Consider the following 72,089-nt stretch of genomic DNA (forward strand, 5'->3'; position numbering starts at 1 on the left):
GTGCGTGGGTTTCCTCCGGGTTTTCCCACAATCCAAAGATGTGCAGGTTAGGTGGATTGGCCATACTAAATTGCCCTTAGTGTCATAAAAGGCTGGATTTGGTTCCTGGGTTACGGGGTAGGGTGGAGGTGTGGGCTTAGGTCGGGTGCTCTTTCGAAGGGGCAATAAAGGATGGGTGCAGACTCGATGGGCCGAATGGCTCCTTCTGCACTGTAAATTCTAGGATTCTATGACCATCACCATCTCAAGGGGCAATTAAGGATGGGCAATGATTGCTGGCCTGGCCTGCGATGCCCACATCACATAAATGAATTTTTAAAAATTCTAGCAAGTTGACAAACCCTGGAAAGTATTGCAGGAAGGTTTGGAGATAAACCTACTCTTTGGAGGGGCGGCATGTGGCGCAGTGGTTAGCACTGGGACTACAGCGTTGAGGACCGGGTTCGAATCCCGGCCCTGGGTCACTGTCCATGTGGAGTTTGCACATTCTCCCCGTGTCTGCGTGGGTTTCACCCCCACAACCCAAAGATGTGCAGGGTAGGTGGATTGGCCACGCTAAATTGTCCCTTAATTGGTAAAAAAAATAATTGGGTACTCTAAATTTATTTTAAAAACTTCTCTTTGTAAATTAGAAATTGAATTTAATTTTTCTATTTATATTTTCCCTTGTAGAGGTCAGGCAGTGACAGTGAAGGAGGGAAACGTCAGCCTCCATCAGGGCCGTCCCTATCCCCGTTTTGTTTTTGTAAATTTAGAGTACCCAATCCAATTTTTTCCAATTAAGAGCCAATTTAGCGTGGCCAATCCACCTACCTTGCACGTCTTTGGGTTGTGGGGGCAAAACCCACGCAGAAACGGGGAGAATGTGCAAACTCCACATGGACAGTGACCCAGAGCCGGGATCAAACTTGGGGCCTCGGCGCCGTGAGGCAGCAGTGCTAACCACTGTGCCACTGTGTTGCCCCCTATCCCTGTTTTCAAGGGTTTTATATCTGGTAAAGAGAAATGTTCAAAGAAACTGACAAAAAAATGTCTTTTTTCCCATCCCGGTGATTGTTTTTCCAGGGTTGCACACAGCAGTGTCCTGGAGATTGATCTTCAATCCCTGGAAATTCCAGGCCAGTCCTGGAGGTTTGGTGTTATAACCCCCGAGAGACCGACGGGGCGACCCTATACGTCTCCCTGTGGGGCACGTGGGGTACAAACTCCTCTATTGAGGGTGGAGGCCCAACAACAACATCGTTAGATGTTCCTCGCTGAGACTTGGCCGCTGAGACTTGTGACTGGGAAATAAACTACTTTTGACTCACCTTTTTGGGACTCATTGACTACAATAGTTGGCAACCCTACCAGGTACCATTCTGGCAGAACTCCAATGTACCTTTTCTAAGGCCAAGTGACATCTTTCTTAAAGTGTGGTGTCCAGAATTGTCCACAGTACTCCAGCTGTGGCCAAATTAGTCTTCTATAAAGGTTTGACGTAACTTTCTTGTACTATTTGAAAAGCCCTTTTAGCAAGTGTAAATAATGTTCTAATCTTCCATTAACTGAAGCATTTCCTGAATGCAGACATGATTAAGGTAATGACCTGGAACTTGTTCAACGGCATTCTTAGTGATGTTTCAGAAAACCTCGAAGTCAACTGTCAATGTAAGGAATCGAGCAAGTTCTGCCTGTTTTGGTGCATGTAGTTTCTGCATTTCTGCACTCTCACAGGCTGAGGCCATACACCGCATACTCTCATCCCATTTTATTGGCTAGGCCTGTGCCAGTTACCCTCTATTGTATTTTATATTGCTTACACGAAATAAACAAAACAAGACAAGTACAAACCTGCCTCAAAACATCAGCATCACAATTTCAAGGCATCGGTTTTCCAAAAAGGCTGGCTCCCAATAATAGCTGTAGTGGAAGCTCAAAAAGACTTAATCCTGTGCGGCCCATCAATACTTTCAGTAATTATGTTACAGACCACACATCTCCTAATATATACAACAGTGCTGATTACCACATTCGCCCCCTGTTAAAATTGAGTCCGGCGGGGGTGGTGGAGAACTATATACAGAGTAAGTTTAATATACAGAAGCGAAAAAAAATATTTCTTTCTGAAGTCCAGTACAAGGTGGGTTGATAGTCCCGAACCAATTATAGATTTAGCCGGTCCGGGGCCTTGATGTGGCGTTGGGAGCGACGCAGTGGTGGCGGCGATTCCAGTGTTGGTCTGGTCCTTGGTGACTCCGGGAGCGTGCCAAAATCCTCGTCATCCTTGGGCGTGGGCAGGGGGAGGACAGATGGTCCTGGGGGGGTTGCTGCTAGTTGCGCCGGGGGAGGGGTGCTGAAGCCGGGCCGGAGGGGTGTGTGTGTGTGGAACCTGCTGGTGCCAGGACCCTGAGGGAGACAGTTTCCTGGCGGCCGTCAGGGTACGCTACGTAGGCATACTTGGGGTTAGCGTGGAGTAACTCCACCCTTTCAACTAACGGGTCCACCTTGTGGAGTCGGATGTTCCTACGGAGGAGTACGGGTCCTGGAGCTGCGAGCCAAGTCAGGAGCGACACCCCGGATGTGGACTTCCTGGGAAGACAGAGAGACGTTCATGGGGTGTGTCGTTAGTGGCGGTGCACAGTAGTGACCGAATGGAGTGCAGTGCATCGGGGAGGACCTCCTGCCAGCGGGAGGCCGGGAGATTCCTGGACCGTAGGGCCAGTTGGACGGTCCTCCAGACCGTCCCACTCTCCCTCTCCACCTGGCCATTTCCCCGGGGGTTATAGCTGGTCGTCCTGCTGGAGGCGATACTCCCTGCTGAGCAGGAACTGACGCAGCTCATCACTCACGAATGAGGATCCCCTGTCACTGTGGATGTAGGTGGGGAAGCTGAACAGCGCGAAGATTGTGTTGAGGGCTTTGATGACGGTGGCAGACGTCATATCGGAGCATGGGATGGCGAAGGGGAATCTGGAGTATTCATCGACCACACTGAGGAAATACGTGTTACGGTCGGTGGAGGGGAGGGGCCCTTTGAAATCCATGCTGAGGCGTTCAAAGGGGCGGGAGGCCTTCACCAGGCGCGCCCGGTCCGGCTGGTAGAAGTGCGGTTTGCACTCCGCACAGACCTGGCAGTCCCTGGTGATTGCCCTGACTTCCTCGACGGAGAAGGACAGATTGCAGGCTTTAATGAAATGGTACAACTGTGTGACTCCCGGGTGACAAAGGTTATCGTGCAGGGTCCGGAGTCGGGCCACCTGTGCGCTGGCACATGTACCTCGGGATAGAGCATCTGGGTAGCTCGTTGAGCTTGCCGGGGCGATACAAATCTCGTAGTTGTAGGTGGAGAGCTCGATCCTCCACCTCACGATTTTATCATTTTTTATCTTATCCCGCTGTGTGTTATTGAACATGAAAGCTACCGACCATTGGTCAGTGAGGAGAGTTAATCTCCTGCCAGCCAGGTAATGCCTCCAATGCCGCACAGCTTCAACGATGGCTTGGGCCTCTTTTTCGGCAGAGGAGGGGTGAATTTCGGAGGCATAAAGGGTTTGTGAAAAGTATGCCACGGGTCTGCCTGCCTGGTTTAGGGTGGCGGCTAGGGCGACGTCTGATGCGTCGCTCTCCACTTGAAAGGGCAGTGACTCGTCTACTGCGTGCATCGCGGCCTTGGCGATATCAGCGCTAATACGGCTGAAGGCATGTTGAGCCTCGGCCGTCAGGGGGAAAAGGATGGACTGGATGAGTGGGCGGGCCTTGTCCGCGTAGTTTGGGACCCACTGGGCGTAGTATGAAAAGAACCCCAAGCAGCGTTTGAGGGCCTTGAGGCAGTGGGGAAGGGGGGGATCCATGAGGGGGTGCATGCGGTCGGGATCGGGCCCCAGAACTCCGTTCTAGACCACATAGCCGAGGATGGCTAAGCGGTTTGTGCTGAATACGCACTTCTCCTTGTTATAGGTGAGGTTTAGGAGAGTGGCAGTGTGGAGAAATTTGGCAAGGTTGGCATCGTGGTCCTGCTGATCATGGCCGCAGATGGTGATATTCTCTAGGTACGGGAAGGTGGCCCGCAACCCGTACCGGTCGACCATTCGGTCCATCTCCCTTTGGAAGACCGAGACCCCGTTGATGACACCGAAGGGTATCCTGAGAAAATGGTAGAGGCGGCCATCTGCCTTACGGATGGGGAGCTGGTGGTCGGCGGATTTGAGGTCTACAGTTGAGAAGACCCGGTACTGTGCAATCTGATTGACCATATCAGATATACGTGGGAGGGGGTACGCGTCGAGCTGCGTGTACTATTGATGGTCTGGCTGTAGTCCACGACCATTCTGTGTTTCTCCCCAGTTTTCACCACTACCACTTGGGCTCTCCAGGGGCTGTTGCTGGCCTCGATGATGCCTTCCCGAAGCAGCCGCTGGACCTCGGACCTGATGAAGGTCTGTCCTGGGCGCTGTACCATCTGCTCCTGGTGGCGACGGGTTTGCAATCCGAGGTTAGGTTTGCAAAAAGGGGAGGTGGGTCGACCTTGAGGGTCGCAAGGCCACACACAGTAAGTAAGGGGTGGTAGGGGCTCTAAATTTAAAAACACAGTTCCGCTGGTGTGACTCCCATTGTCGTTGACGGTGTGGTTCTATAATCAAAGAGGAATTGGCCAATTGTGTATCCAAGGAACCAGCAGGCCGTTTGTTCATTCATGGAGGATGTAGGATGTACTTCTTTTTTTAAGTAAATTTCGAGGACCCAATTTTTTTTTTCCAATTAAAGGGCAATTTAACGTGGCCAATTCACCTACCCAGCACATCTTTGGGTTGTGGGGATGAAACCCACGCAGACAGGGGGAGAATGTGCAAACTCCACACGGACAGTGACCCAGGGTCGGGATCGCACCCGGGTCTTCATGCCATAGGCAGCAGTGCTAGCCACTGTGCTGCCCGTACGATGTACTTCTAACCATTTCAAGTGGGTGTTGACCATAATAAGAAACATTGATCCCAGGAATGGGCCAACAAAGTCCACGTGCACCCTTACCCATGGTCTTCCCGGCCATTCCCACGGGGGAAAGAGGCCGAAGGTGGGAGTTTCTGGTTCTCCTGGCAGAAGCAGCACTGATTCAACAGATTCTCAATCCCTGTATCGAGCACATGCCACCAGGTGTAGCTCCTTGCGAGCATTTTTATTTTAAACTGAAAATAAAACCACTACCGGGGCTCACGAAACAAACGTCCCAGCCCAGGACGATCAGGAACTACCAGTCCGGGTCTGGGAGCCCCAGTTGGGTGGGCCCCTGGGCCCCTGCCCGCTCACCGTGGTCACTTATATTCTAAGAAGCCCACGAGGAGATCAATCAGTGATCTCCTGTGGTCCCCGTGAGGGTTATCACAGGTAATGAAGGGCAGCGCGGTGGCGCAGTGGTTACTGCTTCTGCCTCACGGCGCCAAGGTCCCAGGTTCGATCCCGGCTCTGGGTCACTGTCCGTGTGGAGTTTGAACATTCTCCCGTGTTTGCGGGGGTTTCGCCCCCACAACCCAAAGATGTGCAGGGTAGGTGGATTGGCCACACTAAATTGCCCCTTAATTGGAAAAAGTGAATTGGGTACTCTAAATTTATTTTAAAAAAATAAAAAATCACAGGTAATGAGATGTCTTTCTTTCCGATTGGCTAAGGAAGGCATTACGTCACACGGAATTATGTGATAGCTGAATAATGGCTGGAGTGTGATAAATGCGATAAAACGTCCAGGAATATATTTAATCACAGTTTGCAACCTCAGTGACTGCATCTCTTTTGTTTTATATGAAAAAGAGGATGTTTGGGTTTTGAAATCTAACCAGTCTGATTGACACCTCAGACTTGCTGTAGTCATGTCATGCCATGAGGCTGCCTCTGGAGGAAGACATCTTAAGATCAGTTCAGTAAAAGCCTCTCACAGAAACACACTGAAGAAGTACTGCTATCCCTACTCTTGAACCACTCAGGACAGGATTCTCTGGTCGCGCCCTACCTACGACTGGAAATTCCCGCCTGAGGTCAATGAACATTTACATGGTCTGCGTCCCGCCCGTGGCGATCTTGCGGTGGACAGTGCTGAAGAACCCCGCCCTCAGTACCAGGTCTCGAGAAGTTGGATTGTTAAGAGGAGACCTGACAGAAGTACTGAAGTGGAGCTAACGGAAAACCACTGCTGTCTATCTCGATTCAAATGAGATGTCAGAAGAGAAGGGGTAAAGTGAAGGAAGATTCCACACCCTGTTGGACGAAAGGAAGCTTGGCAGAGGGGTAACAGGGAAGGAATGGTGGAACCTCAGTTAAAACAGGGACCATCCCAGATTCCCCTAGTTTACCACATTCTGCATCCAAAGTCAGTCAAGTGTTTCAAAGCTTTGAGGGTCAAGATTCACGCACCAAAAGCTACTTGTGCCAAAACATCATGACTAGTCCTATTCAGGAAGAAGAGAAGGATGGGCAGGGAATGATCTGTGAATTTGTAACAGGCTACATTTTAGCTGCAAATGTTCCATGAAAACTGTAATAGATTTGATATGGAAGAATTGCTTTTGCTTCATAGAATGAGACATAAATCAGTTCCCCACCAAACGCCTAGTCAGAGGAATAGGTGTTGTGCTTTATCTGATTATTTATGAAGCAGTTGACATTTTCTCATCCATCTTTGCCACTGCCTGCAAGAGTATGACAGGGTTGGCAGTAATATACAAAATTAACATCCTCCGCCAGATTAAAATATATAACAAGGATTCAGGGCCCATTTTTCACTGCGTCTATGGGTGGGGTAGCGTAGGGGGTGGAATTAATTTGTCCTGTCACTTGAGTGGTGACATTTTAAATGTTTTTAGAAAAGAGCGAGTTTGGAGTGTGAGTGGAAAAATATCATGCAGAGGTTTCACACAAGAATTTATGAATTGTGCCCTCCGTGTGTCCATCCCCAGTGGAAGAATGTTGCCGCTAGACCCTAGTTCCAGGATCGGCCATTACCGTGTTGTGGAGCAGTGCTTCAATAGCCATGAAAGAAAAATGGTGATGATTTTGACAATTCCAAGTTAAGGGATAATGAATGACAAAATAGAGGCTGTAGGTTCACTGCCTTTTCACCACCAAGCCCAGGGTTTGATTCACTTATTGACACACAGAATGGAATCTCTTTCTGCTGCCTCTAACTGTCCCAGAAGCAAAGGAAGTGGTGGTGGTGGGGGGGGGGGGGGGGGGGCACACTGGCGCAGTGGTTAGCACTGCTGCCTCACGGTGCCGAGGTTCCAGGTTCGACCCTGGCTCTGGGTCACTGTCCGTGTGGAGTTTGCACATTCTCCCCGTGTCTGCGTGGGTTTCGCCCCCACAACCCAAAGATGTGCCGGTTAGGTGGATATCTCCTAAGAATAAGAAATAATTGGGTGCTCTAAATTTTTTTTTTAATTAAAAAAAAGAAAAGGAAGTGGGACAATGCCGGTTCATCGATTGAGACTCAACAGGACAATTGGCAGTTTGACTTGAGCCATCTTAAATTGGATTCTGGTCGCAATTAGAAACCAACGGCACTCGTTAACGTCGTTAAAACCAAACCAACAATTCTGCAGCAATCGTACTGGAGTTCCAGGGCGGCACAGTGGTGTAGCGGTTAGTACTGCTGCCTCATGGCGCCGAGGACCTTTGTTCGATCCCGGCCCCGTGTCACTGTCCGTGTGGAGTTCTCCCTATGTCTGTGTGGGTCTCACACCCACAACCCAAAGATGTGCAGGTTAGGTGGATTGGCCACGCTAAATTGCCCCTTAATTGAAATAAAAATAATTGGGGACTCTAAATTTATGTTAAAAAAGACACGTTGAGTAAAACAGATCCAATTCCACACAATAACCGCTGTATTGATTGTATCCGAAAGCTAATGATATCGAAACAAACCTGTTGGACTTTAACCTGGTGTTGTAAGACTTCTTACTGTATTGATTGATAACTGAGGAAACAGAATGGATCCCCATTGGTATTTGTAGTGAAATCATCAGCTGGTTTTGGAAGAACACATCTGTTCACTATCGGTTCTGAAACCAGAAGAAGACAGTCTGACATTGGACAGGATGCCGAGGTCTGCAAACTGACTGATAGCTGGGATAGGGCACTAGTATCACAGACTACCAAAACTGAGAATGTTCCCATTGGTGGCTGGAGAAGATAAAACTGGTGCATTTATCGCCTGGAATAAATACCACCTGGAATAGATATCACCAGGTGCAGATATCACCTGGATTAGATATCACCTGGAATAGATATCACCTGGTGTAGATATCACCTGGAATAGATATCGCCTGGAGTAGATATCACCAGGTGCAGATATCACCTGTTGTAGATAGCACCTGGAATAGATGTCACCTGTTGTAGATAGCACCTGGATTAGATATCACCTGGATTAGATAACACCTGGAATAGATATCACCTGGTGTAGATATCACCTGGAATAGATATCGCCTGGAGTAGATATCGCCTAGAATAGATATCACCTGCTGTAGATATCACCTGGAATAGATATCGCCTGGAGTAGATATCACCTGGAATAGATATCACCTGGTGTAGATATCACCTTCGAGTGGATATCACCTGGAATAGATATCACCTGCTGTAGGTATCACCTGCTGTCGATATTACCTGGAATAGATATCGCCTGGAGTAGATATCACCTGGAATAGATAGCACCTGGAGTAGATATCAGCTGGAATAGATATCACCTGGTGTAGATATCACCTGGAGTAGATATCACCTGGAATAGATATCACCTGGAGTAGATATCAGCTGGAATAGATATCACCTGCTGTAGATATCGCCTGGAGTAGATATCAGCTGGAATAGATACCACCTGGAGTAGATATCACCTGGAGTAGATATCACCTGGAGTAGATATCACCTGGAGTAGATATCACCTGGAGTAGATATCGCCTGGCATAAATTTCACCTGGAGTAGATACCACCTGGACTTGATACCCCCTGGAGTAGATACCACCTGGACTAGTTATCACCTGGTGTAGATATAACCTGGAATAGATATCACCTGGAGTAGATATCACCTGGAATAGATATAACCTGGAATAGATATCACCTGGAATAGATATAACCTGGAGTAGATATCACCTGGAATGTATATCACTAGGAGTAGATATTACCTGGAGTGCATATCACTTGGTGAAGATATCGCCTGTAGTAGATATCACCTGCATGACCTCAGTAGAGTCTTTGTTCAAACATGTACAAAAGAGCTGAACTCCACAGGTGAGGTAAGAGTGATTGCCCTTGACATCAAGGCAGCATTTGACCGAGTGTGACATCAAGGAGCCCTGGTAAAACTGGAGTCAATGGGAATCGGGGGGAAAGCTCTCCACTGGTTGGACTCATATCTGGTACAAGGGAAGATGGTTATTGGAAGTCAATCATCTCAGTTCCAGAACATCACTGTAGGAGCACCTCAGGGTAGTGTCCTAGGCCCAACCATCTTCAGCTTCTTTATCAATGACCTTCCCTCCATCATGAGGTCTGAAGTGGAGATGTTCAATGATGATTGCACAATGTTCAGCACCATTCACAACTCCTCAGATACTGAAGCAGTCCATGATCAAATGCAGCAAGACCTGGACAATATCCTTGGGCTGACAAGTGGCAAGTAGCATTTGCACCACTGGTGCCAGGGAATGACCATCTTCAACAAGACAGAATTCAACCATCCCCCCATGACATTCAATGGCATTACCATCGTGGAATTCCCCACTATCAACATCCTGGGGGTTACCATTGACCAGAAACTGAACTGGACTAGCCATATAAATACTGTGGCTACAAGAGCAGGTCAGAGGTCCCTGGCATGGGCAACCTGGTATCCAGACACCTTGGTGCTGCCAGCCTGGCACCCTGGTAGTATCAGGGTGGGACTGGCAGGGTGTCTTGGTGGCACTACCAAGATGCCAGACAGGCAGTGCCAAGGTGCCTGGACCACCCTGCCTAGAGCCTGACCACGCGAGTGTTACTTTAAAAAAAAAAATTAATGTACCCAATTCATTTTTTCCAATTAAGGGGCAATTTAGCGTGGCCAATCCACCTAGCCTGCACATCTTTGGGTTGTGGGGGCGAAATCCACGCAAACACGGGGAGAATGTGCAAACTCCACACGGACAGTGTCCCAGAGCCGGGACCGAACCTGGGACCTCAGTGCCGTGAGGCAGCAGTGCTAACCATTGCACCACAGTGCTGCCCCACCCGAGTGTTTCTAATGGCCTGGGTGACCCCCCACCCCCCTCCCGAGTTGCAGTTAAACCTGGTCTCCCAGGCACAGTCGTTAGGGCCTAATAGCTCACTTAAATATGCTAATCTGGATCTCGCCCAGCCAGGCCGAGACCCAGGTCACGTCGTCTCGCGAGATTCCGTTGAATCTTGCGAGATTTTCCGAGCGTTGTGAATCTTGAGAGGAAGGCCTCTCCCAAGATGCAACGGCCTCGTTGTGTCACCAAGTCGTAATGAGGCCGCTAATCGCGCCCTCTGTTTCTGCCACCACAAATCCATCAGACCTGCTGACTATTTCTAGCACTTTCTGTGTTTGCCACCTTACTCACCTCTGACAGGGAGCCTCAGGGGCAGCACGGTGGCGCAGTGGTTAGCATTGCTGCCTCACGGCGTCGAGGTTCGATCCCGGCCCTGGGCCACTGTCTGTGTGAAGTTTGCACATTTTCCCCGTGTTTGCGTGGGTTTCACCCCCCACAATCCAACGATGTGCAGGATAGGTGGATTGGTCATGCTAAATTGCCCCTCAATTGGAAGAAATGAATTGGGTACTCCAACAGTGCTTTCTCCTAACAGCTCTATCATTCCTTTGCATCGGTTGTGCAGCTGCGTTAAGATGAAAGCTTATAAGTTCCATCTCAAATAATTTCTTCCCTCACAAACCAGGCAGACTATTGGTGCATTGTCAAAATGGGAGCAGTAGGGGAAAGACTGGAGCCTTGGGGGGGTCCCCGATAAGAAACAACCATAGGTTTGCCCCGGGGGGGAATGGATGGGGGATATGGAATGTGGCAAAGAGCAGGAATAACGCAACTGAAAGATCTGTTTGTGGATGGGAAGTTCGCGAGTCTGGGAGCGCTGACCGAGAAATATGGGTTGCCCCAAGGGAATGCATTCAGGTATATGCAACTGAGGGCTTTTGCGAGGCAACAGGTGAGGGAATTCCCGCAGCTCCCGACACAAGAGGTGCAGGACAGAGTGATCTCAAAGACATGGGTGGGGGATGGTAAGGTGTCAGATATATATAGGGAAATGAGGGACGAAGGGGAGACTATGGTAGATGAACTAAAAGGGAAATGGGAAGAAGAGCTGGGGGAGGAGATCGAGGAGGGGCTGTGGGCAGATGCCCTAAGCAGGGTAAACTCGTCGTCCTCGTGTGCCAGGCTAAGCCTGATTCAGTTTAAGGTATTACACAGGGCACATATGACTGGAGCACGGCTCAGTAAATTTTTTGGGGTGGAGGATAGGTGTGCGAGGTGCTCGAGAAGCCCAGCGAATCATACCCATATGTTTTGGTCATGCCCGGCACTACAGGGGTTTTGGATGGGGGTGACAAAGGTGCTTTCAAAAGTAGTAGGAGTCCGGGTCGAACCAAGTTGGGGGTTGGCTATATTTGGGGTTGCACAAGAGCCGGGAGTGCAGGAGGCGAGAGAGGCCGATGTTTTAGCCTTTGCGTCCCTAGTAGCCCGGCGCAGGATATTGCTAATGGGGAAAGAAGCCAAGCCCCCGGGGCCGGGGGTGGAGACCTGGATAAATGACATGGCGGGGTTTATAAAGCTAGAGCGGATTAAGTTCGTCCTAAGGGGGTCGGCTCAAGGGTTCACCAGGCGGTGGCAACCGTTCGTCGAATACCTCGCAGAAAGATAGACGGAATGGGAAAAAGAAGGCAGCAGCAGCAGCCCAGGATCGGGGGGGGGGGGGGGGGGGGGGGAGGGGAGGAACCAGAAGGACTCTCAGGGTTGTTAATATATACTGTATTGTATGTATAGGTCGTTGCTACAGATAATTATATATTGGACTGTTAAATTATATTTTTGGAGAGTGTTACTTGTGACAAGGCAGTTGCCAATAGGGCTAGTTTTCATTTTTGTTATTTATTATTTATTCATTTTTTGTTTATAAAATAGGTCATTGTTATTTGTGTTGTTATAATATTGTGTAAAGGATGCACAATGTACTGTGTTGGTTGACCAAAAATTTTCAATAAAATATTTAATAAAAAAAAAATGGGAGCAGTGTGTAGGTGACTTGAGGCAAACCTCGACACAGCCTTCCCATTTATTGTTGCTAAAATATCTTCTGGCCTCCTTCTGCTCTGTAAATTCTATGATAATTACTATTGTGCGGTTGTTTCCTGCAGCCCTGTAATTCTATCCATACCTGCTGACAGCGCACTCAACACAGCCTGCTACCCAGAACTGGAGGGGACAAGTGGGCTTTGATTTCCAAGGGTGCTGATATTAACAATACAACCCTTCAGTGTGCAACTTAAAAAGGCTGCAATGTCTTTTAATAACGTTAATAAAAACAGTATGGCCATGTTATTGGGTGCCGGAGCACTATTTGAACTGGCAGCAAAACTGGGAAATTCAGGAAGCTCAGACATTCCTGCTGATGTCAGGGTGAGTCGATCAGTTGAAGCTAACCTGAACAATCTCCTCACTGAAGTACCTGGAGGTGTCGACATTCGAGGTGGGGTGGGGGGGGGGGGGGGGGGGAAACAGGAACAAGATTTGCAGTCAGAAAGATAGAGCACAAATCCATTTAACTTCATGCCGTTCTTTTTAAGAGTGAGATACATCAAAACAGGTGATATTTATACATGAACCGTGTGAGATTCCTGTAACTGTAAAGTGCCGTGGTTTGCGAGATGGAAATTTGTTCATTTGGATGAAAGACATTTCTTTTCACTTCTACCCCTGGGGAAGAACTTGTTTAAATTTAAATTAAATTAAATTGAAAGAAATTGAATTTTCTCTGCCTTTCCTTGCTTCTCGCAGCTTGGAATCCTCTCGGTTGGGTAAAGGAGACAATATCCAATGAACCATTGTGCCTCTCCCCGATTTTCCTTTACATTAAAGGTGAGCAGTGGGAAGTTGATCAGGATAGCCTGCTTCACGCTGGCATCAGAAGCTGTATTTATCGCCACATCTCCTTCTTGCTGCAAGGGCTGGTCAATCGAAACCAGAGAGACCCTTTACTTTTACATAAGAATAAAAGAAATTGGAGCCAAAGTAGACCACTTGGCCCTTCGAGCCTGCTCCCCCATTCAATAAGATCATGGCTGATCTTTTATCTAATAATCGCTTATTGTCACAAGTAGGCTTCAATGAAGTTAGTGTGAAAAGCCCCTAGTCGCCACATTCCGGCGCCTGTTCGAGGAGGCCGGTACGGGAATTGAACCCACGCTGCTGGCCTTGTTCTGCATTACAACTATTTAGCCCACTGTGCTAAACCAGCCCTGACTCAAAATCATTTTTCCACACATTCCCTTAATTTGCTTAGTACCTAATTGTGTGCGGGCCACGAAGAACCCAGCATGAGTTTGTAGAGTCAAACAGAAGCAACTTTATTTCCAACAATATATACACAGGACCAATAGTTCACCATTGGTTCCCTCTCTAGCCAGTACCACATTTGCCAGCTCTATTTAGACAGCTGCGCTGCTAATAATGCCCCCCCCACCTCCATTGGGGGAGTTCATATTCCTCAAGGAACATGGGGTAACCAATTGTACCCAGCCAATAGGATCCAGGCAGGTTATAACACCTAAAAATCCACCAATCTGCGTCTTAAATGTGCTTAATGACTGAGTATCAATGGCTCTCTGGGTATAGGGAATTCCAAATATTCACTAATTCGAATGAAGAAATTTGGCCAGTAGGTCCTGCCGATGTCTTTTGGGGCTTTGCATGTCCCACACACTCCACTGTCAGGGAATGCACCGTGGGGGGGGTGCCATTGGCGGGACAGGAAGATCCCTCCAGCGGGACCGGGAGATTTCGGCCAAAGACTTCTCATCTTTCTAAACTCAGAGTGTGATTCTTACCAACGTCAGGGATCAAAAGGTCAACACAGTGGGAGGTGATGTATCTTGACTTCAGCTCATTGAAGGCAGAGGGAGGCGGAAGAGCACATGGAATGTAACATTTAATCCTCAAGAACACCTAGAGAAACCCCAATTCATTTATCTTCAGCGCTGTGTGGTAAACCACTGTTAGTGTATTATATGTATTGTGGTAAACTGTTACTGTACTACATGTATTGTGGTAAACCACTGCCTGATGGCTCCGTCTGTGGCTCCTCCCCTCGGGCTCGGTATAAAGGTGGCTGACCTCCGGCTCTGCCCCAGTTCGGGATCAGTGGTCAGGAGGCTTTTCTGTTTAGCTTATTAAAGTCACAGTTTTGTTCACTACTCGTCTTGTGTTAATTGATGGCACATTACGCTGTCTGTGGGAACTTGCAGTGTGCATATTGGCTGCAATTCCCCTAATAATAATAATAATCACTTATTGTCACAAGTAGGCTTCAATGAAGTTACTGTGAAAAGTCCCGAGTCGCCACATCCCGCCACTTTTTCTGGGAGGCAGGTACGGGAATTGAACCCGCACTGCTGGCCTTGTTCTGCATTACAAGCCAGCTGTTTAGCCCACTGTGCTAAACCAGCCCCAATTAGCTACATTTCAAAGGTACAGCTTCATTGGTTGCAAAGAGCTATGTGACCAGCTAAGGTTGTGACATGTGCTTTAGAAATGCAACTCTTGGCAGCACGGTGGCGCAGTGGGTTAGCCCTGCTGCCTCACGGCGCCGAGGTCCCAGGTTCGATCCCGGCTCTGGGTCACTGTCCGTGTGGAGTTTGCACATTCTCCCCGTGTCTGCGTGGGTTTCGCCCCCACAACCCAAAGATGTGCACGGTAGGTGAATTGGCCACGCTAAATTGCCCCTTAATTGGAAAAAAAAATGAATTAGGTACTCTAAATTTTTAAAAAAAGAAATGCAACTCTTTCTTTCTCACACAGCGTTGGGTGGTGTAACGTACGCTTCCATGCCACTTCCTACAACACATGCCAATGTCATTGGTATAAATTTATGAAAATAATTAACTTCCCAATAATAAGCAAAGTTAAACACTTAGAACTTGAATGGGGTATTAGGTCCAGAAAACCCAATGCTTTTGCATGATGTGAATTCATTATTGTATTGGAGATATGAATCCATTTTAAATAAATCATTTGGGGCATTCATACTTTAATATCATGTAGAGTAATCTCTATGTTTTTAAAGTATTTAAACATACACCTTTTTTTCAAGTCGCATTAAGGAACTTGTGTTGTAGCTGTACGGACTGTATCAGCCACCTTCTAATATTGTAATAAAGTTCGGAATCTCACTGTTCAGCATGGTTGTAAGCACAGGAAAAAGGAATCTTTAGTTTGAAATGCTGATTGCACTACTGAATAATTCATCTCCTGATGCAGCAGAAACAGATCCTTCCTGTGCACATGCACCGAATCACAGCAGATTGAATGAAAGACAATCTTCAAAGTGCAACTTCATCTCATCCCTGCCCTATTTCACCTTCAGCCTCTCCGCCCTGCAGGCACTAGTCTGTGAGCATTTAAAAGGAGCCAACAATCTGAGCCCTGTTCGCTCCACCCGTGAGCTCAGAAATGCAACTCAATCCCAGTCTAACTGGATGCAGTGATATCATTCAGAACAGAGAGGCACAGGGAAGAAATAAACCGGCAGATGTACAGACCTGCCACACCTCAGTCCCTCAATAAAAGTGAGGCTCATTCACTTTGATTCATAAATGTCACCTATTGTGATGTATCCCTCTCTCTTAAAAAACTCCTTGTGCTAAATGTTGCTGTTTCTAATCATAAATCTCACTTTTGATGTTGGCTGACATTGATTGCTTGGTAACTATATGAAGTGAAAAGGTTGCATTGGAGCTCCCTGGAAAAAAAATAATTAACATCAAACGGTTTGGGTGTGTATATATTTTGAGAAAAAGCACAATTTTGTAATTACATAAAAATGTTAATTATATTGCAGAGGCAACGTGCATTGTAGCTAGGCCACTGGAAAAAAGTCACCGCCCCGTACGAAACATCAGCAAGCAATTAACGGCCTTTATAAGCTTCATTTTATTCCACCTCAAGCTGTACTGACTCTCTGAGAGCCCTCTGATTCCTCGCCTGAGCGAGCATTCCTCATTTATGGTCTACTGGCGAGTTCCATTGATTTCCATGTAGCGACTGCAGAGGAAGTCTCAGCGAAGCTCCAGGGAAGTTAGGATAGGCCCACACCTTTTCCCTATTGACTGAAAAGAACAGAAACATTCTAATTGCCCCTGTACAACGATGGGTTGGAGCTGGGCCATAGTTGGGGATACTCCCTGGGCGGAGAGTTCCTGCTCAATGCAAGAAGGAAAGACTTGTATTTATACAGTATTGTGGTAAAATGGACAACGGCCTGAATTTTAGACCCGATATACAATTGGACACTTTAAATTAAGAATTGGGCGTTTTAACTCACAGCTACAGTCGGTCCACATCAGGGCTGATGGGAATTCGAACAGCCAAGTTTGAAGACACCGAGCAGAGATAGACAGTCAGGACAAGTCTGGACCTGCTCTGTAAACAGGACATCAGGGGGTATTCAGTCCCATTCAAATGGATCGATTGTTGTGGATTGCCCAGATGAATCAAGACTTTCTGATATCCAGATTTCCCGCCACTACCATATATGGAGTAAGGTCACGTGAGGACATTATGGACCACTGGGGCGGGTTCCTGATGTCCCGAAGAGTTTTAATCGGCAACTGTATTGGGTGTTGTGACCCCCGCCACGAGATCTCATTGGCTGAGGGTCAGATAGCTTTCTGGAAAGGCGCGGAGAGGGGTATAGGAATCGACCACCAGGAAGGACCCGTATCTGTGTGGGTCTCACACCCACAACCCAAAGATGTGCAGGTTAGGTGGATTGGCCACACTAAATTGCCCCTTAATTGGAAAAAAAATAATTGGGTACTCTAAATTTATTTTTTTTAAACTGTTTTTTACTGCGTTTGATAATAAACTTGACTGATTTGCAAACTTGTATTTGTCCCTTGTTCATCTTGCTAATGAGGGAATCTGGGAAAATGCTTGAATAATAAACTGGTTGAAGTGTCTGAGGTTTTACAGATAACAGTACCTTTTGTGACCTAAGGGCATTCTGAAGCACTTTATAGCCAATGAAATGCTCTTGAAGTGTTGTCACTGATATAATGCAGAAATGCAGCAGCCAATTTGTGCAAAGATCCCACAAACAGCAATGAGATGATAACCATATTTGTGTGATGTTGACTGAGGGATAAATATTGGTCGGAACACTGGTGAGAACTCCCTTGCTCCTCTTTAAACTATGCCATGGAAAATTCTACATCCTGATGGGCAAGCAGACGGCCCTCAGTTTAACGTCTTATCTAAAGGCGGCACCCCTAACGGCGCAGCATGAGAAGACAAGCTTAGATATTTGTGTCTGTGTCAGGTCAAGGGAGAGAAGCAGATAGAGAGGCAGAAGGGGTTCTGAACGGAATTTTATATCATTGAGCCAGAAGGCTGAAGGCACAAACCCTAATGAAGGGGTGAAAGTGGTATGTGGGCAGGGATGCACATGGGGTTCTGGAAATTCTGGGAGGGGAAGTAAGAGCCCTCAGTGCTCAGTAAGAAGGAAGAGATATTAGTTGAAAATGCAGAACTAGTTTCCAGTATCTAATTTGCCTTTAGTATTACAAAGACAACAATTATATATATTTTTAAAATTTAGAGTACCCAATTCATTTTTTCCAATTAAGGGGCAATTTAGCGTGGCCAACCCACCTACCCTGCACATCTTTTGGGTTGAACCGATGCTCCCAACTACTAACCAACTACCCTGCAACCTCTCTGGTCAAAGTGGCTCCATTCCAACCTCACCAACAAAGCTATTAGGAGATAAACGATTTTTCAGTATTGTGGTAAATATTGATCCTGTGCTCAATGATAAGTTAAGATGTAACATAAAGACGATTAAACATGTACATAGCACATGTTGCGAAATTCACAACTCAGGTAAGAGAATTAGTATTTTAGACAATTTTATTGAATCAGTTAAACCCAGATAAAGTTATCAGTCTGGTAAAACGTTAAGGGGAGAACGTGCATATTCCGCACAGAGTGACCCAGCCAGGAATCGATCCTGGGACCCTGGAAGCAACAGTGCTAACCACTGTGCCAATGTGCCGCCCAAGTTTCAGTATTGCTGTGGGACCCCAATTATAATTAAATTGAATCCAATGAAACTGCGTTTCTTCAGGGGAAAATGACAATCTAATCTTGTGTCTACAAGTTATTGTGCTTTTTTCTGATGGGAAGTCTGTTCTGAAAAAAAATTCCATTTCGTACTTTTTGCACCTGTCCTCAAGATTTAAAAAATAAATTTAGAGTGTCCAATAAATTTTTGTCCAATTAAGGGGCAATTTTGCCCTTTTTCTCAAGATTTTAACACAGGCGCATTTGGACCTGTCAATGGTTGGCACTCCTGCCTCTGGGGTCACAGTTGTAGTTTCATATCACTCTGCGGGACCTGAGTACTGTGAGATATTCAACTCAGGTTCCATTTTTTAAAATTTGCATGGGATGGTTGGTGTCACTGGCAAGGCCAGCATTTAGTTGCCCATCTCTAACTCCCCTTGAACTGAGTGATTTGGTAGACAATTTCAAGGGACAATTGAACATAGAACATAGAACATACAGTGCAGAAGGAGGCCATGCGGCCCATCGAGTCTGCACCGACCCACTTAAGCCCTCACTTCCCCCCTATCCCCGTAACCCAGTAACCCCTCCTATCCTTTTTTGGTCACTAAGGGCAATTTATCATGGCCAATCCACCTAACCTGCACGACTTTGGACTGTGGGAGGAAACCAGAGCACCCGGAGGAAACCCATGCAGACACGGGGAGAACGTGCAGACTCCGCACAGTGACCCAGCAGGAAATCGAACCTGGGACCATGGCGCTGTGAAGCCACAGTGCTAACCACTGTGCTATCGTGCTGCCCTATTGAGAGTCAACTACATTGCTGTGATTCTGGAGTCACACGTAGGCCAGACTCGATCAGGATGGTCTTTTTCCTTCCCTCAAGGGCAAATTGTAATGGCAATTAATCAGTCACTAATACCCAGAGCAGGGCAGCAGGGTGGCACAGTGGATAGCACTGCTGCTTCACGGCACCAAGGTCCCAGGTTCGATCCCGGCTCTGGGTCACTGTCCGTGTGGAGTTTGCACATTATCCCGTGTTTGCGTGGGCTTTGCCCACACAACCCAAAAGATGTGCAGTGTAGGTGGATTGGCCACACTAAAAATTGCCCCTTAATTGGAAAAAATGAATTGGGTACTGTAAATTTTTAAAAAACTATTACCCAGAGCAGCTTTATAATTTCAACTTTATTAACTGAACTTAAATTCCACAAGGTGCCATTTGAACCCATGAACCCAGAGCTTGGGCCTCTGGATTACTGACTGGTTCAGTGATATTACCACTGCGTCACCCTTTCCCCATCTGCTCTCTGATGAATGTGAAAGATTTCATCACTATTTTTTGAAAACGATCGGTGAGTTCTCGCCAGTGTCCCAGTTAACATTTAATCCCTCAACCAACATTGCTAAAAATGGATTACCTGGTCATTTATCTCTTTGCCTTTTGTGGGACCTTGCTTTGTACAAATTGCCTGGTCTTTAGGGTTTTGGCAAGGGTTGGTATCATGACCGGTACAGGCTTGGAGGGCCGAAGGGCCTGTGCCTGTGCTGTATTTTTCTTTGTTCTTTGTCTACCACATTTCCTACAAGAGTGAGAAAGTCCCCCTCCCTGACCTGCATAGTTCCTTACTTTCTAGGGGGTTATAACACCCTATTACCTGTAAGTGCTTTGGGAAGTCATGAAAGGCAAGTTAGCCCCTTCTTCTCTCCCCTTACTCCACGTTAGTGAGAAAGGGGTTGGGTAGATCAATTGACAACAGACTTTTTCCACAGGCTGGCAGCAAGATCACACGTACAATGCATTTGATTGAAGCTGAAGTATAAACTCTATTGCACTCTATTACTGTGAGATTCCCAATAGGAATCAGTGTGCAATTTTGCAAAAACATTATCCGTTTCCAAATTCCAATTATTTCCACAACTTACGACTGCGATCGGTCATTAAATTTGAAAAGGTTGTACTTTTATCAAGAGGATTCCTAGGTGCTGAGGATTATTGGTTGAGTTCAAGCTGATGGATTGGATCTGAAACAAACTCTGGAATTTTGAGCCCAGTCTTTACTTCTCCAAAAAATCCAGAATACCAATGAAATCAGCATGAAGTCAGCGGACTTACATACTGATCATTGCCTAAACTGGTTCTGGGTTGGAGTTTTCTGAACAGGGCTGTGGAAAGTGCTTTGAACAAAGTACTCCCATTCCCCTTGATATTCATTCACGTGTAATACAAATGTTAGTGTTCTTTCTGTCATGTTTTATGCCTCGGAGATACGCAGAGATGACACCAGTTTCTGTATCTGAACATGAGCTTTATTCGCATTGCTTTTGAAATACCTGCAGTCACCAGCTTTCAGCTTCTTGCTTTCAGTTTTCTATCTCTTTCTTGAACCACGGCCACAGGCTTGATGAACAGCGCAGAGAACAGAAACACACAATCAAACACCGAGTAATTGAATACATTTTTTCTCCCTTGTAAAGCAAACTGACTTTTTCTTCAAACAAACAATCATGAACAACAAACATATGTACATCGTGTCATTTCTTAGAGAAAATGGGTGAGCTGAACTTAAATACAGAAATTACCTTTTTTTAAATAAACTTAGAGTACACAATTATTTTTTTCCAATTAAGAGGCAATTTAAGGGCAGCACGGTGGCGCAGTGGGTTAGCCCTGCTGCCTCACGGCGCCGAGGTCCCAGGTTTGATCCCGGCTCTGGGTTATTGTCCGTGCGGAGTTTGCACATTCTCCCCGTGTCTGCGTGGATCTCATGCTAAATTGCCAAATTGGAAAAAAATAATTGGGTACTCTAAATTTATTTTTAAAAACACATTGCTGTGTGGGTCTGGAGTCACATGTAGGCCAGACCGGGTAAGGATGACAGATTTCCTTCCCTAAAGGACATTAGTGAACCAGATGGGTTTTTATGATAATCAACAATGGTTTCATGTTCATCATTAGATTTTTAATTCCAGAGTTTTATTGAATTCAAATTTCACCATGTGCTGTGGTGGGATTCAAAGCTGGGACCCCATTACCCTGGTTCTCTGGATTAGTAGTCCAGTGACAATATCACTACGCCACTGCCTCTCCAAGCACAAGATGTCTTTTCTTGTCAGCTTGGGTCTTGTTTTTTCTCTCTTGTGGAGATCATGAATTGGGGTTCAATATGAATTTGAATTGTTTTTTTTGAGCACTGAGATGGATTAAGGGTTTGCCTTGTCCACGCTGCACACTGGCTTTGTCTCTTTCTGAATGGAATAAAACGTTATTTAAAACGCACCGAACAACTGAATGCTACACCTCCCAGTTCACTTCCAGGAAATTCTCTGTCTCAAAACTGAAATCTGCTGCCAAATTTGCATTCAGGGTTACAAATGACAGAAGTGCAGAAAAGAGGAGATCCTTTTGAGAGTATTTGAATTACCTTTAAATCGATATCATTACAGCACACCGGAACAATAGATTTCTGCAGGAAAAATTCTGCCAGGCAAGGTTAGGGAGCTCAAAACAACTCTGAGAAAACAGGTATCGAATCCATATAATATAGATTATCCTGCAGCCTCTTCCATTATTTATTCATCGTGATGTGGAGGGAGTAGCATCAGTTTCACTTTGTTCACATTTTTTTTGCACGATTAAACTTTGCAATGTTCAATAAAAGCTGTAGCAACAATGCATTCATCAATGTTGTGATTCAGTTACTTATTTGCAAATTCAGTGCTCTGCTTCATCAATGAATATCTAATTTTGGTTTCTAAATGTCTATTTATTGGGATTTTTCTTTTTTTTTACAAAAACTCGCCTCAATCAAACAAACAAGAGTGGAAACATATCTCCAGGCATCAGGTACAGCAGGCACTACACAAAATAACAGCCATTGCATCATTGGGAACAAATAAAACCGGATGATTCAGAAACAGAATCCCCAACATGTTCCTTCCACGGATAAGTGACCCGTCTGCACCCAATCAGGAGACAGGCAACATTATCGACCTTTGATTTGATTTGATTTATTGTCACATGTACCGAAGTACAGTGGAAAGTATTTTTCTACGGCCGAGGGAACGTACACAGTACGTACATAGTAGGCAAAAGAATAATCAACAGAGAACATTGACAAATGGTACATCGACAAACAGTGAACCGTTACAGTGCGGAACAAGAGGCCTAACAAAGCAAATACATGAGCAAGAGCAGCATAGGGCTTCGTGAATAGTGCTCTTACAGGGAACAGATCAGTCCGAGGGGGAGTCGTTGAGGAGTCTTGTAGCTGTGGGGAAGAAGCTGTTCCTATTTCATCTCACCCATAGCTACAAAACAAAATGACAGAAGAGGAAAACAATACCCCGAGAACTCCAGTGCTGAGGGGGTGTCTAGTTTTACTTTGTTTTTGTGTGAGGAGGCAAGTGAAACCCCCTGACAATAAATAGCCCAGTCGATGTGCAACAATTATTAAGGACTATTTATTAAAATAAAGGAATGGCAAATCCACACAAAGTGGTCCACTCTGCTCTCTCTCAATTAAGATGTTTGAAAACGTTTATATAGAACGTACCCCATTGTTACACAATATATATATATATTTTTATATAAATTTAGAGTACCCAATAATTTTTTTCCAATTAAGGGGCAATTTAGTGTGGCCAATCCACCTAGCCATCTTTGGGTTGTGGGGGCGAAACCCACACAGACACGGGGCGAACGTGCAGACTCCGCACAGGCAGTGACCCAAGCCGGGAATCGAACCTGGGTCCCTGGCACTGTGAAGCAACTGTGCTAACCACTGTGCTGTAAAAAAAAAAATTAAGTACCCAATTCATTTTTTCCAATTTAGGAGCAATTTAGCGTGGCTAGTCCACCTACTCTGCATGTTTTTGGGTTGTGGGTGCGAAACCCACGCAGACACGGGGAGAATGTGCAAACTCCACACGGACAGTGACCCAGAGCTGGGATCGAACCTGGGACCTCAGCGCCGTGAGGCAGCTGTGCTAACCACTAGGCCACCGTGCTGCCTCCACCTCGCGAAACCTAACGAGATCTCGCAAGGTGTCGCAATCTGGATCTTGCCCTCAACTGGCAGGATTCAGATTTGCATATTTAAGTGTGCAGTTAAGCTTGGTTAAATATGTTTGTGCCGGAGTTACCCAGGGTGCAGGACCTAACGGCCTTGCCTCGGAGACCCCGAGTGGGTGCCATTTAGCATTGGTTTCTACAAACGTGGACCAGGCATACCGGCACTTGGGAGGGGTCTCTCGGGCATTTGGGGGCCCCTGGATGGTCAGGCTCTCGGAAGTGTGCTACCCTGGCATTCCTGATGCCCATGGCACTGCTAGCTTGGTACCCTGGCAGTGCCACCCTGACAATGCAGGATGCCCAGGTGGCACTGCCAGGCTGGCAGTGCCAAGGTGCCCATGTGGCATCTTGTCCATGCTGGGGATTGGTGGTAAGTCGGGGAGGGGGGGGTCCAGAGATCGGGGCACCTTTTCCAATCTCTCCCTGCACGGACAGCTGAGCCTGTTAGACCCATTTCCTGCACTAATCTAGCCTCGGTGGGGGTGTTCCTCGCCAAGTGCCAAAAATGAAGTAGGGTTGAGTTTAATAGAGGGTCGTTCTCGGCGCTGCAGGCACCGGGACACTCCGGGCAAACGCGCCCAAAACGGGACTGTTTCTTTTCCATTAAATCACACCCATGGCTTTCACTGTGTGCTGGGATTTGTTGGTGAATGGTTCAGCAGTTTTGAGTCAAGGCAATATGCTTGAATCCTTGTTGATTCGTGGCAGCTGGAGGGAGTTGGGATGAGGCCTAGCTTTGGGGATGGAGCTGCCTTTGAGAGGTTTCCCACCCTGATGATACGGTGCACACCGGGAGGTGACGCGGTTTGCGATGGAGGTGATCTGGCTGATAGTCCTGGCTCTGGGATGCCCAATCTGAAGAGTTGCGAGGCGTCTTTGTGGAGGAGGTGATGGCGCACGAGAAGGTCCTGGTTGCAGAGAGAACCCGGTCTCTGGTGGAAGCCTGCCTCCGCACGATTGAGCTCTTTCTGCATGGCCGGTTACCCATCCTGGGGAATTCGGGTGAGGGCGAAGGGGACCTGATGAGGAGCTCAGTGGCTCTGGCGAGGAGGTTGAGATGATCCCAGCTGAGTTTGAGATCTGGAGAGGGGAAAGGTCTGAAGGCTTAATTGCATAATTATCCTTATTCCTCTGGGGAGTTGGATGGGGCCTACACGGTGGTTGATTGGTTCTCGTCTAGTCGTAATTTCAGGAGTTGGGATCTGAGGGGATTAGTTCCGACAGTTCTTGCTCTTCACTTTTCCTCTGTTTTTGAGAGTATTTGCGGGGCATTGCTGCAACTTCTCTCTTGGTGCTGGTGCCTGTGAGGACTGGCCTCGGTGGTGCAGGATGTTGACCCTTGGTGACATGGACATTCAGTTACGGATCTATGTTTGCCTTTGGGTGGCCTAATCCTTTCTTCTATTGACTGGCCCTGGTCATGACGGGGGGGGGGGGGGGGGGCTCTCGTGGGTTGGGCCGGCCCTCCCTCCCAGGGCGCACCCCAATTTGGGGGCCGTTGACAGCCCTCCGTCCTGGAGTAGCTCTCCCCCTGTCCTCCCACTGGGATCAGCTTATATACTGTTGTTTTATTGAGAGCGGATTGGGTGCTGGCGGGTTGGTGTTTGTCCTTTGACCTGGGGATGGTAAGGGGACTGTGGATCTGTGGATTCTTGCTCTTGGTTCCTCTGCTTGCTTATTTTTACTTCTCCTACGAGGTGCCCTAGGCGGAGTGCTAAGGTTTGATTGTGCCTGGTCCCCTCTCTGTCTTTGTCACTGTCACCTTGCCATCTCGACGATGTCAGTACTGGTCTGGATCTGCCGCAGAGGTTAAATTGCACTGCAAGAGTTTGTCGATTCCCCCCTCAGCACTGGAGTTTTCGGGGTATTGTTTTCCTCTCTGTCATTTTCTTTTGTAGCTATGGGTGAGATGAAGGTCTATAATGTTTGCTGATTGGATGCAGACGGGTCACTTGTCTGTGGAAGGAACATGTTGGGGATTCTGTCGCTGAATCATCCGGCCTTATTTGTTCCCAATTTTGTATGGACTGTTGTTTAGTGTTGTACCTGGAGCTATAATTCCACTTTTGTTTGTTTGCTTGATGCAAATTATTTGTAAATATTGAAAAGCTTAATAAATCGACATTTTAATAAGAGCACTTAAAAATCCAGTTACTTTTTGTGCAGTTGATAAGAATAAATTTTAATTGCTAGTGATTCAGGAAATGTTTCCCACTGAAACACTCTCCCCATTTATCTTACAGAATACGATAAGAATGTAATAGGATCTGGAGTAGGCCATTTGACCCTTTGAGCCTATTCCACCATTCAAGAAGATCATAGCTGATCTTTCACTTCAACTCACTTTCTGACCTGATTCCCGGTTAATATTCCTCCCCCCCCCCCACTAGTCATCATAGCCAAGACCCATTTGGGGCCACACATAGCTCCTGAAACTAGAATGTAAAGCGGAAGGTATTTACACTCACTCTTTAACAAATGATTGTCAACTATTATAAATGTTTAAATATCAGCTGGAGAAGAAAAGCTTTATTACTGTGAGCAGGATCCATTTTGCTGTGGCGATCAAAGCTCATAAAATATTTAGCAGAGACGGCTCAAAATATCTTTGACAGATCGACGTATTCAAAAGGGAACTGGATTGCTATCTGAAAAGAAGGGATGTGCAAGGTTATGGGGATAAGGCAGGGGAGTGGGACTAGGTAGAATGCTCTTTCAGAGAGCCAGTATGAATCTCGATGGGCGAATGGCCTCCTTTTGCATTGTAAGGATTCTGCGACAACGTTCTTGATTTTTTGAACTTTAACCGAGTTGACCATGATTTAAAAAAAGTTACATCTCCAGCTTTTGCCTGCACAACAGCCTCATGAAGAAGGTGCTTATTTCCCCCGAGCTCGAGAACAAAGCTCCAAACCTTTTCCCGAAGAACAAAGGTAATCTTCGCTCCGGTCTCCCATCATATGATTCTAACCTGTCGCCACTTTACAAATACGCTGTTGCCACCAATTCCCTGACGGACTTTGATACAAATAAAAAGGGAAGACCTGCACTTTTCATGACCACCAAACATCTCACCGCAGTTCACCGCTGATGAAGAACATTTTGTTTCCAATTAGGGAGTTGCACCCCAAGGACAACCATTCTGACTTATTCTTCAGTTCCCCACCATTCCTGGGAAGAAATATAGACACAGCTCAGGCCAGAAGCTCACGGCCTACCAACCTGCAGCATGCAACATCTTGCGGTATAAGTAAGTTGTGCATCGCTTCTTGGCCTTTTGGCTAAGATGAGCGTGAGGTCAGGTGTAATGCCTGGATCTGGTTTGTCTCTCTTGTGGGGACCATGGATTGGATTCAATTTGAATTGGTTTTTGGAGCAGGCAAGGAGCTGGATTAGGGGTTTGCCCCTGTCCACACTTTGAGCTCTGGCTTTGTAACTGATAAAGTAATGGATAAAATAAATAAATACGCTGTGCAAAGAGGCTGTCTATCCTTTGCAGCCCATGAAGATTTAAGAGTCCTTCCTGTTTATTTCCTTTGTTCCCATTTGTTGTATTTGTGTCACCCCCCTTTCCGGTTCGAATCCCGGCCCTGGGTCACTGTCCGTGTGGAGTTTCCACATTCTCCCCGTGTCTGCGTGGGGTTCACCCCCACAACCCAAAGATGAAAATGAAATGAAATGAAAATCATTATTGTCACAAGTAGGCTTCAAATGAAGTTACTGTGAAACCCCCCTAGTCACCACATTCCAGCACCTGTTCAGGGAGGCTGGGACAGGAATTGAACCGGGCTGCTGGCCTGCCTTAGTCTGCTTTAAAAGCCAGCGATTTAGCCCTCTGCTAACCAGCAGGTTAGGTGGATTGGCCACACTAAATTGCCCATTAGTTGGAAAAAAAATAATTGTCTACTCTAAATTTTTTAAATCCCTCGATTTTAAAAAGGCTTCTAAATTCTCCTCTTTTTAACCGTCCTTTTCCTGCTCCCAATTTCCCACCTTTCTTCATTTCAGCCTTGTTCAATGTCCGCTTCCCCCAGCCCCATTGCTCTGTACAAACATCACGAAGAGCATAATAGAAATTTACTGTCCTTGTTCCAAGGAGGTTCTGTGAAAGAAACAAATGAGTGACTGGAGCCAGCAATGTAAAGGAGAGTTTATTTTAACAAAAAATGTAGCTTTAAATGAGCAACAGCCTCTCTGGTACAATAGTCAAGACAATTGTCTGGGGCAGCACGGTAGCCTTGTGGATAGCACAATTGCTTCAGAGCTCCAGGGTCCCAGGTTCAATTCCGGCTTGGGTCACTGTCTGTGCGGAGTCTGCACATCCTCCCCGTGTGTGCGTGGGTTTCCTCCAGGTGCTCCGGTTTCCTCCCACAGTCCAAAGATGAGCAGGTTAGGTGGATTGGCCATGATAAATTGCCCTTAGTGTCCAAAATTGCCCTTAGTGTTGGGTGGGGTTACTGGGTTATGGGGATGGGGGGGTGGTGGTGTTGACCTTGGGTGGGGTGCTCTTTCCAAGAGCCGGTGCAGACTCGATGGGCCGAATGGCCTCCTTCTGCACTATAAATTCTATAAAAATCTGGGCTTGACTCTATCATTTATCTTCATGTTTGGATGCTTTTGTTGTCTAGTCACATCCCAGTGATTAGTTTCAGAACATTTTTACAGGTGCTTGTGATTTGACTTCTTTTAAGAGAAACACAACTATAAGAGCAGAAAAATATATATTGTGGTTATTCAAATAGCAATGGCAACAAAGAATGTCTATTCAGATCACAAAAACAAAAGGTTCAATGACCCAATTTCACTCATCGTTGAATAAGTGACAGGCAGATGATGTACCACTTGGAATTCTACAATTGAAATCTTGGGAGTTTCCAGGTAAACAGCCAGGATTGCTACTCTAAACACTCTAAACATGGTGGCAGCACAACCCAGCAACACAAACATGGAATGAGAAAAAGACCAGTTGGCCCATCGGGTCAGTCGGATTCTTGACCGGGAATGAGGGCCTTTGCTGATGATGGAGGGCAGGATTTCCTCCTTCGCATTTTCCTTAAAAGGGAGACTGGGGAGAAAAGCCCGTGGAATCTGCTCCTTAGTGGGTCAGTGATGGTGCACCATGTTCTACCCTCGCTAACCAAGCTCAGTGTAAATGGAAAGCGCGCATCAGATAGGATAGGCAAATGGGTGGGATGGAGGCTTGTGTGGAGTGTAAAATCCAGCATAGATCAGTTGGGCCAAATGGCCTGCTTCTGTGCTGTAAATTCTATGTAACATGCAAAATTGATTCTATGGGAAGTGGCAGCAGACAAGCACAGGAACAAAAATGCAATGTGGCAAAAGCAAGAATGTTTGTTCACATAAAAACTCGGAAAGGAATATCAATAATTAGTTTAAAGATGCAATGGAAAGCTGCAGTATGCAGGGACAGGGCAGTATCCTGGCTCTCCCTCTGGCATATGGGTGCTGCCAGCCTGGCAGTACCACCTATGCACCCTGGCAGTGCTAGGAGGGCAGGGGCACTGCCAAGGTGCCAGGCCGGCAGTGCCAGGGTTCCCAGGGATCAGAGAGCCTGACAGGTAGGGGCGGGTGACTTTCCCTCAGGCCTCCCCAAGGTTGCTGGGGTGGGGAGGAACATCGAAAATGGGACAGGCTCCCACGTACATGCATGCCCATTGGGCAGGGCGGCACCCTGGTGGTGCCAAGCTGGCATTTTTCATTTGGCAGCAATCGGGCCGGGGTGCCCTGCACTGGCAGCAGGGATGCGGGTGGCCTGGGGACCCCCCTCATAGTGGGTTAGGGCTTGGAGGGAGGGTCACCTCAGGGGCTCCAGAGATCGGGGTGCCATTTAAAAATGGCGTCCCGATCTCTCGCTACACTGAGGAGTTCCGGCGAGCAGAGATCCTCAGTGCTGAAACCCTGTGCGGCCTCGGCCGCGTGATTCCAGCTGTTGCCCCCACCCCCCATCTAACCCAAGTGCCGTTCGATAGGGTTTATGTTTCTTGGCGCAGCGAGAAACACACGGCTAAACGTGCTCGCTATGGAATGTTGTTCCCATTTAGTTAATCGCACTCTCTAAGCACGGCCTTGACAGAGAGAATCTCCCCAGGGCCAAAATAAATGGCAATGTGTCGTTGAATAGCGGAGTGAATCGCGGCAGCACATCCACAAAGAAACACACCGTCAAACGCACCCGAAACCAGACACAGAAATTTCCCGGTTGAACGGTGCTCTTTGTGCCTGTTAACGGTGACAAAATAAATACAAAAAAAACCCAAAATCTGTCACACAAGTGGCAGCTCAATGAGGAGTGATTTACACATCTGTGTAATTTAAATAATACACATGAGAAACAAGGCGGGATATCTGTACTGATGCAACTTATTCTACAGATTTTACAGAAAAACATGCAACTGATACATCAATAAAACATAATTCAAAAAAGCTCAAAATGACGAAAGACAATCACTAAAATGCCACAGAATATACAATATATTTACCGATGATAAAGTGTATTCTTTGGCTAACACGGATAATAGAGTGCTGGTATTACAAATTGCACCAGTTAAACCAACATGTGCCTAATAAACTAACCTTGGAGTTCACAAGAAAAAATTATTGCTGAGCTCCTAGTTTTATTTATTTTTTTTTAAATCGCGTCAGAGCCACATTTTCCTCTTTTGTAGAAAACGGTAACCTCACGCATGACAAAGGCAAGTTGACAATGTTGTTGTGGAAAGTTAATATCTAATCCAACTACGGTCAGGAACTAACGTCCAGCTGCCAATCACAACGCACCAGTTTTACTGCAGTTTACATCATTCTCAAGCATCCGAAAGTAATCTTTAACAGTGCAGGTTGAAATCATTTCCTCAACAAACCCAGGAGTGCACGAGACGTGGTCAAAGTGACACACACACACACAATTTTTTTTTTTTAAATTTAGAGCACCCAATTCATTTTTTCCAATTAAGGGGCAATTTAGCCGGGTTCCACTCGCGGTGAAGGTGCTGCTAGTTATGGAGCAGACTGCCATCCACAGAATGGAAAAACACCGGCTGTCAGCTCACTGCGAAAGTATTAAAGCCCCCCCCCCCGGGGTAGAAATCCCCAATGCAATGCTCAGAGAAATGTGAATCCTTCACGGATTGGAAATAACATATCGGATGGGCTGGGGGGGGGGGGGGGGGGGGAGCTTTCAACAGTAAATTACTGAATTATGGGCTTCATAATAAAAAGAATTTGCAGGTCTGGACAAAGGTCTGTCATTTGAAAACGTGCACTGTTGAAGATGAAGACTGTATGTGATAATTGCTTTTAACTGTGAATGTCAATGGAGTAATAGGTCAATAGGTGTGGGTAATGTCAGGCTGCCATTAACTTCATTTTAGCACAAGATGAAATACACAAGTGTCCACATAAAAAAGTGATTAATAAATCGTGAAAGGCAATACCCCAAATAGACGACCATGTTTAGATGTTAATAATATCCTATCTGTTAATATGAACATCACGGAAGAGATAGAACCCAGGGGAAAAGTAAAAACATATGTCACCAGGCATCACCCCCCCCCCCCACAACCTATAGTTTCGAAAGCCAATCTTCTGAATGCTTTCTTCTAGTGTAGCCTCACCAGCCAGGAGTTGGAAATCAGTAAATCACAAATGTACAATTATCCAGCCAGCCCACGATTGCAAAGGGCACCCAGAAAAAAAGCCCTGCGTCAGCACAGGTTGAAACCAGGGTCACCAGTCCACACAGGACTTTCCCGTCTGCAAGCTCTTTTCAGCTTGGGAGCAAGATGCAGAATCTTAACAGAAGAAGAGTGCGTTCTGCCCCATTATTGTTCCTCACTATTACTCACATTGGCATTCATTATTTTACAGGCAGAGGAAAACATAGCCTGAAAAATTTCTAGATTTTCCCAATTGTGCTCTTCTGAGATTAGTTTAGATTGCCCCCCCTGTCCCCAATGTAACTACTGTTCTAGCCTATTTCCCTGGATAGTGTAGTATATCAGTATAAACAGTGTCATCTCATCACTTGAACACATATTGCAACAATGCTTATATACCAATAAAAGGTACAATATTTCTTGCAAATGAAATTGGACATTCATGGTTCACAAAGCGGTACTTTGCATCAGCATTTGGTTAGTTTTTGATCTTTGAGTGACCTGCCTCCCAAGAATGTTTGAGCCTGCACCACAGAAATAAGATGGCAAATTTTCTGCTGGGCTGTAAGACTAAGGGAATAGCACTCCCAGTCTCGACACAGCATAACTTCAGCCTGAAGAAGCACAGGCAATTCCAAAATATGTCTTATATTCCATCAGCTAATTGTCCTCCAGATGATTTAAACATAAAATGGACCGTTCCTGTAAGAAGTATTGTGACTGATCGCTTCTCGGCCTTTGGCTAAGATCAAGCGTCAGATCGAGCCCAAGATAAGGTGCGATGCCTTTTCTTGTCAGCTTTGATCTTGTATATCTCTCTTGTGGAGACCATGAGTTGACTTCAATTTGAATTGGTTTTGGGAGCAAGCAATGGGATGGATTAAGGGTTTGCCCTGTCCAATCTGCACATTGGCCTTGAAATTTTAAGGATGAGATGAAAACATTCTTTTTTAAAGTATTGTGACTGAGTCATGCCACAGGAATGAATTGCAGTCTGATAAAGAAGTACAGCCAGAAGATTAAACCCATCTCCCTTTTACATGGGGTGAGATTCTCCCGTCCGCCAGCCGTGTTTTCCTGGGTGGCGCGCCCTCGCCGGCAACGGGATTCTCCGTTCCTGCCACCTGCCAATCGGATTTCCGATTTTGATCACCCCCCACGCCGCCGGGTAACCCACGGGTGTGAGTGGGCTGCCGGCGCAATGGAGAATCCCGCCAGTGGAGAATCCAGCCCCTGGTTTTCCATTCAGTGTTGAGCTAGAATGTCTTCATTGCTTTTCTGATGGGAAATCTGCATCCCGCATCTCCCCGCTGGTGATAGACGAGGCAGGGGAGTGAAATGACGGTTGAAATATGCAAACTTACAAGACTGGAAAGTTAGTTGTCGCTGCCTAATTTCTCATCAGGGGCGAAATTCTCCCCCAACGGCGCGATGTCCGCCGACTGGCACCAAAAGCGGCGCCAATCAGACGGGCATCGCGCCGGCCCAAAGGTGCGGAATGCTCATCTTTGGGGGCCGAGCCCCAGCATTGAGGGGCTAGGCCGACGGCGGAGTGATTTCCGCCCCGCCAGCTGGCGGAAATGGTGTTTGTTGCCCAGTCAGCTGGCGCGGAAATGCGGCGCATGCGCGGGAGCGTCAGCGGCCGCTGACAGTTTCCCGCGCATGCGCAGTGGGGAGAGTCTCTTCCGCCTCCGCCATGGTGGAGGCCGTGGCGGAGGCGGAAGGGAAAGAGTGCCCCCACGGCACAGGCCCGCCCGCGGATCGGTGGGCCCCGATCGCGGGCCAGGCCACCGTGGGGGCACCCCCCGGGGTCAGATCGGCCCGCGCCCCCCCCCAGGACCCCGGAGCCCGCCCACGCCGCCTGGTCCCGCCGGTAAATACCAGGTTTGATTTACGCCGGCGGGACAGGCAATTTCTGGGCGGGACTTCGGTCCATCCGGGCCGGAGAATTGAGTGGGGGGTCCCACCAACCGGCGCGGCCCGATTCCCGCCCCTGCCCAATCTCCGGTACCGGAGACTTCGGCGGGGGCAGGATTCACGGCGGCCAACGGCCATTCTCCGACCCGGCAGGGGGTCGGAGAATGACGCCCCATATCTTCCACGTTTGTCACTCATTGGGCGTATGTGGATGTTGCAGTATTTATTACCCATCCCTAACTGGCCTTGAGAATGCAGGGGAGAGCCTCCTTCTTGAACTGTAGCAATGCACAAGGTGCCGGGAGACCCACAGTGCTGCTAGGGAGGGGGTTCCAGGGTTTTGACCGACGATGAAGGGACGGCGACGAATTTGCAAGTCAGGATGTTGTGGGGCCCGGAGGGCAAATTGAAACTGGTGGTGTTCTCATGCGTCTGTAGCCCTCGTCCTCTGGATGGTAGTAGTCAGCGGCTTGCGAAATCTGTTCAGCAGAGTTCATGAAGTCGATTAAAATATTGCCTCATGTGCAGAGAGAACGATCAGCGACAGTTCAGTCCCCCATCCTGACCTTGTGCAATTGCTCACTCATTGTGGCTTGACTTGCAGTTACTAAACAAAACGCTTAAACCCAGTTGCATGGGGGTTTTCTTCAGGAAACGGTCCCGTCCCTTTTCAGATAAATGCCGTAACAACAGACCAATGTCTGGGCCACTGGTGTCATTCACGGAATAAAAGAATCAACAAGAAAAAAAAAAGAGTAAAGGCCCGAAGTTGCGAGTGTGCTGAGGGTCGTTCGTGTCACTGGTACAAATCCCTCCTGCTCATTTTTCCTGGCGATTTTCCAAAAGAATGGGGGTATCATTTCATTAACATTTCAGCAACTAAATCACACAAACCATCTACATCTGTACATTTGAACGTATATTTTGGAATAGTCAATGGTCCAGTTGCAATACAAGCCAGCACTAATATAGGACCAATTGGCCGTGCTACTGTTGCATTTCAGAATATTAACCAAGCTGTTTTGTCCAAAACAATACAGAGTGTGTATGGACTGAAATGTTTGGTTTGAAGCAGAAATTGCAAAGCCAATGCCAATAGTTTGGTATCTGAAATTATTTAAGTTCATTGTTCACTGTATCATGTGGGGGGGGGGGTTACACAGCACTTAAGGGACTTCCAGGAATTTAATGAACCTCGGAGAGAACAGGATCAGATATAAATTAAACAGCATGAGTTACTCAATAAAACTGGGAACACTAATAGTGACGTGTGCTAACCTGCTCCCGCTAATAGCGATATCTCGCTCCTCCCCCCTGTTAGCTGGGTAAATGTGAAGTCGGATGACCACTAATTATTGGAGTCTTGTCTTTTTTATTTCCTATTCTGTCATGGAACGTGGGTATCACTGGCAAGGTCAGCATTTATTGCCCATCCCCAAGTGCCCATCAAATCTCAGCTGGGGCTTTAACAGGAAGAACATAATGAGCATTTATCTGGACTTTTGCCCGAAAATGTTGATTCAGAACCATAAACGGGCCACGGGAGGAGCTTGCAAAGAGAAAAAATCCAGAGTCTTTAATTGGTTGCAGATTTTCACAAATAGACTAGTCAGGTACAGTTAAATAATCAACAAACACTCAATCTTAAGGAAAGGTTAAGGGGGTTGGGGCCTCCTCAGGGTATTCCACTTCCATGAGTAAACACCCCACAGTTGCAACACTTCCAGTTGTTTTGTTACTGGAAGCCAGCACTGACCCTCCACGTGCCAGGGGCAAGTCCTAAGCAGGCACATGGTGGGACTTTGATGGGTTTTTACAGCCCAGGCCCATTGTGTGGACATCACAGGGCTCCACCCCTCCCCAGGCCAGTTTTTACTGCCCCAGCCCTAATTGTCCTCAAGAAGGTGTTGAACTGTGGTGGTCCAACTGGTGTAGATACACCCACAATGCTGTTAGGGAGCGAGTTTCAGGTTTTTGACCCAGCGACATGTGAAGGAACGGTGATAGTTCCAAATCGGGATGGCGTATGTCATGGAGGGGAACTTGCAGGTGGTGGTGTTCCCATGCATCTGTCCTTCTAGGTGATAGAGAATTTGGAAGGTGCTGTTAAAGGAGCATTGGTGAATTGATGTGGCGCGCCTTGTAGATGGTACAAGCTACAACCACGGCGGGTCGGTGAGGGAGGGAATGTTTAATGTGGATGGGGTGTCATTCATCTGGCTGCTTTGTTCTGGATGGTGTTGTGCTTCTCGAGTGGTGTTGGAGCTGCACTCATCCAGGCAAGTGGAGCGTATTCCATCACACTCCTGACTTGTGCCTTGTAGATGGTGGACTGGCTTCGGGGAGTCAGGAGGTGAGGGACTCACTACAGAATTCCCAGCCTCTGGCCTGCTCTTGGAGCACAGTATTATACGGCTGGCCCAGATCAGGGGAGATAACTTGCGATGTGATTTAAGTAACACGCGGCTTGGATTGTAAAAGCCTGCAAGGGAAAGGGAGGCTAAAAAAAGTTGTGGTTTTACCATTCTTAGATTGAACTAGTTAGCTTCCGAGCTGAAAAAGCTACCTTCCCTGAAACAGAAAAGAAGTAGTCGAGGAGAAGATATTTCTAGACTTCTAAAAGCAAGTGTAGTTCACCTATAGTGCTGGAACCCAAAGAAATAGCCAATGCCCTTCCCTTCCCCCACAACACGTCATCTTCTCGTCTGACCATTATCAACATGCATTGGTCTGCATTAACTTTTAACACATAGAATCAATTAGTTCTCCTTGGCTTACAGCTTCATTTTCATCTTATCCAGGGATCCCCAGTATAGCCATAATCGCACAGATACAGATGAAAACCGTACATTTTGTTGATCGTCTCTCTGCGGCCATGCAAGGAGGTGTTAAAATGTCCTTCCATTGCTGCTCTCCTGTTGGGCAGGCTGCCTGTTCTCAGCTGTAAATGCATCCTCGGCACGGAGAGTGGAGGCGTTACTGGAAAACGCCGACTGGCTGATGGTGACCCTCGGGATATAATGGTCATAGGGATTTTCTAACGACTTGGAAGAACAAAACAAAAGGAGTGAATAAAAATCTATAAATAAAGACAAGTTATGAACATGTCGAGGTTACAGTGTAAGCACGCATAACATGGAAAGGTAACAAAAATAAAACACTTTGAAAATTATCAGCCGCTAAACTTCAATGCAAACCAATTGCCCATGCATAAATTAAGAAAACTAATGAATATCATCTGGCTTATATTTTATTAATAGAATTATTACAATTATAACAATTGCAGCATATTTGTAGGAACATTATCAGTGTTTTTTCTGTAAAACTACAGGGTTTACTGCTAGCAATTAATAATAATAGTAATAATAATAATCTTTTATTGTCACAAGTAGGTTTACATTTACACTGCAATGAAGTTACTGTGAAAAGCCCCTAGTCGCCACACTCCGGCGCCTGTTCGGGTATACAGAGGGAGAATTCAGAATGTCCAAATTACCTAACAAGCACATCTTTCGGGACTAGTGGGAGGAAACCGGGGCACCCGGAGGAAACCCACGTGGGGAATGTGCAGACTCCGCACAGACAGTGACCCAAGCCGGTAAACGAACCTGGGACCCTGGCGTTGTGAGGCAACAGTGTTAACCACTGTGCTACTCCATAATTTTCCCTCTAGTTAATTGCCAATTGATTCTCCTCTGAAGACGTGCTGGTATTGACCCAGTCTGAGACTGGATTCTCACTAATTGCATGCCACTCAACTGTAGGTGGTGGGGGAAGGGGAGGTCACCACTGCCAAGTGTCATCTTGCCCTCACCACCAATATCCAAACATATATCTCCAGCAGAATGCGGTGGTTTGTTTCCTCTCCCGCAGACATTTGAGGGAACCCTCACTGTTGGCTTGGTCAACAAGTGGTGCCACTCAGGAAATCTAGGTCCACTTGAGGCCTTAAAGGGACCACTACTGGACACCACCAGCGAGGCAAGGTTTGAAAATTTACCTCACTTTATCCGCTCCTTCTGACCCCATATTCAAAGATCAAGGGCTGCTGCCTCCTGCTGAACCCACTCCGATCAGCACCATCTCTTCACTAGCCCCACTTCTCCCCACCCCCCACATTCAATATCTCTACCCCCTGACCCTAGCACCACTTCCTCGCTTATCCGAGGGCTGCAGTGACACCTGGGGGGACACCACCTCGATGAAAACAAAGCTCAAAGATCAATATTGGGGGTCTCTCCCCCCCCCCCCCCCCCCCCCCCCCCCCCCCCCCCCGCATAAAGGGGAGATGATGGCATAGTGGTAATATCACTGGACTAGTAAACCCAGGCTAATCCTTTGGGGGACATGGGTTCAAATCCCACACGACAGCTGGAGGAATTTAAATTCAATTAATATTCTGGAATCGAAGGCAGTCCCAATAATGGTGGCCACGACACTACCATCCACAGTTACCCAAAAAAATCCCCCACCTGGTTCACTACCGTTCTTTAGGAAAGGAAATCTGCCTTTCCTTACGCGGTCTGGCCTACACATGACTCCTGACCGACAGCAATGCGGTCGACTCTTAACTGCCCTCCGAGATGGCCTAGCAAGCCACTCATTCAAGGGCAATTAGGGGTGGGCAATAAATGCTGATCCAGCCAGCAATGCCCACATGCCTTGAAAGAATAAATATTCAGGCCCTGCCACCCCACCTCCCCCTCCAAAGCCCAGCAATTGGTGGACCCAATTTCTAGGCCCAAATGCCTGACTGTAACAGGAATGGAGCTATGCTGGTCACATCAAAAACATGGCAACCATTCCTGTGCCTACCAAATCCACGCCATCTTTCATTCTTTACCGACGAGACAAGCTTAACTTTGATTAAACAAGGAAGACCAGATTTTTCCAATCTGCTTATAGTAAACCAGACTATTTATAATAGTTGTTTATTTTTAAAAAAATTTAGAATACCCAATTCTTCTCTGGGTCACTGTCCGTGTGGAGTTTGCACATTCTCCCTGAGTTTGCGTGGGTTTCACCCCCACAACCTAAAGATGTGCAGGGTAGGTGGATTGGCCACGTTAAATTCCCCCCTTAATTAGAAAAAATGAATTGGGTACTCTAAATTTTAAAAAAAGGAATACCCAATTCTTTTTTTTTTCCAATTAAGGGGCAATTTAGCGAGGCCAATCCATCAATCGTTGGGTTGTGGGGGTGAGACCCACACAGACACGGGGAGAATGTGCAAACTCCACACAGACAGTGACCCGGGGTCGGGTTCGAACCTGGGTCCTCGGCGCCGTGAGGCAGCAGTGCGTCACCGTGCCGCCTATTGCAATAAGTCATGGGGGCTGTTTAACACAGGGCTAAATTGCTGGCTTTGAAAGCAGACCAAGGCACGGTTCAATTCCCGCAACAGCCTCCCCGAACAGGCGCCGGAATGTGGCGACTAGGGGCTTTTCACAGTAACTTCATTTGAAACCTGCTTGTGACAATAAGCGATTTTCATTTCATTTCATTTATAAGTGTATTTGATTCATATAAATTCTTGCATCTAACCAGCATGCCTATCGTCTATCCACTGCCCATTAATATTTTTTTTTAAATGTTACATTTCTTGACTTTGAGATTAAATAAAAAGGTGAAAGCTTGACAAGGTTCCCATGATCCACTGAAATGAAATACACGTGTGTAATAACTGGGAGTTTCTGCTATCTGCCAGAAACATCTTGTGTTCACACAATTGCTGTAGTGTTTAATATCAGGTATAACCAGCAAGGTCAGAATCAATAGTCGGGAACTAAGGCAAGAGTGGGGGAATACCTGTGCTGACCTAGGTCGTTAAGATTTTCAAAATAAAAGTGCTTGTTTGTTGAAATTGGACATTAAATCTTGGGGTGAGTTTACACTTTGCTTTTACAGTCCCTCTTTGTTCCTTGCCAGCAGCCTTTGGCAGGGCTGATGAAAGGGCGAAGATGCAAGGCGGTGAAAGGGCAGGCCAAAGAAAATCGGGAAAAATGAGACATGCCATCAACAAAATAAGCAATAAACACACTGTTATCATTATGCTACATAAAAGATCCTTGCAGGTATCTCCAGCCGAGTTCTGCACTGTGGCAGAAGACAAAGAGCTCCCAGCCGAGCCCATACGGTGATGCAGCCTTTTCAGCTTTCTTCGGATTTACAGCCCTGTAATGTTTATGGCGACACACGAGCCTTCTGTTCCGCTGTGGCTGACAAAACGTTGCGCTGTTTAAGCATGAGTGCTTCACTCTTACTTCAGGTAGGCAGCCACCCTTACAAGGCGATGGTAATAGGACAGACTGATGTGTCAGGGTATATAGCTCACGTGGCCTTCCCTTACTGTAAAAGTACATCAAACCCAAGGCTGGTCAAACAAGCAGAGTAAACAAGCACTTATCCAAGGTCATGTAAACTCCTTCAGCTCAGAGCCCCCTCCCTGCTGCAACCCCCCCCCCCCCAAGCAGCAAGACGCCCCCACCCTGCCGATATTACAGCTTTCCTTTCAAAGAGCAGGCAAGAAGACTGTCCCACGCTTTTTGCAAAAAAGAAATTCTTTCCCTCGATAGGATTTCTCAAAAGATAAAACCTCTGGGGGCGTTCAAAGCCTTGTCACAGTCATGACTCAAGAGGCTGAGGCGTTGCAACAGTGACACTTTGAGATTCAAGGTTCTGTAACTGTCCATATTCTTCCCTTTCACGTGCCAATGACAATCTTCACTGACATGGCGGGGAAGGGGGAGCAGCTTTACTTTGCTGACAATATTCACTTCCATCTTTCCACCACTTCTCTTAATCCCTCCTCTGCCTCAATGTGATCACAATACTTGCCCCGCGTCCATTTTTTCCCAATTGTCTCCAATTGCCTTTGCCCCTCATTGGGCACTTCTCCTGGGCCTGGGCCACAGTCTCAGGGCTGAACCAAATATTATGCCACCTCTCTATTTGGCCATCCAGGTGAGCCCTGCAAAGACAGCCTCCACATCACCGTAACATCACCCACCTCCCCACTTACCACTCTTCCCACCTCTTTAAACTTCAGCTCACCCGGAATCCTCCTGCCTGTCTCCTATCCACCATCAACTCTCGAACACCAATGACTCGAGTCCCTGCTGACCTCAAGTGGAGCGTTTTAGAAGTCAGAAGCCAATGTAAAAGGAATTCAATCCCTTCACAACTATACCACTTCCCTATCTCCAGTCCTACAACCATCCCAAACTCTCCAACCCTGACGAAGGCTTTCCAGCTCCCCTCCCTCTTCTAACCTCGTCACTGACATTGTGGTTTCCGCCCTCTCGGCCCTAACCTGCTCAGGTTTCTGTCCTGACTCCCTCCCCCCCTCTCCCAATGTTTGGCCACCTCGCCCAATATCATCGGCATTGCCTCGGGGTCCATTTTCTCTCATTTTCCCTCTCTATTGCATCTTGGGGTGCATTCCTATACAAGTCCACCTGGTTGTTGCCGTGCACTCGTCACTGAGTATCGCAAAAGGGATTTTGTATGAACGAACGAAGGCAGGAAAACGAGAGGTGTTTGTTCTTCCCCCAGCTATCAGTGAAATGCTAAATTATAAAAAACAAACCATTGCATTTTGATACAAGTGTCCAGTGATATTGTGGAGTTTGGTACTGTGCTAACAGACTATACGTGGGATCACCCCCTCCGTTTCCATCCTGCATCAAACTCTCAATCTCAGCTGGTCGTGGACACGAGGAGACGGAGGTGGCGGGGTTAGGGCTCTTGGCTGAAATTAAGTTGAGTGAGAGGGGCGAGCTCACATCCTCTGGATCTTTTCCCCATTCAAGAAGTGACATCTTGATACAGAAGAGCATTAAGTGAAAGCATTAATTTTTTTATTAAAAAAAAAAAATTGGAGTACCCAATTCATTTTTTCCAATTAAGGGGCAATTTAGCGTGGCCAATTCACCTACCCTGCACATCTTTTGGGTTGTGGGGGCGAAACCCACGCAGGCATGGGGAGAATGTGCAAACTCCACACGGACAGTGACCCAGAGCCGGGATCGAACCTGGCACCTCGGCGCTGTGAGGCAGCTGTTCTAACCGCTGCGCCACCTTGCTGCCCAGGAAACTATAAATTGAAATTAAATTAGAATGAGATCTTTACAGGAGTTAGTAAGAATGAAAGGAAAGATTTGCATTTAAAAAGCTTTTTCAGGGCAGCACGGTGGCGCAGTGGGTTAGCACTGCAGCCTCACGGCGCTGAGGTCCCAGGTTCGATCCCGGCTCTGGGTCACTGTCCGTGTGGAGTTTGCACATTCTCCCTGTGTTTGCGTGGGTTTCGCTCCCACAACCCAAAAATGTGCAGGTTAGGTGGATTGGCCATGCTAAATTGCCCCTTAATTGGAAAAATGAATTGGGTATTCCAAAATTTTTTTTTAAAGCTTTTTCATGAGCACTGGAAGTATCAAAGTGATTTACAGCCAAGAAGCACTTTCGATGTGTCATCAATGTTGTGGGAAACATGGCAGCCAATTTGCTCGCAGCAAATCCCACCAACAGCAAAATGATAAAGAGCAGCTAATCTGGATGGGATGTTGATTAAGGGATAAATATTGGCAAGGATACTGGGGTCATCTCACCTGCTCTTCTTTGAAATAATACAATAGGATCTTTCACACCCAGCAGACCAGGCAAATGGGGTCGCGGTTTAATGTCTCTTCTGAAAGATATTGGGGTGGATTCACATTCCAGCGACGCTGGAATCAAGAATCGAATTGAGCGGAGACTCGGGCGTTAGCCGAAAATCGAGGCTGGCGCCGGGGGCCCAACAGAGCGCCATGCTTCGGTGCCTTGATGGTTGCGTGAATGCATTCCATACCCCACACCGGCGAGGGCATGCAAAATGTACAGTAGCAATTGTTAACATTTTAAAAAAATTAAGTGCCAAATTCTTTTTGTTTTCCAAGGGGCACTTTAACCTGACCAATCCACCTACCCTGAACATTTTTGGGTTGTGGGGGTGAAACCCACGCAAACACGGGGAGAATGTGCAAACCCTACACGGACAGTGACCCACGGCCGGGATTGGACCCGGGTCCTCAACGCCGTGAGGCAGCAGTGCTAACCACTGGGCCACCGTGCCAGTAGTCTCCGTCCTCCCGCAATGCTCCGCATCTGCCAGGCGGAAGTGGCGTGTCATGGTTCACTTGCGCTATTTAGAAATGGGGACTGGCCGCCATGGCTGCTTAGGGGGAGAGAGGAGGTAAGAGAAGCTTCCAAAGGTGGCAGCAGTGGTCTGCCAGCTGTGCTGCTGGCTGAGGGGCATCTGCCATGGCTGGGGAGGAGGGGGCTCGAGAGAGGAGTGGCGGCGAGAGACCAGGACAGGCTGAGGCTGCACAAACAGGAGCTGCTTGGGGAGGACCCTGCAGAACAGGAGACTGCCCCAGAGGAGCAGGGGCCAGCCGGTGAGGCTGCGGAGCCAGCCGCCCGACAGGCTGAGGAGGAGATGGGAAGGAGGCGCCGCATCAGGCCTTGTGTATTATGGCAGCACCTACCGGACTGAGCATGTTGTCAACCACTGCGGGTGAGCAGGGAGACCATGCGATATCTGTGCCAGATGAGGGCACACCTGGAACCACGTGGGTATGGAGGAGGACACCCACTGGTCTGGCATCTTGCAGACATACATATTCAGGAGCATCTACACCATCATGGATGCCCAATATGCCCGGGTGGCACAATGTGTCAACTTCAGTCTGGACTGAGCCCACCAGGTTGCCCAGTCAGCGGGATTCGCCATCATTGCAGACATGCCCCATGTCCATGGAGAGAAAGACGTCCCCCTATGGGCACTGGCACACGAGGTGAGCGGTGATATGGCCCCACCACATGGCCCCCCCAACATCTCTGGCCCAGTCCCCTGTCGCCTCCGGGGGGGTATTGATTGACCTGGGGGACTTGGCCTCTGTCGTCCTCGAACACCCACACACCACATCAACGACCTCCCCCCCCCACTGCCCCCCCCCCCCCACCTCCTCCCCTACCCGGACCCCACCCCCACCTCCCCTGAACGTCTGTGGGCCCGTGTGATGGAGTGGCCAGCGTGCATTTAGGTGTCTCCCGAGCAGACAGTGGAATGTGACACTGGGGCGGGAGTCAGATTCGTTGTCAAACGATGCGGAGCACCAGAGTTCACCATGGAGTGGGTCGTCATCCTCCTCTTCCCCTTGGACCAGACCCGCCAAGACTGCCAATGGTACTGACTTTTTCTTGGTCCGTTTTCTGAAATTGAATTATGCTTTTAAATAAAAAGTGCAAAATTCAAAGACCAGGAGAAACATTTAAATCTGACGCGAGTACAACTGATCATGGCAGAAGATGGTATTTATAGAGCCAGAGAGGGCGGCACGGTGGCAAAGTGGTTAGCGCTGCTGCCTCACGGCACCGAGGACCCGGGTTCGATCCCGGCCCGGGTCACTGTCTGTGTGGAGTTTGCACGTTCTCCCCGAATCTACGTGGATCTCACCCCCACAACCCAAAACAAGTGCAGGGTAGGTGGATTGGCCACGCTAAATTGCATCTTATTTGGAAAAATTAGAAAAAAATTAATATAGAGCCAGAGAACAGTGCGTGTGGAAGACAACTTCTGGGGAAAGGAATTGCAGCAATGTACCAACTCTAGTCTCAAGGTTATAAGACACAATCTCAGCTTCCTACACACAACAGGTCAAACTTCATAATATACACCCTGCAGCCAAGATATCTGATAAGCGCCAACAGATGATAAAGAATCACAGGGGTACAGCAGACGACAGTGACAGCTAGGTGCCAAATACCGCTGAAGAAGAAGAAGGGGAGAGAAATTGCTGAAGATGAATCAGAATTCCTGAAACCTATTAAGTGACTACAGAGAACTGAGCAAGAACAGACTTCCACATTAACTTACACAGTCCAAGCCGAACACACACATCACTCTCTTCCTGAAACAGAGCATTAACATGAGCAAAGTCTGTTTATTCTGCACTTTAAAGAGTTGGCCAGTCAGTTGCTAAAGGCGGGGGTGGGGGTTATGTTGACAAGTCATATAGGTATTAGTTGGTAGTGTGTGTGTGTGTGTGTGGGGGTGGGTGGGGGGGGTGGGGGGGGTGGGGGGTGGGGGGGGGGGGGGGGACCATTTATCTGACTTCAACATCAAAACTGGTCATCTGAACCCATCTATTGTCGAATGCAATTTACAGACTACAGTTGGTGTGTTTTTGTGACGCATGAATGGTTTTATGTACAGCGCCCACAATCGCAGCAACCGCAACCCCAATCATTTTTATTGACACATCTGAAATATTCTTTGTCAATTAATATTTAAAACAGCGAAGTGAGCATCCCCACTTCCCAGATCTGTGTTTTAGTGCGCCGGCCCATGGATTTTTAAAAACGTGGCTTTTCAAATGTTGATTACTTTTAATGGCCTTTTATGCCACATGCTCACAATTCATTGCCAATCAAAAATTAATTAAGCATAGCCCTAAAAATCCATCTTCACCTTGAAAGGCGAATGGCTCCGAGGTGAAATCTCCGACCCTGAGCGAGGCAATCAGCGGTCAGCGCCAAATTACCCGGGGGCAGATTGTTATCTGTGTCACCTCAACAGAAAGGAGTGCCTAAGTGATGAATGGAACACTAAAGGGGGGTAATTTTGCATTTCTATAGCACCTCTCATGGCCACCGGATGTCTCAAAGCGCTTTACAGCCAATCAAGTACTTTTTGAAATGTAGTCAGTGTTGAAACAGCCAATGTACGCACTGTAAGATCCCACCAACAGAATACGGTAATGATCATATGATCCATTTTAGTGACGTTATTTGAGGAATAAGTATTGGGAGGAATTCCTCCGCATTTCTCCAAAACAATACTATGGGATCTTTCACATTCGCCTCAAAAGGCAGCTGAAGGTATCCTTGGTTTAATCGCTCTTCCAAGGCCCTTTGACAGCGCAGTACTTCATTCATTGGCCAAGTGCTGCCTCTTCTAGCTTCAACTGTCTGCCAATCGCCTAGCGGTCATCTTAACTGGCAGTTTAGGAGGTGCTTTTTTAAAAAAAATACGAGAAGGTATTAAACCTTCATATGAAAACTTTTTTTAAAAATTTAGAATATCCAATTTTTTTTTTTCCCAATTAAGGGGCAATTTAGCATGGCAAATCCACTTAACCTGCACATCTTTTTGGGTTGCGCGTGTGAAACCCACGCTGACACGGGGAGAATGTGCAAACTCCACACTAGGACAGTGACCCAGGGCTGGGATTTGAACCCAGGTCCTCAGCGCCACCATGCTGCCCTTTCCATATGAAAACTTGGCCAATTAGTGTTTTTACTCTCTTGCAGGTGTCTTGACATGTCCACATTGACTCTTACCAATTTTTACAGATGTACCATAGAAAGCATCCTATCCGGCTGCATCACGGCCAGATGTGGCAAACTGCTCTGCACAATACCATAAGAAACTACACAGAGTCGTGAACACAGCACAATCTATCACGCAAACCCGCCTACCATCCATTGACTCTGTCTACATCTCCCGCTGCCTTGGGAAAGTGGGAAGCATAATCCAAGACCCCTCCCATCTGGGTTATTCTCTCTTCCAACCTCTTCCAGCGGGCAAAAGATTAAAATGTCTGAGAACACACACCAACAGGTTCAAAAAGAGCTTCTTCCCCACTGTTGCCAGATTCCTGAATTACGCTCTTATGGACTGAACTGATCTCTCCACACATCTTCTCTACTGATGTAGCACTACATTCCGTATGCTTCACCCGATATCTGTGTCTATGTATTTACACCATGTATTTATCATACGTCCCATCTGCCTGGACTGTACGCAGGACAATACTGTTCACTGTACCTCGGTACACATGACAATAAATCAAAATAATTAATAAATAATCAATTATCACTAGTAGGCTTCAATGAAGTTACCGTGAAAAGCCTCGTCGCCACATTCCAGCACCTGTTCAGGGAGGCTGGTACGGGAATTGAACCCACGCCGCTGGCCTTGTTCTGCATTACAAGCCAGCTGTTTCGCCCACTGTGCTAAACGAGCCCCGTTACTGTTCCTGGGTGTCCTCTGCGCTCTGGTATCAGTGCCCATTATACCCAAGAGAGTGTGGACTGCAAGGGGACAATTTAACTGCGGAAGCTAAATTCACCAGAACTTAATTCGATTCCCACTCAGCATTCCTAAATACACGCGTTCTAGCAGATATCTCCGGTTAAGAGTTGGGTCCAGGGCATGGGATATTTATTCCTACCTTTCTCTAGTCCAGCAATTTCAACCGTAATGCTCCTAAATCTACACAGACTGAAAAGCAAACCTCAAAAATCACTGGATAGTCACGGGATTAACTGGGATTATTTTCATATGCACGTTCGTCCCACCAATAAGACTACATAGGGCGCAGAAGACACCAGGAACAGTAAATTTAGATTTGTCACATGTAATCATAATCTTTATTATTGTCACAAGTAGGCTTACATTAACACTGCCATTTTTATTTATTTTTTAAATTTAGAGTACCCAATTCACTTTTTCCAATTAAGGGGCAATTTAGCATGGCCAATCCACCTAGCTTCCACATCTTTTTGGGTTGTGCGGGCGAAACCCACGCAAACACGGGGAGAATGTGCAAACGCCATTAGGACAGTGGCCCAGAGCCGGGATTGAACCTGGAATCTCGGCGCTGTGAGGCAGCAGGGCTAATCCACTGGGCCACCGCGCTGCCCTACATTAACACTGCAATGAAGTTGCTGTGAAAAGCCCCGAGTCGCCACACTCCGGCGTCTGTTCGGGTACACTGAGGGAGAATTCACAATGTCCAAATTAGCTAACAGCACGTCTTTTGGGACTTGGGAGAGGAAACGGGAGCACCCGGAGGAAACCCACGCAGACACGGGGAGAACGTGCAGACTCCACACAGACAGTGACCCAAGCTGGGAATCGAACCTGGGACCCTGGTACTGTGAAGCAGCAGTGCTAACCACTGTGCTACCGTGCCATCCCAAGGTACAGTGAAAAGTATTATTCTGCCTGCAGTCCAGGCAGATCATTCCATACATGAAAAAAACATAGGACGTACGATAAATACATGATGTAAATACATAGACATAGAACATAAGAACATAAGAACTAGGAGCAGGAGTAGGCCAACTGGCCCTTCGGGCCTGCTCCGCCATTCAATGAGATCATGGCTGATCTTTTATGGACTCAGCTCCACTTTCCCACCCGAAGACCATAACCCATTATTCTTCAAAAAACTATCTATCTTTATCTTGAAAACATTTAATGAAGGAGCCTCAACTGCTTCAGTGGGCAAGGAATTCCATAGATTCACAACCCTTTGGGTGAAGAAGTTCCTCCTAAACTCAGTCCTAAATCTACTTCCCCTTAGTTTGAGGCTATGCCCCCTAGTTCTGCTTTCATCCGCCAGTGGAAACAACCTTCCCGCATCTATCCTATCTATTCCCTTCATAATTTTATATGTTTCTATAAGATCCCCCCCGCATCCTTCTAAATTCGAATGAGTACAGTCCCAGTCTAGTCAACCTCTCTTCGTAATCCAACCCCCTCAACTCTGGGATTAACCTAGTGAATCTCCTCTGCACACACTCCAGCCCCCAGTACGTCCTTTCTCAGGTAAGGAGACCAAAACTGAACACAATACTCCAGGTGTGGCCTCAGTAACACCTTATAGGCATCAGGTGAGATGATTTACGATGAGTTGAAAAGGGTCCCTTTTAAATAAACTGCACCTGGCAGCAGGTAACCGTGTTAGCACTTGGGTCCTGTACGTCAGAGCACTGCATCATCATGAGAAGGAGCTACGATGAGATGCAAGTAAAGAGAATTACGTTTTAAAGTCAAATAAACTCTGCTTCTCCAGCTATAGTCACCTTTAACCATTCAGCCAATGATTAACGTATTGGCTATTGTTTCTTTAATACACTAATACCGGTAAACCTCAGTGGGACAATAACAATAATAAATTCAAAGACTCTCTTGTGCTGAAATAGGTTGTGACTCATAATACCAGTCATACCGCTTTTGACTGTTGCTATATTGCAGTACATTATTTGTGCTTCACATCCAGGCTTAGGAAAATAAATCTTGTAGTTACTATCCTCAAATCGCTAATATATTAAGCTAACTTACGTTGGTTTTGTTCATCAAGGCCATCTCAGTTGGCTGATATACGCTGTTGCGAAGCTGTCCATTGTAACCAGAGTAACCACTGTAAGGGGATTTGGGCCTGTTTGCTGGGAAAATAAGCAGACAAAGTCACATCTGCCACAGAAAAAAACAATCGTCTACTTGATTTTAAAAGTTGTTTGGCTCTCAACAAGCTTAGCCCTCAAATAATTTAACCATGCAACTTCTCCAGGTCAATTCCTGGTGTGTGCGGTGGAGTTAGTTAAACTCAGTCTGGAGGAGGGGTGATAGGGCTGCTGCAATTGGTCTACGTCTTTGGCTTCGAGAGGGGGGAAAATTGGTCAGGGTTTCTGCTTCTGATTGTCATCTATTAGCCCCTGCCGAAAGCTGGTATCAGGGTAATTTATGAAGCCTTCTGGAGTTTCAAAACGTGCTGGAATTCACTGCCGAAGTTTCCAAATAAATAGAGGTCAAAGTAAATAATGGGTAGGCTCCCTGAAAACACCCCCAACACTCTGTTTTGCCCCTAGGATTTGTGAGTAACACTGACAGTGCCATATCTAGACTTTCCCTGAGAAAACAGCGATGGGTTCCCGAGGCCACATCACGGAGCATTTAGAAGTTGGGTTGATGTGAGACACACAGGGACCAGATGTTCCAAGGTAGGCAGGTTTCCTTCCCTAAAGGAAATTAGTGAATTAATTTGATTTTTTAAAAAACACATTCTAGAAAAGTTTTGCCGTCACCCTCACGGGCGTCTGCCTTTAATCTCCAAAGAAATATGCAAAACCTCACGTCATCTGTATCGATAATCTTTGGATTAGTTCAGGGTTAGGGTGGGCGGACCAATAACAACATGTGTAAAATAGGGTAGTTAAGACTTGGGATTTAGCAATACTGGTTCATTTTGGGTTAATATTTCCTGGTATTAATCATTTAGTTTAAGGCATGGTTGGAACATTCTGCTCTTTGATCCAGGACAACTGCCCTTTGCTGAGGGCAGGAAGCAAGAGAGAGTGATATAAATAGACGAGACGTCCCTTTCACCGGCAACAGTTCGAGGTTAAGAGATGTCCTGCTCTTTTTTCCATTAGTTTTATTTTCCCCGTTATAATGGATAATAATTTCCACAGTGAATAAACTGACAATCAAATAAGAATAATCAAAACAGTCAGGAATTCGGACGTGGGCATGTTTTTATGTGTTATTTGTTTTTCCATGTTCTCTCTATCGCTTCCACCATAATATGCAGATGGGATGTCTGTCCAACATTTAGTTTTTAAAGATGGAACAGCCTCTTGCAGTTCAGTGAGAAACTAGTCCAAGCAGGTCTGAGCGCCAGGCAATTCTGAGACATTAACTTCTGACCCGGAACGAGCTGTTCAATAATTCGAGACAGCAAACTAATTATTGATTTTTAAAAAAAGACATTTGGTAAAAGAATAAAATTCTTTAAGACTTTTTTTTTTTGAAACGTTACTACCATTTTGGAAGGTTTCAGAAATCTCAATTTTTCCCTCACCTTTCCTAGGGGTCTGTGTAAGCTGTGCCCTCCTGGTCTTGGGCGAAAGTTCAAAAGATGGGCAGCACGGTGGCAAGCAGTGCTGCCTCACGGCGCCGAGGACCTGGGTACGATCCCGGCCCTGGGTCACTGTCCGTGTGGAGTTTGCACATTCTCCCCGTGTTTGTGGGGGTTTCGCCCCCACAACCCAAAAGATGTGCAGGGTAGGTGGATTGGTCACACTAAATTACCCCTTAATTGTAAAAAATATAATTGGATACTCTACATTTTTTTTTAAAGTTCAAACGACCATTTCCCAGCAGAAGCTACAATGTGAAAAGCTACACTGCAAACTCCGGTTTTAATGCTGGAGCTCACCATATTGCTGCACTCTCTTCACTTACTGATCTGCCGAGTTGGCTGTCCACTCAATTAACTGCAGCAGCATTGTTAAATAAAATATCTGCCCAAATGCTGTGTGATTAGGGGAAACAGCAATTATTTAATTTTTATCCCATCCTTAAAGTTACAAAGCCAATGCGCAGAGTGGAGAGGGCAAACCCTTAATCCACTTCATTGCTCGCTCCTAAAAAACAATTCAAATTCAACCCAAACCTTGGTCTCCAGAAGAAAGAGACATACAAGGTCCAAGCTGACAAGAAAAGTCATCGCACCTCATCTTGGGCTCAATCTGACCATTTATCTTAGCCAAAAGGCCAGGAAGGGATCAGGGACCAGCAATGATGACTGATATTTATACAGCCAGAAGCGGGGAAGTCACTCAGGACAGCCTGCTAACGCTGAAAGAAGTTTGGCTGAATTGTACTAGGCTGCTTGGTGCTGATTTTAAGTCGCGACAGTCCCAGTCCCCGGGTATTCAGCTAAAGAAAAATGGCATCTTCACCTGTGAACGTTGAAGGACCAGGAACAAATCGATCTAACCTGCATTTGGTTCATCCATTGAGAAGGCCTTGTTTTCTATGTACATGTGCTGCGCCTGGTGCTCCTTTAAGATGGTCTCATAGCCAACCCCTCTTGTTGGGTACACCTCTTCAACATAATTCTGCTCCATGCTGGCTTTGGTAAGGTGGCAGATCTCAGGGACGATGTAAATAAAGACAAACACCCAGGCATTGGCGACCAGCGCGATGGCGAGAGTTGGATCATTCCAGGTTTGGTTTGCGACTTTCTCATTCCCGTAAACATACATCACAATCCACACAATCCAGATGGCAATGGAGAAGCCGACTGTGACAAGGATGAATATGCCGTGTTTCTTCCAGTGTTTAAAATGACCCCACTGAGTGGACACAGCAAGACCAAATGTAAGTACAATGAGAAGCATAACGTAAATCAAAGCCATGGCAAAGTCCATATTAGCAATATTGCAAGGATGTCCAGGTTGTACCGAATTGGTGCCATTAGGCCTCACAATGGTGATTATTAACCATTCAGTATTTATTATTACTTCCACAAGGGCGAGAGCAAGGGCCAGGATAAAGATTTGCCACGCTTTAGGACCATTGTTTTTCCTTACAAGCAAACAAAGTCTGAAAGAGTTTGCCAACAAGCAGGAGAAGCAGATTGCAAAGAGAACGCCAAACAGGAACCTTCTGGACGCACAGGTTGCAAAATCCTTGTTGATAACAAAATCAAAAACCAGGCAAAACAGCCCGAAGGTGCCAAAAATGAAAAAAAGCTGAATTCCAATTGTGCTTTTCCTTTTGCCATCCTGAACAAACGGTATGCTCGCAAGCAAAACCAACGTGAGCACAAAGCAACTTATAATCCCAGCGCTGGCCAGAGCTTGTAACACAATCCCCCAGACAGCTGATAAATCACAGAGGTTGAAGTAAAGTGAGTCAAGGCTAGCAGCACAGCCCACGGGAGCTCCAGCTGCAGTCACAGGGAGTAGGAGGAGGGGGAGACCAATCCGCCGGGAGTACTGCAGTGTGCTCAGCCACATCTTCCGCTCAAGTTGGTCGATCTGGGAATGGATTTTGTCACGCACCTAGAAAAGGGAGAGAGAACGGGGCATAAGTGATTAAATTACACTGTGGCCTGTCAGCGAAACAGGATTGGGTCAGCGGGAAAAGAAAATGGACATTACTGTTTCAAGTGACAATGAACATGTTTTTGCCCATTTTAAAATAAAATGGATCAGGGCCATTTAAGTTCTACCCAGGCAATTGGGATAAAACAATTGATTGCATGCTCAGGAATGTTTTTCATTTAACGAAATTTGCCACACCTGCCTTTTTTAATTCATAAGAGTATTTCTGTACATCATTCCAAGAGGCTTCAAGGACATTGAAGTGATCACAGAATAATAGTGCAGAAGAAGCCCTTCGGCCCATTGAGTCTGCACCAATGCATGAAAGACTTGCCTACCTAATCCCATTTGACAGCATTTGGCCCCTAGCCTTGAATGTTAGGACGTGCCAAGTGTTCATCCAGGTACTCTTGAAAGGATGTGAGGCAACCTGCCTCTACCACTCTCCCAGGCAGTTCATTCCAGACCGTCACCGCCCTCTGGGTAAAAACGTTTTTCCTCAAATGCCCCCTAAACCACCTTGAACTTGTGTCCCCTTGTAACTGACCGTTCAACTAAGGGGAACAGCTACTTCCTATCCACCCTGTCCATGTCCCTCATAATAGTGTACACCTCAATCAGATTACCCCCTCAGTCTTCACTGCTCCAGTGTAAACAACCCAAGCCTATTCAACCTCACTTCATAACTTAAATGTTCCATCCCAAGCAACGTCCTGGTGAACCGCCTCTGTACCCCCTCCTGTGCAATCACATCCTTCCTATAATGTGGCGAATAGAACACAGTATTCCAGCTGTGGCCTCACCAAATTTCTATACAACCCCAACATGATGTCCCTGCTTTTGTAATCTATGCCTCGAGTGACAAGGGCATGTGCTCCATATGCCTTATTCACCACCCTATTAACCTGCCCTTCTGCTTTTAGAGATCTATGGACAAACACACCAAGGTTCCTTTGATTCTCAGAACTTCCCAGTTGCAGGCCATTCATTGAATACTTCCTTGTCACATTACTCCTGTCAGTGTCTGTAGAGGGACGTGTGTACCATCTCACACTTTTCAGGGTTAAATTCCATCTGCCACTTTTCTACCCATTTGACCATCCCGTCCATATATTTCTGTAACCCAAGACACACAACCTCACTGTTAACCACCCGGTCAATCTTTGTGTCATCCGCAAACTTACTGATCCTACCCCCACATAGTCATCTCAATGATAAACAATAGAGGACTCAGCACCGGTTCCTGTGGTATACCATTGGTCACTGGCTTCCTGTCACTAAAGCAGACGTCTGTCATCACCCTCTGTCTCCTACAGCTAAGCCAGCTTTGAATCCACCTTATCAAGTTAGCTTGTATCCGATGTGCATTTGCCTTCTTGAAAGCCTCCCACGTGGGACCTTGTCAAAGGCTTTGCTGAAATCCATATAAACTACATCAATTGCACTATTCTCATCTACACCTGGTCACATGCTCAAAACATTCAATCAAATTTGTTAGGCGTGACCTCCCTCTGACAAAGCCATGCTGATTATCCCTGATCAAAACTTGCCTCTCCAAGTGGAAATAGATTTTCTCCTTCAGAATTTTCCCCAATAGTTTCCCTACCATTGACTCACTGGTCTGTAGTTCCCTGGCTTATCTCTACAACATTCTTTTAATAGCGGGACCACATGAGCTGGTATCCAGTCTTCTGGCACTTCTCCCGTGGCCAGAGGAATAAAAAGGTTGCGTCAGAGCCCCTTCAATCTCCTCCCTCGCCTCCCACAGCATCCTTGGACATAACTCATCTGAACCTGGAGATTTGTCCACTTTTAAGCCTGCCACCACCTTGTCACTCCCTGTAACAAGTTGCTCAAGAACCTCACAGCCTCTCTCCCCGAGTTCCATATCTACGTCCTCATTCCCTTGGGTGAAGACAGATGTGATGTTACGATGAATGAAGGAGTAAGCTCCTGGTTTTTCTTCTCTCCATTCATTTCCCTGCTGTATTTCCATACTCCGTTCCGGAGGTTGAGAAGTCATGCACAACTGCATTTGCATGGGCAGCAATGTTTTTTAATATCTAGCTAACCCAAATGACCGGTCCAGATCCCATGGATCAAATGTTACTATAGAATTCGGCAGAAATTTGATCTGACCAGTGTTCAAAATCTGATTTCCCAAAGGAAACGTTGATTGAGACAACACTTTATGAGAGGACGATTTTTCTGTGGCATCAAGGGACCCACCTTGGGGGGGGTGGGGGGAGATCCCCCTCACCGCATCCTACTGCTGGGACTTTTGAAAGTAAGGCTTGATCATTAGACCCTCAAATAATGAAAACAAAAACAAATGCATATATATTCATAGAGCTGGACCCAGTCTGTTGTTTACTCAAGAGATTTGTCCAATTTCTCAGTCACCCGAGAACACAGATGGTGTTTGTAACCATAGTTACGGTCTACTAGTGAGGCAAAAATGCCCCTCCCAAGTGACCATCTCCAGATCAACGAGCAGCCTCGGTGATCACGGTCGCAACTGCCCCATTTAACATGGCACTCTGAAGGCTGAAATTCATGCTGCCCATTTCATCTAATTGATTGCAACAGCGGAAAGAGACTGGAGTGGAAAAATGCTCGAGTCATAGAACAGATCCTGACTTTGAGAGAGTGCGCAGCCCATTTCATATCTCCATAAAGTCAAGGGAACTAAGAACACACGAGAGGCGTAAAACTAGTCAGCAGCCATGATCGCACAAAGTCAAGATCTACCCCGCAGAATCTCACAGCACAGAAGGCTGGCGCGGCAACATTATTTCTCCTTCATTCAAAATAAATTAGATTTGCAAACTGCCAGTTTATTTCCGATAGTGTGTGTGTGTGTGAGAGAGAAACGTGCTACAGCTTGGAATTGTTTTTTTGAAAAAGTTAGAAGCTGGAACTATTCCCATCATTGTGTTCACTTTATAAGTCAGTAAAATAAACCCTGGGGACACTACTTATCCAATCGCTCCATTTGACCATTGTATCTCCAGCTATTCTCACCTCAATTGCTGTGGCATTTGAATAGAAACCACATAAAACCAGGGAATGGGGAGAGATATTTATCCTGTACATTAAACAGATACTCCAAATTTGTATACTTAAAGCATGTCACAACTAAATAATGCTGGTGAACATCATGTTCTTCAGCTTCCAGTTAGTTACAGAAGCTGAACTTATATGTTACGATCTGGTAACACAGAGCATCTTGTCCTGGACATTATAAATGCATTTTTAGTTGATCAATGAAAATAAATGAAAAGAGTGCATTAAACGTCAGCAAAATGTGGCAGACCGGGAACAAAACAATCAGATTTAGTGACATTTTCATTTGTCCAGAGTTATGATACATTCGACAAAGTGTAAATTCAAACCAGTTTGTATTAAAACCAGCAGTGGGTGTGGAACCATTCTCCAGGATTAAGAGGGAAAAATATCCAGGTGTTTACTTGTGCCTTAGTCTCCAGCAATTGTTATTCATTGAAGGTTGTGCATACAAAAACAGTGAAGAACATTGTCAAGCTTTGTTATGTTCTCCCAATAGTAAGGGCAACACGGTGGCGCAGTGAGTAGCATTGCTGCCTCATGGCGCCGAGGTCCCAGGTTCGATCCCGGCTCTGGGTCACTGTCTATGTGGAGTTTGCACATTCTCCCCGTGTTTGTATGGATTTCACCCCCACAACCCAAGGGTAGGTGGATTGGCCCCGTTAAACTGCCCCTTAATTGGAAAAGATGAATTGGGTACTCTAAATTTTTTTATTTTTTTAAAAATGTATTCCCAATAGTTAGGTAACTTTCTCATTGTTATATTTCAGAGGGGAGGAATCACCATTCAGGGTAACTTACCTCCTGACAAGTGCTAAGACTGGCACGCAGAGGGGGGCACAGTGGCAAGCACTGCTGCCTCATGGCGCTGAGGACCAGGGGTCGATCCCGGCGCCGGGTCACTGTCCGTGTGGAGTTTGCACATTCTCCCGCCCCCCCCCCCCCCTCGTGTCTGCGAGGATCTCACCCCTACAAGCCAAGGATGGTAGATTGGCCATACTAAATTGCCCCTTATTGGGAAAAAAAGAATTGGGTACTCTAAATTTTTATTTTTTTTAAATGACCGGCGCAGGGCAGCACGGTGGCACAGTGGTTAGCACTGCTGCCTCACGGCACCGAGGTCACAGGTTTGATCCCGGCTCTGGGTCACTGTCCGTGTGCAGTTTGCACATTCTCCCCGTGTTTGCATGAGTTTCACCCCCACAACCCAAAGATGTGCAGGGTAGGTGGATTGGCCATGCTAAATTGCCCCTTAATTGGAAAAAATGAATCTGGTACTCTAAATGTATTTAAAAAAAGACTGGCATGCCAATCGCACCCTTGCTTCAGACTACAAAGGTTTTGGGGTTCACGATCCGCTGTGAGACTTCAGCACATGACTATGACTTACAGTTCAGCGTGGGATTGAGAGATAACTCCATCTTTTAGGCGATTTGTTAAACCATTCTGCCTATTTGAATGGATGTAGAAACTCTCATTGCACTGCACTTCTCCCAGAGACCTGGTCACCCTGCCAGGCTCAAGATTACCTCAGCATTGACCATACTGGCACTTGTTAGATCTTGCTGTGCGCAAATTGGCGGCAGCATTTAACTACGAAACAATTGCCAGTACACTTCACAAACAATTCACTAGCTGTGAATGTCCGGAGAATATTAAATGCACAGCAGAAATAGAAATGCTGTGTGGTTTTGAAGAGTTAGTGACATTGTAAACACAGCAGGAAGATACCCAAACTATATCCAACACAGCAGGAAGATACCCAAACTATATCCACCTACATTTTGCCTTTAACAACATGAAATATCCCAAGACACTTAACAAGAGTCTTATAAGGAAGAAAATTGACACTGAACCATATGAGGAGATATTCAGACAGATGACCAAAACTTTGGTTATAGAGGCAGGTTCTAATTAGTATTTTCAAGGAGGCAATTGAGGGCGGCCAAGTGGTTCTGGGAAGGAATTCCAGAGGTTAGTGGCTCGGCAGCTGAAGCCACCACCAGCAATATTGTAGCAATTAACATCAAGGGTGCTCAAGAATTAAAAGTGCCTCTCAGAGGCTTGTAGGGCTGGAGGAGATTACAGAGATGGGGAGGGGAACATTGAAAAAACAAACAAAGAGGGGATTACAATTGCCACAACTAGCCGAGAGAGAGAGAGAGAGACTCTTTCTCCTCTGCAAAACGATGTTACCAGTTAACACACTGGCGCCACTGGAGCACCATTGCATATGTAAGAGACATGAGAAAGTTTTAACCGCCGTGGTTTATGCAAACTTACTCTCGGTATAAAGCTGGACTAATTCAGGATGGCCATGCCATCCTCGAGTGCTGAGCCAGTGTTCACTTACTCGCTACAACCACCCAGCAGATAAAACAAGAATACTGAACTGTGTTCAGCCAGCAGCGGAATAAAGGCACCTTCAGTCTGAGCGACTGCACTTGCAGGAGGACTCTGACTGTGAACACAAACTCATGCTTTAGTTTTACAAAAGCCTGTGTATTATACCGCTGCATATTTTTGCCCTCCCGAGCTTTCCCGTCATTATTGAAAAAGTTTGAAAAAATTACAATTTGCAAAATTAATCCGATCTCAAAATTGACATTCGCGGTCTTGGCGTGGGGGGAGTTTCTTGTTACTGTAGCCCAAGTCTGCTGAAATTGTTTTGATTCACAGATGTACACACAGACACACACATGTACAAACACACACATGTATACACAGACACCCACACACACAGATACACACATACCCCGACACACACACACACACCACAGACACAGATACACACATACCCCGACACATACAGACACCCATACACAGATACACACATACCCCCACACAGACCGACACACACACACGACTGACAGGACACACACATACACACAAATACCAACACACACACAAAGACCGACACACACATACACACAAAGACCGACACACACATACACACAAAGACCGACACACATACACAGATATACAAACAGACATACATACACACATACAGATACACACACATACACCCACACACACACACAGATACACCGACACACAGATACACGCACAGATACTCACACATAGCTACATGTAGACACACACATTGATACACACAGATACACACACATAGACAGACACACACACATAGATACACAAACACATTGATATACAGACACACACAGATATACAGGAAGCCTGCTTTGGGCTGGAGCAGCGATTCGGTTTCCGCGCTCTTACCTCCGCTGCTCCCACCGCCCCAGCGCCAGCAGCGAGCCGCAGAAGCCTCCCGGCCAGCCCCCTCCTCAATAAAACACGGGGGGGGGGGAATCTGAGTTGGAACTGGGAGCCTGCAACCCCGAGCAAAGTGCTGCCTCGGTGCACTCACTTGTTTCAGCGCAGTGGCTGGGGCGGTGATTGGAGAAGGCAGGGCTGCTTCACCCTGGTGAAGCTGGGACGGAATGCAGTTGCTGAAGATTTAAGGTGAAGCTCCCACCCACTGAGTGAGTGAGTGACACTCTCCAACTCTGCCTCTGAGCCTGTGCACTGACATCAATGTGACGCACAGCTCGGTGTCTGCTTTAAAACAACTCCCAGCGCCGGCAGGAGCTGCTAACTTCATTCAGACACTTTCCCTGGGACTGCCCCCTCCCCATTCATCCCCCCTGTACAATTTGTCTCCGACTGCATTCGACTCAAAATACCCAATTGAAGAACAATGCTCCGTGTTCAGCACTCCCATGCCACCCTGCACCAAAATGTGTCGGATTATTTCGGGCAATCAGTTCGACTGTACTTAGATCTGAAGTACGACCTGTTTAGAACTTATTCTTTCGTTGAAAAAAAAACTATAAGTAGAGGCAGGGGAACAAATATTTCATTCTCAACATTTCTGCACAATGTTTCATCCGCCCGATTGTCCCTGAATGTTTTTTAATCCTGGCTGGGCTTCACTGGCCCAGCCCAGCCCAGACTTCAACACAAAACATTGCCAGAAATCAGGAAGAAAAACAGAAACTGCTGGAAATACGTCTGCCTGTGGGACAGAAACAGAGTTAACGCTTTTCTCCACAGCTGAAACACTAATGTTTCCAATTCAATTTGCTCACCTGAACACCGAACTGTGCCAGTTAGGAATGGGAACCCCTGTCATTGTCTCCTCCCTCTAGGGGAGCCAAAGTCAACCCTCGCACCCACACTGAGTTTACTCATTGGCAGCATATGGGCATCACTGGCAATGCCAACATTTATTGCCCAACCCTAATTGCCTTGGGAAGGTGGTGGTGGTGAATGGCTAAAGTCATTAGGTAAGGGTAAAGTCGCCACAGTCCCAGATGATCAGAGGCTGCTTTCCCCTGAGAGGGGGAGAGCAGACTGGTGGTGGCTTAACCTGAGGATCAGCACACCCCAGGCAAGGTTGAGAGGTTATGGATAACCTCTGCTGGTACAGGAATTGAACCCTCACACTGGCCTTGCTCTGCATCACAAACCAGCTGTTCAGCCAAGTGAGCTAAACCAGCCCCCAATGCCAGCCCCAATGATTACAACTTGTAAGGTTGGATGCCGACCGTGCTGTTAGGTGTGGAGTTGCAGAATTTTGGTCCAGTGGCAAAAGAGGAATGGGAATCTTTCCAATCAGGACAGTGTGTGAGTTAGCGATCATGGTATTCCCATATGCCTGCTGCCCTTATCTTTTTTGGTGGTAGAGAGAACGGCTTTGGGAGGTGCTGTTGAAGGAACCTAGGTGAATTGTTGAGGAGATTAGAACGGATTGAAGGGATTTTTAAAATTATACTTTATTTTTCAAACATTGAGACTATTATAATTATTTCTTTGATATATTTATTAATTAAAACCATTAATATGTTTTGGGACCTATTCGGGCATTTTTCGCTGAATCCTCCCCAGGCCAAGATTGAATTAATCTGTCTCTCCTGTCTGAATATAGAATGCAGTTGAAGGCACAATGTTTAGCACTACTGCCTCAGAGCACCAGGGACCCAGGTTCAATTCCAGCCTTGGGTGACTGTGTGGAGTTCACATGTTCTCCCTGTGTCTATGTGGTTTTCCGCCCACAGTCCAAAGATTTAAAAAAAAACTAAAGTGGCAATTATTTTTCCAATTAAGGGCCAATTTAGCGTGGCCAATCCACTTACTTTGCACATCTTCGGATTGTGAGGGTGAAACCCATACAGACACAGGGAGAATGTGCAAACTCCACACAGACTAGGATCGAACCCGGGTCCTCGGCGCAATGAGGCACACTGCACCACCGCCCCCCCGCCCCCCCACCTCCATAAGCGTAAAGGGAACTTTCCTCCACATTTAATTGTCCTGTGCCTATTCTGGGAGTGTTCAGTGTTGACAATGAGTGGTAAGTTTCCCCAGTAAGTTTCAGTCCTGCACCTTGTGGAATAGAAGATGCATAAACCAGGAAAAAAAGCTGAAAATCCACATTGCAAAAAAAAAAAACACCACAGGAGAAATTCTCATTTCACATTGGAACCAACACAGTGAAATTAAAGCAAAAACCTGGAGCAGATTACACATAAATCTGTGCATGAGTTCCCAGGTGTTGGTTACACGACCTCTCCAATACCGAGTGAATCACATATATAGATCCAGTGTTCGCACTGGTAATGGAAAAAGCAACAAATATAAAATGTAATGCCATAATCAATATTAGCTGAAAATGCTGTAAACACTCAGCAGGTTAGGCAGCACCAATGCAGTGAGGGAAGTAAGGGTTGACCTTGAAACAGGAATATTACTGAAAGGTTAATCTGCCTCCAGATTTTCAGTATTCGCAATATTTTGCTTAGTGTTTCACTAATAGGGCAAATTGATGAAGTAGTGAACAGGGCTTAAGGGCTCCTTAGCTTTATACATAGGGGCTTAGCGTGCAAAAGCAAGAAAGTGGTGATGAACCTTTAAAACAATGTTTCACCCTCAGCTGGAGTCGGTGGACAATTCTGGGCAACACATTTTCGGAAAGATGCGAAGACTTTAGAAAGGATGCAGAAAGGATTTATGAGAATGGTCACAGGAGTGATGGACTTCAGTGACGAGAGTGGATTGGGAGACCTTGCTGGGAGACCTTGCAGGGCTGAGGGGAAATATGATGGAGGTGTCCCAAACCAAGAGGGGTCTAAACGGAGCAGGTGGAGAGAAACTCTCCCCATTGGTGCAAGGTTCGAGAACCAGTGTGTACAGACTTAAAGTGACTGACGAGGGAACCAAAGAGAGCTTGAGGATAAAACTATTTTGTTCAGCAAGTGATAAGGTTCTGGAGTACGCAGACAGTCAGAATGGTGAAGGTAGATTCAGCTGTGTCAGCAAAGTGCACCTCAGACCACAACCAGGTCACCCATGATCATATTGAGTAGTGGAACAGGTCCAAAGGGCGCGCACGGCGGCACAGTGGTTAGCACTGCTGCCTCACAGTGTGAGGACCCAGGTTCAAATCCTGGCCCCAGCTCACTGTCCATTTTTTAATTTAAAAAAAATAAATTTAGTGTACCCAATTCATTTTTTTCCAATTAAGGGGCAATTTTAGTGTGGCCAATCCACCTAACTTGCACATCTTTGGGTTGTGGGGGCAAAACCCACGCAAACACGTGGAGAATGTGCAAACTCCACACGGACAGTGACCCAGAGCCGGGATTGAACCTGGGACCTCGGCGCCGTGAAGCAACAGGGCTAATCCACTGCGACACCGTGCTGCCCTCCCAGGTCACTATCCATGTGGAGTTTTCACATTCTCACCATGTCTGTGTGGGTTTCACCCCCACAACCCAAACATGTGCAGGTTAGGTGGATTGGCCACGTTAATTTGCTGCTTAATTGGGAAAAGAATAATTGGACACTCTAAATTTATTTTTAAAAAGCAGACTCGAAGGACACAATGACCTCCTCCTGCTCCATAGTCCCATGTCCCTTGTTTCAAAAGAGAATTGGATAAACAAAGGGCAGGATTTTCCAATTTGTGACGCAGGGAACGCGAATTGCGATTGGGCGGAGAATGGGGCAACATGTGAAAATCGAGTGCCTATTCCGATGCCACATTCTGTTCCCTCTCCCTGGCGGTCAAATTGAGGTTCACGTCCACACCGGCGGGGCCATGTGAAACCGGCATTTGCATGCATTTAAATGTACTTAGCGGGATGGGCACAGTACGCTCCGTCCTTCCACAGTGCCATCTGATGAGGAGAATTGGGAGGATGTCCAGGAAGAAGTGGGCATGAAGCCCAGGCCGGGAGAGCTCGATGTGCGCTCCAGGGCCTCCACACACTGGACAACTTCGTCACCTCCCGAATTGCTGACTAAGAGGCCTGGTCACCGGCAGCTCTGCCACCCTGTGCCACTTATCCATACCCATATGGTGCCCCCTTTCCCAGAATTGCTCACATCTTTCCCTGTCCCCCTCCCTTCATTCCATCTTCCCTGTCCCTCCTTCCTTCACTCCACCTTCCCCGTCCCTCCTCCCTTCAGTCCACCTTCCCTGTCCCTCCTCCCTTCACTCCACCTTCCCTGTCCCTCCTCCCTTCACTCCACCTTCCCTGTCCCTCCTCCCTTCACTCCACCTTCCGAATGCCTCCTCCCTTCACTCCACCTTCCCTGTCCCTCCTCCATTCATTCCACCTCCCCTGTCCCTCCTCCCTTCACTCCACCTTCCCTGTCCCTCCTCCCTTCACTCCACCTTCCCTGTCCCTCCTCCCTTCACTCCACCTTCCCTGTCCCTCGTCCCTTCACTCCACCTTCCCTGTCCCTCCTCCCTTCACTCCACCTTCCCTGTCCCTCGTCCCTTCACTCCACCTTCCGTATCCCTCCTCCCTTCACTCCACCTTCCGTATCCCTCCTTCCTTCACTCCACCTTCCCTGTCCCTCCTCCCTTCACTCCATCTGCCCTGTCCCTCCTCCCTTCACTCCACCTTCCGTATCCCTCCTTCCTTCACTCCACCTTCCCCGTCCCTCCTCCCTTCACTGCACCTTCCCTGTCCCTGCTCCCCTCACTCCACCTACCCTATCCCTCCTCCCTTCACTCCACCTTCCCTCTCCCTCCTCCATTCACTCCACCTTCCCTGGCCCTCCTCCCTTCACTCCACCTTCCGTATCCCTCCTCCCTTCACTCTACCTTCCCTGTCCGTCCTCCCTTCACTCCACCTTCCCTGTCCCTCCTCCCTTCACTCCTCCTTCTGTATCCCTCCTCCATTCACTCCACCTTCCCTGTCCCTCCTCCCTTCACTCCTCCTTCCGTATCCCTCCTCCATTCACTCCACCTTCCCTGTCCCTCCTCCCTTCACTCTACCTTCACTGTCCCTCCTCCCTTCATTCCACCTTCCCTGTCCCTCCTCCCTTCACTCCACCTTCCCTGTCCCTCCTCCATTCATTCCATCTTCCCTGTCCCTCCTCCCTTCACTCCACCTTCCGTATCCCTCCTCCCTTCACTCTACCTTCCCTGTCCCTCCTCCCTTCACTCCACCTTCCCTGTCCCTCCTCCCTTCACTCCACCTTCTGTATCCCTCCTCCCTTCACTCTACCTTCCCTGTCCCTCCTCCCTTCACTCCACCTTCCCTGTCCGTCCTCCCTTCACTCTACCTTCCCTGTCCCTCCTCCCTTCACTCCAGCTCCCCGTCCCTCCTCCATTCATTTCACCTTCCCTGTCCCTCCTCCCTTCACTCCACCTTCCCTGTCCCTCCTCCCTTCACTCCATCTGCCCTGTCCCTCCTCCCTTCACTCCACCTTCCGTATCCCTCCTTCCTTCACTCCACCGTCCCCGTCCCTCCTCCCTTCACTGCATCTTCCGTGTCCCTCCACCCCTCACTCCACCTCCCCTGTCCCTCCTCCATTCACTCCACCTTCCCTCTCCCTCCTCCACTCACTCCACCTTCCCTGGCCCTCCTCCCTTCACTCCACCTTCCGTATCCCTCCTCCCTTCACTCCATCTTCCCTGTCCCTCCTCCCCTCACTCCACCTTCCCTGTCCCTCCTCCCTTCACTCCACCTTCCCTCTCCCTCCTCCATTCACTCCACCTTCCCTGGCCCTCCTCCCTTCACTCCACCTTCCGTATCCCTCCTCCCTTCACTCCACCTTCCCTGCCCCTCCTCCCTTCACTCCACCTTCCCCGTCCCTCCTTCCTTCACTCCACCTTCCCTGTCCCTCCACCCTTCACTCCACCTACCCTGTCCCTCCTCCATTCACTCCACCTTCCCCGTCCATCCTTCCTTCACTCCACCTTCCCTGTCCCTCCTCCCTTCACTCCACCTGCCCTGTCCCTCCTCCATTCACTCCACCTTCCGTATCCCTCCTCCCTTCACTCCATCTTCCCTGTTCCTCCTCCATTCACTCCACCTTCCCTGTCCCTCCTCCATTCACTCCACCTTCCGTATCCCTCCTCCCTTCACTCCACCTTCCCTGTCCCTCCTCCCTTCACTCCACCTGCCCTGTCCCTCCTCCATTCACTCCACCTTCCGTATCCCTCCTCCCTTCACTCCATCTTCCCTGTTCCTCCTCCATTCACTCCACCTTCCCTGTCCCTTCTCCCCTCACTCCACCTTCCCTGTCCCTCCTCCCTTCACTCCACCTTCCGTATCCCTGCTCCCTTCACTCCACCTTCCCTGACCATCCTCCCTTCACTCCACCTTCCCTGTCCCTCCTCCATTCACTCCACATTCCCTGTCCCTTCTCCCTTCACTCCACCTTCCCTGTCCCTCCCTTCACTCCACCTTCCCTCTCCCTCCTCCATTCACTCCACCTACCCTGTCCCTCCTCCATTCACTCCACCTCCCCTGTCCCTCCTCCCTTCACTCCACCTTCCCTGTCCCTCCTCCCTTCACTCCACCTTCCCTGTCCCTCCTCCCTTCACTCCACCTACCCTGTCCCTCCTCCATTCACTCCACCTACCCTGTCCCTCCTCCATTCACTCCACCTCCCCTGTCCCTCCTCCCTTCACTCCACCTTCCCTGTCCCTCCTCCCTTCACTCCACCTTCCCTGTCCCTCCTCCCTTCACTCCATCTTCCCTGTCCCTCCTCCCTTCACTCCACCTTCCGTATCCCTCCTCAATTCACTCCACCTTCCCTGTCCCTCCTCCCTTCACTCCACCTTCCCTGTCTATTCCCCCTTAACTCCATCCCACCCCCCACCGCCCACCCACCCCCCTAACCAAGGGGCCTATTGGCATCAACCACAGGGCCCTGGCAGGCAGGATCAGTGGGTCTTGTCCTTGGGACAGAGGATGACGATGACTCGCCTTGAGATAAGCTCCGGTGCTCTTCATCAGTTGACAATGTTTGACTCCTGCCTTTAGGATCACATTCCATTGTCCGCCCGAGCGATCCCTGCATGTGTGCTGGCCATTCCATCTCACGGGTCCATATATCCTCTGGGGGGGGGGGGGCGATGTGTGGGGGGGTGGTCATGAGATAGTGAGTGGTGATGCGTCACTCACTGGGCAAGCTATTATTCAAGGCGGCCTCATACATCTGGTCACATTCCCCACCACCTTTCTCTGAGGGTGACCCAAGGTGCGCCATTCAGGTGTCCAGTGGGCCCTGCCCCATGCCATCTTCCAACACCCCCCATCAAACCCCTCCTGCCCACTCCCACCCTCCCACTTCCACCAGCTGACTCACTCTGAAATCCAGCCTCAGTGAGGGAGGCATATCCCTCTGTGACTGGGCAAAATCAGTCAGCAGCCGGCCAATGCTCTCGATGCCCTCAGCCATGATCCTTCGTGACTGGGCCAATCTCTGGAGCACCGCAGCAATGTCCCTATGGGCCTGGTACATCTCTGCCCGTGACTGGGCTCCCCTGTCTTGCACCTCAGCCATTGGCCGCACAGATTTCCCCAAGCCTTGGATGTCTTGACCCATGGCTCTGACTTCTTGCCGCAAGGCTTCCACCGCGGATGCCACCCCTTCAGTGTTGGCCTGGGTACTACGCATTATTTGCACCATCTCCTGCACCTGTAGGAAGTTGGACTCCTCCAGCTGCACCTGCAGGCGCTGGTAGGTTGCTGACACTCCCTCCTGTAAATCCTAGCTCTGTGTCTGCATCTGTACCAGTGACAGGATCATACTCTCCAGAAGCGCGACACCTGTCCGGACTACAGCTCTCTCCTGCGTTTGAGCACCTCCCTAACCGCCCGCTCCCTTGTGAGTCCCTACCTCCATATGTGCTGCAGCATGTGTGTCGTGCACACTGGAGGGTAACCCAGGAGCCTCATCACTAAAGTGCCCCATTGAGGTGATAGTCTCTGCGATGGTGGAGAGTGCTGGTGACAGCAGTGATGAGAAGTCGGGTGTCTTCCCCGGACTGGCCCTCTGGGGTGTGCTGGGGATCTGGCTGGGAACGAGGTAGCCTGGACAGCTTGTACTGGTCTGATGCTGATCCTGTAAGACAGAAGACAAGAGACATGGTGAGATCCAGGGAAGGAGTGGTCTATGGGAGAGGGGTATCGCACTGCTATAGGGACATCATTTTGTATTGGGAGCGCACTTGGTTGCCGCATGCCTTCCTCCACTTCAGAGACAACCCTCTTCTCTCCTTTGCCAGCTCACTCCGTCATCCTCTGCTCCGTGGGGGTCTGCACCAATAGGTCCAGGATGGTTTTCTCATGCTCCTGGTGATTCTGGGCCACTTTGTAAAGGACATGGGGAGACACACGGAGGCAGGTTTATGGGGGCTCTGTGGCTGGTGGCAAAAGATAAATCCCCAGGCCCAGATGAATTGCATCCCAGGCTGCTGCGGGAGGTGAGGCAGGAAATGGCAGGGGCTCTGACGTAAGTTTTAATTGCCCTCTGGCCACAGGGGAAATGCCAGAGGACTGGAGAACAGCTAATGTTGTTCCACTTTTCAAGAAAGGTGGTAAGATAAACCAGGGAATTACAGATCGGTGAGTCTCACATCAGTGGGAGGGAAACTATAGGAGGAAATTCTGAAGGAGAGAATTAATCTCCACTTGTAAAGACATGGGTTGGTTAGAGATAGTCAGCATGATTTTGTCAGAGGGAGGTCATGCCTAACAAATTTGATAGAATCTTTTGATAAAGTGACCAAGTGTATGGATGAAGGAAGTGCGGTTAATGTAGTTTATATTGAGTTTAGCAAAGCCTTGACAAGGTCCCACAAGGGACTGATTGACTCAGAGAGTAGTAAGGGCGTGGAATGCCCTGCCTGCAACAATAATGGACTCGCCAACACTAAGGGCATTCAAATGGTCATTGGATAGACATATGGACGATAAGGGAATAGTGTAGATGGGCTTTAGAGTTGTTTCACAGGTCGGCGCAACATCGAGGGCCGAAGGGCCTGTACTGCACTGTAATGTTCTATGATCTAGAAGGTTGGAGCACACGGAATTCAAGGAAATTTGTCGAGATGGATCCAAAACTGGCTTAGTAATGGGACACAAAGGGTGGTGGTAGAAGGCTGTTTGAGTAACCGGAGGCCGGTGTCCAGTGGCGTACCACAGGGATCAGTGCTGGGTCCCTTATCGTTTGTTTTACATATAAATGATATGGATCAAGATGTGGGGGGAATGCTGAGTAAGTTTGCAGAAGGCACCAAGATTGGTAGAGTGGTTAACAGTGAAGAAGAGGGTGGTAGGTTACAGAAAGATTATAGATGGGTTGGTCAGATGGGCAGAGCAGTGGCAGGTGGTACAAGTGTGTGGTGATGCATTTGGAAGAAGAAACAGGCCAAGGGAATGTGTAATGAATGGCCGGACTCTCGGAAGCTGAGGAACAGATGGCTCTTGGCACACTTGTACAAAGATCTCCGAAGGCGGAGGAGGAGATGAGTAGAGTCGTTAAGACGGCATCTGGGACACCTGCCTTTCTCTGTCATGGCACAGAATATAAGAACCAGGAGGTTATGTTGGAGCTGTAGAGACCATTGGTTAGGCCACAGCTGGAATACTGTGCGCAGTTCTGGTCACCTCACTAGGAAGGAGGCGATTGTACTGGAGGAGTACAGAGGGGACTCACCAGGATGTTGTATGGGATGGAGCATTTGAGCTGTAAGGAGAGGCTGGATAGGCTGGAATTGTTTCCTTCAGTAAGATGCCTTACAACACCAGGTTAAAGTCCAACAGGTTTATTTGGAATCATGAGCTTTTGAGCACAGCTCCTTCATCAGGTGAGTGAAGAGGTAGGTTATACAAACACAGCATAAATAGACAAAGCCAATCATGCAAGATGATACTTTGAATGCGAGCCTTTGCAGGTAATTAAGTCATTACAGGTCCAGACCCTGCGACTGGAGAGAGGGATAATCACAGGTTAAAGAGGGGTGAATTGTCTCAAGCTAGGACAGTTGGTAGGATTTCGCAAGCCCAGGCCAGATGGTGGGGGGATTAAATGCAGTGACACATGAATCCAAGGTTCCGGTTAAGGCCGTACACATGCGTGCGGAACTCGGCTATAAGTTTCTGCTCGGCGATTCTGCATTGTCGTGTGTCCTGAAGGCCGCTTTGGAGAACGCTTACCCGAAGAGCAGAGGCTGAATGCCATTGACTGCTGAAGTGTTCCCTGACTGGAAGGGAACATTCCTGCCTGGTGATTGTCGCGCGATGGGTTGGTCAGATGGGCAGAGCAGTGGCAGGTGGTACAAGTGTGTGGTGATGCATTTGGAAGAAGAAACAGGCCAAGGGAATGTGTAATGAATGGCCGGACTCTCGGAAGCTGAGGAACAGATGGCTCTTGGCACACTTGTACAAAGATCTCCGAAGGCGGAGGAGGAGATGAGTAGAGTCGTTAAGACGGCATCTGGGACACCTGCCTTTCTCTGTCATGGCACAGAATATAAGAACCAGGAGGTTATGTTGGAGCTGTAGAGACCATTGGTTAGGCCACAGCTGGAATACTGTGCGCAGTTCTGGTCACCTCACTAGGAAGGAGGCGATTGTACTGGAGGAGTACAGAGGGGACTCACCAGGATGTTGTATGGGATGGAGCATTTGAGCTGTAAGGAGAGGCTGGATAGGCTGGAATTGTTTCCTTCAGTAAGATGCCTTACAACACCAGGTTAAAGTCCAACAGGTTTATTTGGAATCATGAGCTTTTGAGCACAGCTCCTTCATCAGGTGAGTGAAGAGGTAGGTTATACAAACACAGCATAAATAGACAAAGCCAATCATGCAAGATGATACTTTGAATGCGAGCCTTTGCAGGTAATTAAGTCATTACAGGTCCAGACCCTGCGACTGGAGAGAGGGATAATCACAGGTTAAAGAGGGGTGAATTGTCTCAAGCTAGGACAGTTGGTAGGATTTCGCAAGCCCAGGCCAGATGGTGGGGGGATTAAATGCAGTGACACATGAATCCAAGGTTCCGGTTAAGGCCGTACACATGCGTGCGGAACTCGGCTATAAGTTTCTGCTCGGCGATTCTGCATTGTCGTGTGTCCTGAAGGCCGCTTTGGAGAACGCTTACCCGAAGAGCAGAGGCTGAATGCCATTGACTGCTGAAGTGTTCCCTGACTGGAAGGGAACATTCCTGCCTGGTGATTGTCGCGCGATGTACGTTCATCCGTTGTTGCAGAATCTGCATGGTCTCGCCAATGTACCACACCTCGGGACATCCTTTCCTGCAGCGTATGAGGTCGACAACGTTGGACGAGTCGCACGAGTATGCATCACGTACCTGGTGGGTGGTGTTCTCACGTGTAATGGTGGTATCCATGCAATTCAGTCCCGGCCTCAACACTTCGGGAGGGATTCTCCGGTCTTTGACGGCGGAATCGTGTTCGGCGAACGGCCGGAGAATCCCCGTTGGCCCCAAAATTGGGGGCGGTGCGTTTTTGCGATGCTCCGCCCCCTCCAAAACAGTGTATTGCACCACCACATTCGGGGCTGGGGGGAGCCGATCCGCTGGCAGGGGGGCGGGGGGGGGCTTTGGCAGAGGCTGGGGTTACTGGTGGGGGAGGTGGTCCCGGGGGTGGCGAGCCTAGCCAAAGGGGGCACTATGCAAGATGATACTTTGAATGTGAGTCTTTGCAGGTAATCAAGTCTTTACAGGTCCAGACAGTGCGACTGGAGAGAGGGATAATCACAGGTTAAAGAGGTGTGAATTGTCTCAAGCCAGGACAGTTGGTAGGATTTTGCAAGCCCAGGGGCCTGCAGTCCGCCTCCATGCGCATACGCGGCCATGGACACTGCAATTATCCAGCCATATCCGCAGCTAAAGCTGGGTTTACACTGTGTGCCTGCTAGCCCCCTATTAGACAGAGGATCGGTGGAGGTTTTGCGCCGTTTACTCGGTGGTGTCAGCACTTAGTCTTCAAATCAGAGAATCCAGCCCCTCGTCTCCCAAATGGAGAAACCTGCCCAAAATATCAGGGCTATGGGGAAAGGACAGGAACTGGGAGTTACCCGAGTTGCTCTAGCAAACTGCTTGATGGGCCAAATGGCCGATTCTTCAGCTGTAACCGTTCTATAATTGTTTTTAAAACAAATTAAGGGGCAATTTAGCGTGGCCAATCAAGCTACCCTGCACATCTTCGGGTTGTGGGGGCGAAACCCACGCAAACATGGGGAGAATGTGCAAACTCCACACGGACAGCGACCCAGGGCCAGGATTGAACCTGGGACCTCAGCGACGTGAAGCAGCAATGCTAACCACTGCGCCACCCTCTATAATTTGATTTTATATCATCTAATGCTTATTTATTGAATTTGTTCTCAGCAGCTCATTTCTTTAACATTTTCGGCAATTGTTTTGAAAGGTAACCCATGAGAGTATGGATAATGAGAAGAATTTCCTTTGGTTTATTTGCATTCTATTAGAGGTAGTGTTTTCCCTCTGGCCACATTCATTCAAACTATCGGAGCTCAAAGAGTTCGAAGAAGCTCAAAACAACTCAGACTGAGAGCAGCACTCAGCATCCAAGAGTTTGAAAAAATCTTATGCACCAGAATTTAAAACTACACAGATATTAAAACATTTCAAAAATACAACAGGAATGTACAGGGGAGGCATCATGAAATGAATCAGATTTGTTATAGCTGCTTCTTTATGGGTAGCACGGTGGCACAGTGGTTAGCCCTGTTGCCTACGGCGCTGAGGACCCGGGTTTGAATCCTGGCCCTGGGTCACTGTCCCCGTGGAGTTTGCACATTCTCCCCGTGTCTGCGTGTGTTTCACCCCCACAACCCAAAGATCTGCAGGTTAGGTGGGTTGGCCAATGCTAAATTGCCCCTTAATTGGAAAAAATAATTGGGTACTCTAAAAAATTTTTTTTTTAAGTAGATTGATAGTGGACTGGCTGCTTCATTAAATATTTTCCCCAAATTCCCAACTTGCATCGTTTGCAGCTGCAGGAATTCTTTTGTTTTCAAGATTCCTTAAAGCCAATTAGCCTCAAATACACTATGCAGAGTTAGGACTGCAAGATGACGACCTCTACCGATTGTAGCAACAAATGGAATTGCAACTATGCAGTTTAAACAATCCATGTTGAACAATTTTAAAAAGTCTTAAAATGAGAACTACGTCCTTGAGAAAATAACAAATGGTTTTGCATGTCATTCCATTTTCAGGATAGTTAGTAATATAGCAAATATATCTGCTACACTCTGCTATTTTACCTTTAATCCACCATCAGCACCTTTTCTAGTCCTTAATGTTACCACTAACACTCCGCTGTCTTGCGCCCATGACATCTTTGTCAATCTCCCCTCAGCTCCGACCTATCCCTGACCTTTTATTCTGCTTCACCGGGTCCCCTTCTCCAACTACATAATCCATTACATTTCAGCCTGTCTTCAGCTCTGAAGATGAATCATATGGACTCGAAACTTTAACTCTATTTCTTTGTGATGTGGAGATGCCGGCGTTGGACTGGGGTGAGCACAGTAAGAAGTTTTACAACACCAGGTTAAAGTCCAACAGGTTTGTTTCGATGTCACTAGCTTTCGGAGCACTGCTCCTTCCTCAGGTGAATGAAGAGGTATGTTCCAGAAACATATATATAGACAGATTCAAAGATGCCAGACAATGCTTGGAATTAGCAGGTGATTAAATATTTACAGATCCAGAGATGGGGTAACCCCAGGTTAAAGAGGTGTGAATTGTGTGAAGCCAGGACAGTTGGTAGGATTTTGCAGGCCAGATGGTGGGTGGTGAATGTAATGCGACATGAATCCCAGGTCCCGGTTCAGGCCGCAATCATGTGTGCGGAACTTGGCTATAAGTTTCTGCTCGGCGATTCTGCGTTGTCGCGCGTCCTGAAGGCCGCCTTGGAGAACGCTTACCCGGAGATCAGAGGCTGAATGCCCTTGACTGCTGAAGTGTTCACCGACTGGAAGGGAACATTCCTGCCTGGTGATTG

General features: G+C 47.5%; 1 protein-coding gene across 4 annotated transcripts; it reads right to left on the minus strand.

Moving 5' to 3' along the window:
- Positions 1–27,519: 27,519 nt before the first annotated feature.
- Positions 27,520–58,336, minus strand: gprc5c (G protein-coupled receptor, class C, group 5, member C). 4 transcript variants are annotated; one of them, XR_011936255.1, is made up of 5 exons: positions 58,001–58,336; positions 50,587–51,655; positions 48,147–48,250; positions 35,756–36,021; positions 27,520–28,085 (listed from the first exon to the last, which is right to left on the minus strand). XR_011936255.1 is itself a non-coding variant. In XM_072483602.1 (5 exons), exons 2-4 carry the CDS (start codon positions 51,608–51,610, stop codon positions 35,866–35,868), a joined length of 1,284 nt encoding a protein of 427 aa, XP_072339703.1. In that variant the 5' UTR covers positions 51,611–51,655; positions 58,001–58,336; the 3' UTR covers positions 27,520–28,085; positions 35,827–35,865. The 4 variants fall into 4 exon arrangements, 3 of the variants coding, with proteins under 3 accessions (XP_072339703.1, XP_072339702.1, XP_072339701.1); XM_072483602.1 differs by having other exon boundaries at positions 35,827–36,021; XM_072483601.1 differs by having other exon boundaries at positions 27,520–36,021; positions 58,149–58,336.
- Positions 58,337–72,089: the final 13,753 nt, after the last annotated feature.

Source organism: Scyliorhinus torazame, chromosome 18 (assembly GCF_047496885.1).
Source record: "Scyliorhinus torazame isolate Kashiwa2021f chromosome 18, sScyTor2.1, whole genome shotgun sequence".
NCBI classification, from domain to species: Eukaryota; Metazoa; Chordata; class Chondrichthyes; order Carcharhiniformes; family Scyliorhinidae; genus Scyliorhinus; species Scyliorhinus torazame.

Coding starts and splice junctions, on each gene's coding strand:
- gprc5c (XM_072483601.1), bottom strand. CDS start 51,610: ATGTGGCTGAGCACACTGCAGTACTCCCGGCGGATTGGTCTCCCCCTC. Junction 48,251..50,586: donor AATGGATGAACCAAATGCAG/GTTAGATCGATT, acceptor TTATTTTCCCAG/CAAACAGGCCCAAATCCCCT. Junction 36,022..48,146: donor CCTTGATGAACAAAACCAAC/GTAAGTTAGCTT, acceptor TGTTCTTCCAAG/TCGTTAGAAAATCCCTATGA.